General features: G+C 40.3%; 3 protein-coding genes and 1 long non-coding RNA gene across 13 annotated transcripts in view; 3 read left to right on the top strand and 1 right to left on the bottom strand.

The window, feature by feature from the left end:
• The first annotated feature begins 13,294 nt into the window (after positions 1-13,294).
• On the top strand, positions 13,295-22,622 carry LOC121992699. Of its 5 annotated transcripts, none has more exons than XR_006114976.1 (5): positions 13,297-13,474; positions 14,791-15,179; positions 15,372-16,353; positions 21,994-22,169; positions 22,376-22,622. It is a non-coding gene; the product is annotated as an uncharacterized LOC121992699 (long non-coding RNA). The 5 variants fall into 5 exon arrangements; XR_006114978.1 differs by lacking the exon at positions 13,297-13,474 and adding an exon at positions 14,410-14,585; XR_006114977.1 differs by lacking the exon at positions 15,372-16,353 and having other exon boundaries at positions 13,295-13,474.
• Positions 22,623-31,087: 8,465 nt separating this feature from the next.
• Positions 31,088-38,485, top strand: LOC121992698 (SWI/SNF complex subunit SWI3C homolog). Of its 6 annotated transcripts, none has more exons than XM_042547224.1 (9): positions 31,088-31,238; positions 31,342-31,869; positions 31,968-32,515; positions 34,356-34,707; positions 34,797-34,864; positions 35,286-35,374; positions 35,713-35,720; positions 35,862-35,980; positions 37,813-38,485. In XM_042547224.1, the coding sequence occupies exons 1-9, from the start codon at positions 31,217-31,219 to the stop codon at positions 38,284-38,286; spliced, it is 2,208 nt and encodes a 735-aa protein (XP_042403158.1). In that variant the 5' UTR covers positions 31,088-31,216; the 3' UTR covers positions 38,287-38,485. The 6 variants fall into 6 exon arrangements, with proteins under 6 accessions (XP_042403158.1, XP_042403157.1, XP_042403156.1 ...); XM_042547223.1 differs by having other exon boundaries at positions 35,814-35,980; XM_042547222.1 differs by having other exon boundaries at positions 35,802-35,980.
• Positions 38,486-39,191: 706 nt separating this feature from the next.
• On the bottom strand, positions 39,192-44,365 carry LOC121992697 (probable methyltransferase PMT24). Its single transcript, XM_042547218.1, has 9 exons — positions 44,331-44,365; positions 42,588-44,131; positions 42,353-42,502; positions 41,250-41,520; positions 41,035-41,145; positions 40,761-40,935; positions 40,395-40,667; positions 40,035-40,232; positions 39,192-39,482 (listed from the first exon to the last, which is right to left on the bottom strand). Exons 2-9 carry the CDS (start codon positions 44,085-44,087, stop codon positions 39,254-39,256), a joined length of 2,907 nt encoding a protein of 968 aa, XP_042403152.1. The 5' UTR covers positions 44,088-44,131; positions 44,331-44,365; the 3' UTR covers positions 39,192-39,253.
• A 27,467-nt stretch (positions 44,366-71,832) lies between these two features.
• The window catches only part of LOC121992696 (lipase-like), a 5,201-nt gene continuing 4,944 nt past the window's right edge, over positions 71,833-72,089 (top strand). The window contains exons 1-2 of the mRNA XM_042547217.1: positions 71,833-71,976; positions 72,062-72,089. The exon at positions 72,062-72,089 is cut by the window's right edge and continues 42 nt beyond it. Coding sequence (XP_042403151.1) covers positions 71,941-71,976; positions 72,062-72,089 — 64 coding nt within the window. The 5' untranslated portion in view covers positions 71,833-71,940. The remainder of the gene's footprint in view (positions 71,977-72,061) is intronic.

Below are 72,089 nucleotides of genomic sequence, written 5' to 3'. Positions count from 1 at the left end.
GCTATGGCACTAGTTCAAATCGCTATAAAGAAGTTTGAATGGTGAACTTGTAATTAATACTTCATTTTCTCTTTTCAACTGCAAGCTAAGCACGTAAGTAAAAACTAAATTAACAAATACAATACACACTTATTTACTTGGTTCATGGTGAATCCCATGTTATTATGTCCAAATTCGTATGCATAAGAAGTGATAGAAAAATTTGATATATGGAGATGGATTTATTTAGCATCGATCCAATAGTTAGTGTATGATCGAAAAACGCTAGAGGGGGGGAGGTGAATAGCGTTCGTGACTTTCACATTCGTTTCGGAAAACTTTGAGTAATATGCAGCGAAATAATAAAACACAAATACCGAAACACACAAAAGGTTTTACTTAGTTCGGAGTCTGTGGTGATTCCTACTCCAAAGCCTACGCTCGTTGAGCATTTACTTTGAGCAATCACTATAAGCTCAGAAATATACAATTTTGATTTACAATATAAAGCAAAATAGAAATTATACCGACAATGAAAAATAGAGAGTTTGAAGCTTTAGGTCGTCGGTGTCGAGTTACAATTTTGTAGCATCGATCTTTGAGCAGCACACGGAAGAATGATTGTTAGTTTTCGTTGTCCCCTTGTTGCTGGTCAAACTGGACTTAAATAGCCCGTGGAGGGTGCCTTCAACACCATGGAGGGTGCCCTCAATCCCGCCGAAACTGCAGCGTGGATGAGCTCCAAACTGGTCGCTGCTTATCCGCCTAAGGGCGCCTCTAACCTACATGGAGGGTGCCCTCATGCCAGTGTCCAGGGCGCCTCCAAGCTCCATGGAGGCGCCCTCGTGCCTTGCTGTGAGGTTGTCTCTGCAAGTGACCCCGAGGCGCCTCCAAGCTCCATGGAAGGCGACTCGGGTACTGTTCATCCGAGGTAAATGTGTCCAATTTACATCCTGCAAAATACGTTAGTCCCAGAAACTAACCATACCCTACAAAACAAAGTTGGCACAATATAGACATGATAAATAAAGTATTTGACAGTTTCCGGACTATCCAGTTCTGATTTCGAATTTCTCGTCCGAAACCCCCAGGTCGAACTGACACATACTATTCTCTCACCGAGGAACGCGTCCTCACCTACTCCACTCAGGAGAGTTTACCTGTTGCCAGTTGATCCTCCAGACCAACTGGACTTTTGTTCAACGCCCGAAGCTTTCGGTGTTCATGTTGGACGTCCGCTCCACGACCCGCCCAGTGTTTCACCCGGTTCGCGACACCAGGATTTCAACCTAGGGTTACTACCCCCTAAGATTTTGTCTGAAGCTCTTGACCCGCCAAGACTTTCCGTCTAGGGTTACCACCCCCTAGGACCTAGGGTTACCACCCCCTAGGATTTTCCACCTGCCTAACCGCAGCTAGGACTTTTGCCTAAGTACACTTAGGGCTTTCCTGCAATCTCATCAAACTTGTTAGATAACAAGACAACCTAATTTTGAACCCTTTGACATAATCAAAACACAGGTTCGACTGTCGGATGCTTCCTGCACCAACAGTTAGATCCAGTTAATCATCTCAATGATGAGTCGATGACTCTAATCGATAGAACTCTGTATGACAATATGGACTTTGTCCTATTTATACTTTTAACATTCCCTTTCGATTATCGAAGTACTCATTCGGGTAAGAGACATATCCTTCTTTGTATCGTCGTTATCGACCTAATCTCATCGATCGTCGAGTTATCCCTTTGGATATCGACACAACCCCTTTAAATAAACTTATCCGTAAGGATAAGAATATTAAGGTTAAAGTAAAGACTAGACATTTTTTCCTTAAGACGATATTGCCCCGCCTAGGTGCTTATGATTTATAGGCAATCGTCTCCCAAGATACAACGACTTGTGTCTTGAAATAGGTGCACTCTAAATTTCGAGCCTTGTCGAACTTTCGAAACTTTTTTTTTGATAAAACAAATTTTTGAAACCTTGAAACTTTTAAAAGAGGAGAGAGAGAAGAGAACACAAGAAAAGAATTCATAACTTTGAATTGAGTGATTTAAATATCGAAGGAATAAAGTTATTTTATAGAGAAGAAAGGTTACTCCCAAAAGGTAAAACGTTTCTTCCAAGAAGTGAAAGGATATTTGGATATGCGATATATTTTTTTCCCTTAAACCTTTTCACTTAAACCTTATCATTATGATTAATTAATTCAATCGATTAATATGATTAAATATTTTTAAATATTAATTAAATTATTTAATATCACAATGATTAATCTTTTAATCAATTAATTAACTAATCAATGAAATTAATTATAATTCATACCACTTAATGGTTCCATATACTCATGTTAGCGTTCATCCATGAATTTAACTTGTGTACGAGTTAAACTTTCGTCCGATTATATCGGACCAATCCTTCATTAGACATTAATTCAGAAGCATAGAAAACACTTGCAACAAGTACAACAAATAGAAAGAGAACTTTAAAAGCATTGATAAACAGAAGGTATTTGAATGTGTGTTGTTCTTTGAACAGAGCATCTCGTCTCCTTTTATAACTTTTACTAAGTTGCTGATGTGGCATGTTCAATCAACCAGAAAGGTTGTTCAGTTAATCGAAAATCATTGACATGGTATCTGATCCTGTCCGAAAATAGGAGGGTGGAAAGCTAGGGATGTGGCTACTGCGCTGACTGTTGTAGAACGCACTCCGCTCTGCAAAACAAGTAACGTCAATGCCGAGCCAGGGAAGGGGTCCCTGGCGTTGGCTCTCCGATGCTCAAGTCAGTCACTGGGAATGTAGAGAAAAGCGGAGCAACAATAATGTAAGCGCAAACAGTAATCACGTGTACCTCCATCGGTGATTGACCCCCTTTATATAAAACCCTGGTGGGCGACGTGCACACTCCTCGAGGCATGAGCACGTTCTCCAATATATTCTATGAAGGGGCATGTCATGAAAGTACCTCTAACACTATACCTTAATAGGGCATGCATATCCCTGACAAGATAGTAGAAACATCTGTCGTACGATCCGCCTATCGACCATATCTCGCATCAACAGGACTATCTCCCAAAAGGATATCGAGAGATATAATAATGGTCCCACTGCTTGGCCGAGCGGGGTAGCCGCTCCGCTGTGACTCCTTCGCTTCGTTGATGGCCAAGTCTCGTTGCTTGGCCGAGCGGGATGGCCACTCGATTGGGATTCCTCCGCTTTGTCGACCTCAGCTGTTCTTCCCAACGATGATTGAGTGTAGTAGTATGTCCTCCCGTTCAGACAAACCCTCCGACCTCCTTGATGTCATGCTGCTCCACACTGAGCATCTAAATATCTTACCATATTATCCGAGCTAGACGGTTGGCCCACCCGGACGCTTATTACCTGACCAGCCTTTGTATCCTTTTGTCGATAGGACCTTGATTGACTTGATCGACCGTTGTAGTCGTCCTCCACTCGGCCACCGTAGGCGAGCCTTTTGACACATTGGCATTGATCACCTTGACTTTGACCTCCACCTCGGTGGTTGACCCGTGCCAGGTGGGCCCCCCTTTATCGCCACATCACAAGCCTCCCCTTCAAGTCTAGTCGAAGGAGACTGCAAGTCCGACTGACTTGACCAACAGAGTCTTCAGTGCTTCCACGTTCGATAGGACCAGATAGGCTCCCAAGTTTCTATTCGAAACAAGAGTTTACACCGTTTGGCTTTATTTCGCCAAGCATGATTTATAGCTGCCGCCCGGATAATACCTACAAAGGTAGATAGTGAATTGGTCGCTCGGCAGTGTGATAACCTACTCTATGTGCCGATCGAAATGATAGGCGACAACACTTGGAGAAAATTTTCCATTCCCTGTGCTCCCGCGGATAAGCGCCCTTTCATATTAGCTGACGTCATTTGAATTTCTTAAAGACTGTGCAAATCTATGGTCATTATGGTCGAGCACGTGATCATACTTTTAATTAAGCCTCATTAATGTCTTCCGCTAGCCGCACGCCACGTGTCCCACTTTCTGCCACTGCACGTTTGACGTGATAGGTGGTTATCCGCTGGTAATGTGACAGGCGCCTTTTCAAATTCTACGACAGGATCTTCTCCTAAATTTTTTAACCCTAGATCGCACGGCTCAGGGTGATCGGCCGCGATGCTTATAAACCTCGCTTGTGTCACTGTCTTCTTCACTCTGTGTGCCTTGCTCCACCCTTTCTTCTTCCTCAACGATCTTTTCTGTAAGCTTCTTCACTTTTTTCTTATTTGAATATGCTCGCTGCTCAGGGTGATCGGCCGCGATGCTTATAAACCTCGCTCGTGTCGCTGTCTTCTTCACTCTGTGTGCCTTCGTCTTCGAGTTTCTATGACGCTCCACCCTTTCTTCTTCCTCAACGATCTTTTCTGTAAGCTTCTTCACTTTTTTCTTATTTGAATATACTCGCTGCTCCTTCTTGCACCTTTTGCTCTCGATGGTCAGTTCTTCGCAACCCCCCCCGGTCGTCCCTGTCCCTGGACTCTGGTATACTTCCACCGAGTCCAGGTTCGACGGGCACGGTATCGAAAGTTTGAAATCCGCCTACTAATTTTCATCCGACTACCAAGTTGCCATTCCTTTTGCGTACGACCGACCACACGAACCACCCACGGATTTTTTATGCTTTTTTAAGGACCAGTTTACCGATGATTTGAGGTTCCCTGTTCATCCATTGTTTTCCGTTGTTTGTAAATATTTTCATATTTCCCTTAACTAATTAGTATCGAACTCCTTTAAACTGTTGTGCGGGGTCGTTGTCTTGTCCCGCCTGCATAGCATTCCTTTGACTCCTCGGCTCTTCGATTATTTTTAAGGACCTTCTTGTTCCAAGCCCGAGTGGGCTTGGTCTTTTTTGATAAGATGTCATCCTCCAATAAGCATTGGAGGGACCACTACTTTTTTCTCTGTTTTCCCGAGCGGTCAGACTTCCCAACCGACTGGTAGATGGAAGTGACGAATCCTCCATAGCTCAAGAAGTACAAAAGTCAATCGAACTTTCTCCAGGCAGCTTCCAGTTTAGTCGATCAGAAATACCACATTCATCGATTACTGTTGGAAGGTGTCCTTTACTTTTTCAGCTTGAGCTCGATCCATACACTGCTTCCGTCCAGCCTATGTATGCTCTTTCTTCCCTTCATCCTTGAATTTAACTGATTTTGCTTTCTTTTTTGTTGCTCACATCATGTTGAGAGTGCACCTGGCTGACAAGAGCAAACTCACGGACACTGAGATCAATGTTGCGGCAGTGGCTGAATTGGAGAGTTGAGACCTACAGCCAGTCGGCTCCCACGATGATCCGCTCGGCCAGTGAGAGTGGGAGAACTTAGACATCGACGAGTGATGCAGCGGCTACTATAGCCAACCTCCCTCCCGAACGACCCTTGATGCTGCCAATTGCAGTGGCTTCTGAGTCGGCCACTTTAGGCGAACCCCTGCAACGCCACAAGAGACGCCGCGTGAAAGGTGTTAGTTAGAGCCCTAGAGCCAATCATTTGATGATTGTTGTATGGACTCGTTGTATCATATTCTTGTATATAAATAAAGACATTTGTTTTTTGTTATTATACTTACTTGTATTGGTGCCAAATAACTAAGTATAATAGCGTTCTTGAGTAGAAGGTTCTTACATATATCAATCGATTGGTTGAATCGATAGTGAGATGATATAGGGAACACTACTCTTAATCATTCCTAGTCGAGTATTAACATTCAGGGACAATGTTAATGCGACGAGACTAGCATGTAGGTCAACTCGATAACTTGATCTCACAAGTCATGTATATGGAGATATCAAGTTGACACATGGGTATGCATTGGAGAATGTATACTGAATGACCCTCCATGAGAAAGTATCATGGATCGTTATATGAGTGTCATATACTTTCTCATGTGGCTATTAGTATGACTACTAGTCCTTGGACCTGAAGTCACCATGGTTTCCTACATAAGGAGTTACATACTTTGGCTTCGTCAAACGTCACCCGTAACTGGGTGGACTATAAAGGCGATTACTAGGTATGTAACAAATTATGCAGAGGGATGTGAGTGATGTAGATGGGATCTATCCCTCCTATATGACGGGAGTGATATCGATATTCTTGATAGAGTGAGACCACTAAGTGCATGGCCATGCCCAAATGAGTCAATATGAGATATTGAGCTCATTTGATTGAGTGAGTCTACTTGGAGTTCAAGATTTAGATTGATTAGAGGATGACATGGTCTATGCCTCATATTGATCAATCTAGATGTCTAGGATAGAAGGACACTTGTCATATATTGTGAGGAGTCACAATTAGTAGTCACAAGGTGATGTTGGATCTCAACATTCTTATAACTTGGGTAGTAATGATGTGTTGCTAGATACCGCTCATTACTTATGCTTCTAAATGGATTTAGGAGCATTGTCAACGTTATAAGAACCTACAGGGTCACACACAAAGGGCAATTAGATGGAGATTAGGTGCATTTGATGAACCTAAAGGATTAGGTTCATGTGATGAACCAAATTGGATTAAGAGTAATCCAAATTGAGCTAATTGAGTTGGACTCAATTTGGTTCATGTATTAGATGAGTTTAATTTGGACTTAGACTCATTGAATCAATTTAATTCAATGAATAGAGATTCATTAAATTAAAATTAACTTGAACCAATGGTTAGATTAGATCAACCATGGGAGAGAATTTGTCAAGTTTGACTTGACTTGAGAGGAAGATGAAAGATCAAGTTTGACTTGACTTGAGAGGAAGATGAAAGATCAAGTTTGACTTGACCATTTGCCACCTCATTGGTGAGTTGGCATTGAGTGGGACAATGATGATGCTCCACATCATCATGGTTGCTTAAGTGGGATGTCACCTCATGGGAGTTACCAAGAGTTGTGACTCTTGGCATTCCATGGAGGTTACAACTCCCCTTAATGTGGTCGGCCACATCAATTGGAGAGTGAGTTTTCATTTTGTAAAGTAACTCTCATCTTCTTCTTCCTCTCAAGGTTTCTTCTCTCCCTCTCCTCATCTTTGCCAAGACCATCAAGGGTGCTAGCACATCCTAGTGGTTTCTCTCCATCTCTTGCTTGTGTGGATACACATAGAGGAGTATCTACCTTGATACTCTTGAGATCCGGCGAACTTTGGACGAGCGGGATTAAGCGAAGGGCTTCGCATCATGGGTAAATATCTTATCTTGTAGATCTAGGATTAGAAACTCGTACGTGAATGTTTTTTGAAATTTTATTCTTCGCACGGATCCGGTGGCTGGGGTTTCGGGGTTTCCGCAACGTAAAAAGTGATTTTTGCAGCCCGAAAAACCCAACAGGGTCCTCCCAATTTTTAGCTTCTGCCCTACAGACTCCAACACAAGGCGGCTCACGACTATCTTCCAAGTAGGGCAAGACTTCCACGTATACTCCTCTAGAGCATGGAGCCATAGTGCTCGACACCTCATTGTTATCCGACCAGATACCGTCGTTGTTCGAGCTGTCGTTGGGGGCAATTTGTGCACCACTGGTCACCTTTCTATAGCCCCAATCTTTGTCAGAGGCCCAAGTCTCCCGCATCCAACCGGTCACAATGCCCCAGTCGACAGGCAGAGCTACTTCAGAGCCCTCTAGTTCGAGCGGCCAGAGGCAAATAACAAAAATTATACATTTACCGACCGACAAGTGGCGTAGTCTGGACGACATTGCGTCCTGCATCCCCGAGCACCACATACGCATCCAAGGGATGCTTGCACAAATATGGGCCGATGTCCGGGCCCATGCGACTATCATCTCTCTCGGGGAGCTTGCGAACAACTACATCCAGATGGCCACTAGGATATGTACATTACCTTCATACTTCTTTTTATCAGCTCGACTATTACAATTTCTCTCTTGCTGTAGTACTGGGTCGAGAGTCTGACCATGTGCTAGAGACTTGCCTTTTTTGAGCATGAAGTCCAGCAACTGCGTGCTCTGAGCGACCAATCAACGGCTTTTGAGGCGTGCGTGGAGCAATTGGCTGCTAAGGTCGCTCAACTGAAGGCTGATATGCAAAAGAGAGCCGAGGTGCTAGAGGCAGAGAGGGGCAAGAGCACTGAGCAGTCTTCGCAACTAGCGAGGCTCAATAAGCAAGCCAGCTCCTTCAAGGTGAAGATCCTTTCGGCCAATACTAGGAAGCTTCGAGCCATTGAGAACCTAAAGATCAAGAACAAGGAAGTTGGGATCCTGGCTCAAAACCTGAAGGAGGCGGTTGCAGCTCTGAACACCGAGCGGGAGAGTCGATTGGCTGCACAAGCAGCTGCGCAAGAACGGCTCGACATCAAGGATGTCAAGCTGGCTACTTTAAAGGCTGAGTTGGAGACTACCCGAACGGCCTTAGAGGAGTATCGAGATGCCGAGTCAAGCCAATTCAAGACGATGAAGCGTGACTACCTCCGCTCGGACCAGTTCAACGACCGAGCGTTCCATCTCTTCAACCTCGCCATTGATGGGGCACTTGATCAGTTCAAGGGCGGCGGCTATATTCCATCCGCATTGACCAACAAAGTCATTAGTCGGAATAAGCTGACCGAGTCGTTGCCCGATGATGTGCTGGATTATCTGGAGTGAAGCCACCCCCTGTGAAACTTGTCTCATTTTGTACTACCTCTCGCTAACTTGTAAAAATTTTCTAAGTCTTAATGCATGATCACCCGTTTGGTGTATCCTTGCTCATTTGATTTTGTATTTCATCATGCATCGTCTTTCAGCGTTTCTTTACTTTGTTAGCTGTCACGCTTACTCATGCATGCTTCATCGCTCGGCTCGAGTAGAACTACGAACCACTTACCTTTTTTTCGAAAACTTTCTAAGTGTGGTTCCTTGTCCTCCCGATCGTTAATGTAATTAGTCACTGGGAAGTCCGAGCAATCACTTCATCACTGCCGAACTACCTTATTTTAATGGAAACTATTTCTTCTTCGAGCAACGCGTTTCCTGGACAACCTTATTCTCGCTTACATATTCGACATTCCTCTTTGTTTGTCATAGGCTTGGTTTTAGAGTGGTCGATCAGGCGTTATTCATTGTAGACTCGGGTTTATAACCGCCACTTGGCAGTTGATGAAGACCGGAGTTTAACGTCATCGCTCGACAGTTGATGAAGACGGGGGTTTAAGGTCACCTCTCAACCGCTGACAATGATAGGGGTTTAAGGTCGCCGCTCAACCGTTAATGACGATAGGGGTTTAAGGTCGCCACTCGATCATTGATGACGACAGGGTTTAAAGTCACCACTCGACCATTGACGAAGATAGGGGTTTAAGGTTGTCGCTCGACCATTGATGATGACAGGGGTTTAAGGTCGTCGCTCGACCATTGATGACGACAGGGGTTTAAGGTCGCCGCTCAACCATTGGTGAAGACAAGGGTTTAAGGTCGTCGCTCGACCGTTGGTGAAGACAGGGGTTTAAGGTCACCGCTCGACCATTGATGACGATAGGGGTTTAAGGTCGTCGCTCGCCCGTTGATGAAAATAGGGGTTTAAGGTTGTCGCTCGACCGTTGTTGACAATAGGGGTTTAAGGTCGCCGCTCAACCGTTGGTGAAGGCAGGGGTTTAAGGTCGCTACTCGACCATTGGTGAAGACAGGGGTTTAAGGTCGTTGCTCGATAGTTGATGACGATGGGGGTTTAAGGTCACCGCTTGACCATCGATGACTACAGGGGTTTAAGGTCGCCGCTCAACCAGTGATGACGATAGGGGTTTAAGGTCGTCGCTTGATCGTTGGTGAAGATAAGGGTTTAAGGTCACTTCTCGACCATTAACGAAAACAAGGGTTTAAGGTCGCCGCTTGACCGTTGGTGAAGACCAGAGTTTAAAGTCGTCGCTCAATGGTTGATTTACGTAAACAAGAGTTTATAGTCACCGCTCGACTTTTAACTTGGTCGATAGACACAAGAGTTTGGAATACTTGGGATTTTTATTCATTCTCTTCCTTCATCCACAAGACATACACTTATATAAATACATCTGAATTTATCCACGCACCTTGCTCCGACTAGCTGTGGTGGTCTAATCCTCCTCCTTTTCCTCATAGACCATCGAAGAAGGTCCCTCCTTGATAGCGTTCACTTCCAAGCGTTGGTTCTTTCGAGCGGCCCTTGCTTAGGACTTGATCATCTGGACGTAGCTTCGCCGAGTGGCCAACTAGTCGTCTTTGACTTCGCCCACCTCATTATCCATCGGAAACTTAATCTTCTGGCAAAAGGTGGATACTACCGCTCGAAACTCGTTGAGGGTTGGTCCTCTTGAGCGGCTCCTCTCTGAGAGAAATGGCCAACCGTGCCTGGCCGATCGGCAACACTTCGTTGCCCATGAAGCTGTAGAGTGGAGTCATCATTGGTTGCAACTCGCTCATGTCGATTTGCAGCTGGTCAAACACCTTCTTAAATATAATATTCACTCAGTTCCCTATATCAACAAAGATTCGGTGAATAATATAGTTAGCGATTACCGCTCGGATGATCAGGGTATCATCGTGAAGGATCTCCACTCCTTCTAAGTCTTGGGGGCTGAAGTTGATCTCTGGTCTTTCGGCCTTCTCCTTGCTACATCTGACCGCGTGTATCTCTAGCCACTGGACGTGCGACTTCCTCGCTCGGTTGGAATCACTGCCGGTCGGGCCACCGGTGATCATTTCAATTTCTCCCCGAGCGGTGTTGCCCATATTTCCTTCTTCCTGAGACGAGGGTCTGTTCCGCTCAACAGAAACTCGAGCGGGACTCGTGTTGTTCCTCCGCTGAGGCTAATGATGGCGTCACTCAGACGTACCTCTCTCTCTTCCTCCTTCTGACCGGTTGATCGGCGTCTGTGATGTCGATCGGGTGATAGTGACGGATGACGATCGGGTGATAGTGATCGGTTGGCTTACAATCGAAGTCAGATCATAGCAATCACGTGTGTTGTGTGTCGCTGACTGATGGAAGGAGCAGAATAGTAGCCTCCATGCTTTGCCTTTTGCAGCCTTTCGGCGATAGGCCACTACATGCTGCACGGCATGCGTCCTTGGCTCCTGGTGTTGTTGGGCTCCTCCCAATCGGGGCCCCTTTGGGGGTTGATGGTTGCTTGATAGACACCGCTCGGACGCTGCTGTGGGCTAGGTAGGTGCCTCCTTTCTCCTAGCCGCTTGGGCTTCCTCCACGTTTATGTACTCTATAGCCCTCCTGAGCAGATGGTCGAAGTCCCTTGGCGGCTTCCGGATGAGCGACCGGAAGAACTCCCCTTCGGTAAGGCCCTGGGTAAAGGCGTTCATCAATACTTCTGCGGAGATCGAGAGAATGTTCATGGCCACCTGGTTGATGTGTTGGATGTAGGCCCTCAATGCCTCCCTGAGCCCTTGCTTCGAGGAGAACAAATTGACGCTTGTCTTTTGGTGGCGACGACTACTAGCGAGTGGTGTAGAAACGCCGCTCGAAAGTCCTTGAAGTTGTGGATTGATTCGTTTGGCAATCTCTTAAACCAACGTTGTGCTAATCCGGAGAGAGTGGTAAGGAAGACACGACACTTCACCCCGTCGATGTACTGATGAAGTGTGGCCGCGTTGTCAAGCTTGGCCAAGTGGTCGTTCAGATCGGTGCTTCCGTTGTATTCCCTGATAGTCAGCAGGATGTAATACCTGGGCAGAGGGTCATCCAGAATCTCCTCCGAGAATTGTTGATTGATCCGCTCGGGCAAATCATCGTCCCTTGGTGCCTTCCCCTTTCATGCGTCCCGAACGGGTGCGTCGTCCGAGGAAGATTCTCAATCCTTGTTTGCTCATCCCCTTTCCTCTGATGGAGTCCGGAACAGTGCTCGATGGAAAGGGATCGTCGCATTGGGTACCTCCCCATATGTGTCTGCCGGCTTCTTGTTCTTCCCTTGAGCGAATGTACGCTACGCTCGGTCTCCATATTCTACTTGATGCTGCGAGCTCATGCGCTTGGCGTTCGACCAACGCTTGTTGTTGTTGTTGCTAGACTATCCTTGCCGCTTGGGCTTGTATAAGCATGTCGAGCTCCTCCTTGGTCAGCGTCACCGTGGTGAGTCATCCAGCAGCCTCTATTTTCTTGTTTCGGATGCAGGCTAAGTTCTCACAGACGGCACCAAAATGATCTTGTCCGAAAATGGGGAGGGTGGAAAGCTGGGAATGTGGTTGTTACGCTGACTGGCTATAGAACGCAATCCACTCTGTAAAACAAGTAATGTCAATACCAAGCCAGAGAAGAGGTTCCCGACGTTGGCCCTCTGACGCTCAAGTCAGTCACCAAAAATATAGAGGAAAGTGGAGCAACAATAACGCAAGGGCAAACAATAATCACGCATACCTCCGTCGGTGATGAATCCCCCTTTATATAGAGCCCTGGTGGGCGATGTGCATGCTCCTCGAGGCATGGACACGTTCTCCAATATGTCCTATGAAGGGACCTGTCAGGAAAGTACCTCTGTCACTATACCTTAACAGGGCATGCATATCATTGACAAGGTAGTAGAAGCTTTTGTCGTACGATCTGCCTGTCAACCATATCTCGTGTCAGCGGTACTATCTCCCTAAAGGATATCGAAAGATATAACAATGGTTCCGCTTCTTGGCCGAGCGGGGTAGTCGCTCGGTCGAGACTCCTCTGCTCCGTTGATGACCAGGTCCCGTTGTTTGGCCGAGCGAGATGGCCGCTCGGCTGGGATTCCTCTGTTCTGTTGACCTCAGCTGTTCCTCCTGGCGGTGACTGAGTGTAGTAGCATGTCCTCTCGTTCGGACAAACTCTCTGGTCTCCTTGATGTCATGTTGCTCCACACTAAGCGCCTGGATATCTTACCGTATTATCTGAGTGTAGCATCCGAAAAATTACACTACTAAGTCACATGCTCTAGTATTATTATTAGTAGTAGTATTATGAATTTTATTTCATTATCATATTGTTTGATTTAATTAAATTGTTTAATCACGAGTTCTTTTAGAATTTTAGATTTTTCGAGATTCGAAAGGAGAGGACGGAAACATCGAGGTAAAGACTATTTTTATAGAATGGGTTCTTGAGCTTACTTTTCGTGTCTTAGGAAATATATATATATAAAAAAAAATATTGGATAACACCTTTATTAATAAAATAACAACTTTTGTGCACACGTTTTATTTTATTTTATTTTTATTTGATTATCCTTTTTTTTCCTCTTACGAAACAAGTTTTCCTCTCCAAATAATCCTTAATTTTGAAAAAAATTAAAGGGGGTTAATGGATAGACTTTTGACCAATATTTTTATAAGTATCGTGTAGCAATTGTTTACATATTATATAAAGTTTAAAATAACCTAGCCTCCTCGGATACAAAACCTAGAACCCTTGGTCGCCGCCCCCCTAAGTTTTCCCCGTCAATTTTCAAGCTTGGAATTGAGAGATCTAGGGGTGCTCGTGTGTTCCCCAGCCTCCTTTGCCGCCTCGTGACGTCGTGGTTGCAAGATATCCAGGTGAAGGCAAGTACAAAGTTTTCTCTATGCACCATTCGTCCATAGTTATTGTATGTTATGATTTACACATTTTTCTTTCATTTTAGACATATTAGAATGTTAAAGTTGATGTTTCATGACATTCCTTTCATGTCAAGACTGCCTAGGGTCCCCAAAAATATGCTGGATTGCTAGTTTGCTGCTTGCGCATGATCAGTAAGTTGGGTTGAGTCATACATGCTATTTTCTTGGGTTTGCATGGTTAGGATCAAGTCGAGATGATCGTCCTTCGAGTTAGGATCATGTGGGTTCAAACGGAGGTCGATTTGGCTTAGAAATGAATTACTTATGAATTTAATTGGTGAGTGTGCGGTGGTTTGCTGCCTGTGCACGACCAGTAAGTTGGTTTGAGTTGTACATGCTGTCTCTTGGGTCTGCATGGTTAGGATCAAGTCAAGGTGATAGTCCTTCAAGTTAGGATCGTGTGGGTTCAAACGGAGGTCGATTTGGCTTAGAAATGAGTTAGTTATGAATTTATTTGGTGAGTGTGGGCCGGTTTGCTGCCTATGCATGACCAGTAAGTTAGTTTGAGTAGTACGTGCCGTTTTCTTGGGTCTGCACGGTTAGGATCAAGTCCATGTGATAGTACTTCGAGTTAGGGTCGTGTGAGTTCAAACGGGGAGCGATTTGTCTTAGAAATGAATAAGTTATGAATTTTACGGTGAAACCACTCAAACTACGTATTGTCAGGGCAGAATTGAGCAAGATGAGTTTTTGGATTCCTAGCGGCAGCCGATTTACATGGAATGATTATTTCGATTGTCAAGCATGTCTTATGATGTTTCAGTAGTTATTTCAAAACTTTAGTTTGAAAAAAAAACAAAGGGTTTTGAGATTTGAGGCAAGGAAAAATAATTTTTTTTATAAGGTGACTTGAATGTAGTGTTCTTTGACAGATATGGGGACGAGAGTCATCTCGTTTAGCCATATCAAATTGACGCGTAGTGGACTTCGAACAAGCACCGGGGTGCCCTACACTTGACAGGTATGGATTCCAGAAAAGTACTGGGATGCCATATCAGCCTGGTACCATGGTTTGACAGAACTTGATCAAGCGACATGAGGTTGAGTGGTAAGAAAAAAAAACAGAAATAAAAATCTGAAAGATGAGTTCTTAAGAAATTTAGTTGAGAAAGTTCATTTATTTTTTTTTCAGTTCATAAATATTTACTTGAGTTCACTTAGTTTAAATTGTATGAGTTTGTATATGTGGTACTTGTTATTTACGAATTTTGTACTTGTTGAGTCTTAAGACTCACTGTGGTTGTTTGGTGTAGGAGAGCATGAGCCAGAGGCGGAGGGGCAGGATTCTTGAGCGGACTGTATGGAAGCAAGGCACTCGACCCAGTGACCCCTATGTTTTTCGCATGATTTTCTTTTGGAGTGTTGAGGGAGGTTAAAATAAAAAGACATGTTTTCTTTTACTTTTTTATGGTTATTGCATTAGTTTGAGTTTGACTAGTTCTGCATTGAGTTCAGATACTTATAAACTAAATAAATAAATTATTTTATAGATTATTTTCATTTTCTGTTATTTATTTGTGAAAAAAAACTATTTATTTATTTAAAACTAGAGGGGTTTACATTTGGTATCAGAGCAAGGTCCTGGTTTGGGTTGTGCCTACAGATAGATGCAGAAAACTCAAGAAGTCACGCCCCAAAGTCTGTGAGTTTTTGCTATCTATATCTCTGTTTGATGGTTGAGCTATATTAAATGGTTCTTAATGTTGAGTATTTTATAACGTTGATTTTGTTGATTTCCTTATTGTATGATGCTTTGTTGATGATATGAGGTTATGTATATAATTATTTTATCTGAGCATGCTATGACTAAGTAGGGGTTGTGATGTATCCCCAGATGCCTCCTAGACGCCAAAATACACCGCCGCCATTGAATGCCAGTGAGCAGGTGTTAGCTGGTCTGGCTCATTTACTTCGTCAAAATGCCGACACCTCTCAGGCGGCGAGGATTGAGATGCCATATGAGAAATTTCGTAAGATGGGGCCCTCGGAGTTCACTGGCTCCACCGATCCATTCATTGCTAAGGGATGGGTCAAATCCTTGGAGACGATTTTCCGTTACATGAGATTGGAGGATGTAGCCAGAGTTAGTTGCGCTATCTTCCAGTTGAAGGAGGATGCTGCCCTTTGGTAGGAAGGGGCAAAAAGGACTGTGAATATGGAGACTTTGACCTAGGAGGAGTTCAAAAAGATTTTCTACGACAAGTACTTTACACCAGATGTACAAGCATGGTTGAAGAGGTAGTTTAGGAATCTCCAACAGGGAGATATGTCTGTGGCGGATTACGTCAAGAAGTTTTATAGGAGCTGCCACTTTTCACCCCTCATTGCTGATAACCCTACGGAGAAACTACAGCATTTTCTGGATGGCTTGAGTCCCGTTATTCGCAGCATTGTGTTGATGTCGGATTCTGCAAATTATGCCGCAGCACTGAAGAGGGCCTTCAGGTCAGAGCAGACACTGAGGGACTTACAAATGGAAGCACAGAGGAAGAGACCGTCTTATTCACAACCGCAGTCACAGGTGAAGAGACAATTTACTGGACCTTCGAGGCCGCAAGGGAAAGAGAAATCGTACAGTTTAGGGAAGCCACAGGGTCAGCAGGCTTTGAAGCCTACGATGCAGCGAGAGAAACCTACTTGTCAAACTTGTGGACGCCAGCATGCAGGGAAGTGTTTGATAGGAGCCAGAGTATGCTACAAGTGTAAGCAGCCGAGCCACCTGTCCTTTGATTGCCCATAGCTGAGGGGGCCCGCGACCGGGAGGGTTTATGTGATGAAGACCGAGGAGGCTGACCCAGACACTACCTTGATTACAGGTAACCATATGCGCTTTATTTTAGGCTTTCGAATATTTGAGATAGTAATCTATGCTACCTTATCATTTGAACCTTAGCTCCTTTCATGCTTTGTGCAACTATCGTCCTATGTGTATGCCTATTACTTGAGTGCAGGCAGAGTATTGGTTCTGGGAGTAGCCACCGAAGCCCTATTTGATTCAGGGGCTACCCACTCTTTTATTTCGCATGCGTTTGCGCATCGGAAGGAGATTGCTCAGGAGGGTTTGACAGAAAGTCTACTAGTGACAATTCCTTCTGGGGAGGAGTTAAGTACGACTAGCATCGCCCGGAATCTCGAAATGGTGTTGCAAGGCCATACTATGCATGCCGACTTGATAGTATTCCCGATGCCAGAGTTCGATATCATTCTAGGGATGGGCTGGTTGTCAATGAATCAGGCAGTAATCGACTTTCAGTGCAGGACAATCCAGCTGAGTCTTCCTGGTGGAGAACCTTTCACCTTCGTGGCAGCGAAGAATTCGAGGAAGCCTCGACTTATATCATTCTTGCAGGCGAGGAAGCTCATTGACAACGGTTGTCCATCCTTCTTAGCTAGCATTGCAACGACTATAGTGCAGGATGATCCTTCTATTTCTAATGTGGAGGTTGATGGGGATTATGCAAACGTCTTTCATGATGACATTATAGGGATCCCACCGGATCGCGAGATGGAGTTTTCTATTGAGTTGCTATCAGGTACAGTGCCAATCTCTAAGGCACCATATCATCTTGCTCCTACCGAGATGAAGGAGCAGCTTCAGGAGTTGCTAGGCAAGGGGTTCATACGCCCTAGTGTTTCTCCATGGGGTGTGCCTGTCTTATTTGTGAGGAAGAAGGACGACAGTATGAGGCTATGCATCGACTACCGAGGGTTGAATTCGGTGACCGTCAAGAACAAATATCCATTGCCTAAAGTGGAGGATCTATTTGATCAGTTGCAAGGAGCTTCGATATTCTCAAAGATAGATCTTCATTCTGGCTACCATCAGTTGAAGGTATGGGAATCAGATGTGCATAAGACAGCATTCAGGACTCGCTACGACCATTACGAGTTCTTGGTAATTCCATTCGGGCTAACCAATGTTACGGTTGTCTTCATGGACCTCATGAACCGAGTATTTCAGTCGTATCTTGATTTGTTTGTTATCGTCTTCATTGATGACATCCTCATTTATTCTCGGAGCAAAGAGGAGCATGGTCAGCACTTGAGGACAGTACTGGGGGTTCTAAGGGAGCGTAAGCTTTATGCAAAATTCAGTAAGTGCGAGTTTTGGTTAGAGAGGGTTACCTTCCTTGGGCACATTATTTCTAGCAAAGGAGTGGAGGTTGATCCATCCAAGGTGGAGGCAGCCAGAGAGTGGGCAGTGCCGAAGAATGCGTCAGAGATTCGCAGTTTTCTTGGACTAGCGGGCTATTATCGGAAGTTCATCAAGGGTTTTTCCTCTATTGTAGTGCCTTTGACCGCGCTGACAAAGAAGAATGCCACGTATGTATGGAGCCCGAAGTGTCAGCACGGTTTCGATACCTTGAAGCAAGCTCTCATATCAACACCTGTCTTAGCTATGCCATCAGGGCAAGTTAACTATATGATATACACCGACGCGTCTAAGCTAGGCTTGGGCGTAGTATTGATGCAGAATGATATGGTTATCACTTATGCCTCTAGACAGCTGAAAGTCCATGAGAAAAACTATCCTACTCATGATCTCGAGCTAGCAGTAGTCGTGTTTGCACTCAAGATTTAGCGGCACTACCTGTATGGAGAGAAGTGCAAGATCTTCATCGACCACAAGAGTCTGAAATACTTCTTCACTTAAAAAGAGTTGAACATAAGACAACGAAGATGGTTGGAACTGGTGAAGGATTATGACTGCGAGATCAGCTACCATCCGGGGAAAGCTAATGTAGTGGTTGACTCTCTGAGTAGGAAGATTATAGTGATTGCATGTTTGTCGGTTCCAGGGCCTCTACAGCGGGAGATTCAAAGTCTTGGGTTAGAGGTATATACAGCAGGCGGAGCACCGAGACTAAATTTACTGACTGTACAATCTACACTATTGGATCTCATCCGCAGTGGTCAGTCAAGTGATGAGCAATTACAAAACTGGAGACTAAGAGATAAGGAGAAGGGCAGTGGTATATACACCGTAAGCGATGGAATTGTGAAGTACAAGGGCCGATTTTGGGTCCCTAAAGCGGATGCACTAAGAGAGCTGATCATGACAGAGGCTGATACATCACCCTATTCCGTCCACCCAGGGAGCACAAAGATGTATAAGGACCTACAACAGTTGTATTGGTGGTCGGGCATGAAGCGTGATATCAATCGTTTTGTGTCCGAATGCTTGACATGCTAGCAGGTTAAGGCCGAGCATCAGAGACCAGCTGGGTTACTGAGACCACTCCCTATACCCGAGTGGAAATGGGAGAATATTTCAATGGATTTCATCGTAGGATTGCCGAGGACAGTTAGAGGCTCTAATTCCATTTGGGTGATTGTGGATCGTCTTACCAAGTCAACACACTTTTTGCCAGTTAAGACTACGTTCACCATGACGCAGCATGCAGAGTTATATATCCTAGAGATCGTCCGATTATATGGGATTCCAGTTTCGATTGTATCGGACCGGGACACTCGCTTTACATCCGCTTTCTGGAGGAGTCTTCATGCTTCATTGGGGGCGAAGCTACAGTTCAACACCGCTTTTCATCCCCAGACTGATGGCCAGACAGAGAGAGTGAATCAAATACTAGAGGATCTGTTGCGAGCTTGTGCTATCGATTTTCAAGGGAGTTGGGAAGCCAAGTTACCTCTAGTAAAGTTCACCTATAATAATAGTTTCCAGACTTCCATCGGAATGGCACCATATGAAGCGCTCTATGGAAGGAAGTGTAGATCTCCTATTCACTGGGATGAGGTAGGTGTAGGGGTGTCAATTCGGGTGGGTCGGGTCGGGTTGGGTCGGATTGAGTTTTTTTTTTTTAACCCAACCCGAACCCGACCCGAACCCGAGTTCAACCCAAAACACCTCAACCCGAACCCGAACCCGAACCCGACCAACCCGATCAACCCAAACCCGACCCATATAACCCAAAAATCCGATTCAAAATGACTTTTTTGGGCTATTTCCCCTATAATTCTTTACTTTTATCTCAATACTCCATCATTATCATACAAATATGATATTAATATACATAAAAACATCTAAATTTTTAAAATAAAAATTTGATTTAACCCCAAAAAGCCCACAAAACCTTATATTTAAGCCAACCCGGATCAACCCGGGTCAACCTGAACCCGACCCGACCCAACCCGAAAATTTTTTACTCTCCAACCCGAACCCGAAAATGGCCAACCTGAACTTGATTTTTTTCAGGTCGACTCAGGTTGGGTCGTCGGGTCGGGTTCATTTTTGACACCCCTAGGTAGGTGAGAGGGCAGAGTTGGGTCCCGAGATTGTTCAGCAGACAGTAGCTACAGTGATGAGGATTAGAGATAGAATGAGGGCTGCCCAGAGTCGATAAAAGAGTTATGCAGATTTAAGGAGGAGGGACTTAGAGTTTGCAGTCGGGGACCATGTTTTTGTGAAGGTAGCTCCTATGAAGGGTGTGATGAGATTTGGGAAAAAGGGGAAGCTGGCACCCAGGTACATAGGACCTTTCGAGATCCTTGACCGAGTAGGGACAATGGCTTATCGTGTAGCTCTACCTCCGAGCCTGGCAGCTGTACACAATGTCTTCCACATCTCGATGCTCCAGAAATATGTGTCGAACCCCTCACACGTTCTGCACTTTGAACCTCTACAACTCTCACTGCAGTTGACTTTTGAGGAAAGGGTTATACAGGTCTTGGGTAGACAAGATCGAAAGCTGCGGAACCGAACAATACCAATGGTCAAAGTCAAGTGGCTGAATCATTCAGAAGAGGAAGCTACTTGGGAAGTGGAGGCAGATATCAGGGAGCGCTACCCTGAGCTATTCGATAAGTCTACTAATTTTGAGGATGAAATTCTTCTTGGGGGGGGGGGGGAGTATTGTAGCGTCCGAAAAATTTCACTACTAAGTCACATGCTCTAGTATTATTGTTAGTAGTAATATTATGAATTTTATTCCATTATCATATTGTTTGATTTAATTAAATTGTTTAATGACGAGTTCTTTTAGAATTTTAGATTTTTCGAGATCTGAAAGGAGAGGACGGGAACACCGAGGTAAAGACTATTTTTATAGAATGGGTTCTTGAGCTTACTTTTCGTACCTTAGGAAATGTGTGTGTATATATATATATATATATAAAAAAGATTGGATAGCACCTTTATTAATAAAATAACAACTTTTGTGCACACATTTTATTTTATTTTATTTTATTTTTTATTTGATTATCCTTTTTTTTCCTCTTACAAAACAAGTTTTCCTCTCCAAATAATCCTTAATTTCGAAAAAAAATTAAAGGGGGTTAATGGCTAGACTTTTGACCAATATTTTTATAAGTATCGTGTAGCAATTGTTTACATATTATATAAAGCTTAAAATAACCTAGCCTCCTCGGATACAAAACCTAGAACCCTTGGCCCCCCCTAAGTTTTCCCCGTCAATTTTTAAGCTTGGAATTGAGAGATCCAGGGGTGCTCGTGTGTTCCCCAGCCTCCTTTGCCGCCTCGTGACGTCGTGGTTGTAAGATATCCAGGTGAAGGCAAGTACAAAGTTCTCTCTATGCACCATTCATCCATAGTTATTGTATGTTATGATTTACACATTTTTCTTTCATTTTAGACATATTAGAATGTTAAAGTTGATGTTTCATGATATTCCTTTCATGTCAAGGCTGCCTAGGGTCCCCAAAAATATGCTGGATTGCTGGTTTGCTGCCTGTGCACGATCAGTAAGTTGGGTTGAGTCGTACATGCTGTTTTCTTGGGTCTGCACGGTTAGGACCAAGTCGAGGTGATCGTCCTTCGAGTTAGGAGTGTGTGGGTTCAAACGGAGGTCGATTTGGCTTAGAAATGAATTACTTATGAATTTATTTGGTGAGTGTGCTGGTTTGCTGCCTGTGCACGACCAGTAAGTTGGTTTGAGTCGTACATGCTGTCTCTTGGGTCTGCACGATTAAGATCAAGTCAAGGTGATAGTCCTTCGAGTTAGGATCGTGTGGGTTCAAACGGAGGTCGGTTTGGCTTAGAAATGAGTTAGTTATGAATTTATTTGGTGAGTGTGCGCCGGTTTACTGCCTGTGCACGACCAGTAAGTTGGTTTGAGTAGTACATGCCGTTTTCTTGGGTCTGCATGGTTAGGATCAAGTCCAGGTGATAGTCCTTCGAGTTAGGGTCGTGTGAGTTCAAACGGGAGTGATTTGTCTTAGAAATGAATAAGTTATGAATTTTACGGTGAAACAACTCAAACTGCGTATTGTTAGGGCAGAATTGAGCAAGAGGAGTTTTTGGGTTCCTAGCGGCAGCAGATTTACATGGAATAATTACTTCGATTGTCAAGCATGTCTTATGATGTTTCAGTAGTTATTTCAAAACTTTAGTTTGAAAAAAAAACAAAGGGTTTTGAGATTTGAGGCGAGGAAAAATAATTTTTTTTATAAGGTGACTTGAATGTAGTGTTCTTTGACAGATATGGGGCCGAGAGTCATCTTGTTTAGCCATATCAAATTGATGCGTAGTGGAATTTGGACAAGCACCGAGGTGCCCTACACTTGACAGGTATGGATTCCAGAAAAGTACTGGGATGTCATATCAGCCTGGTACCATGGTTTGACAGAGCTTGATCAAGCGACATGAGGTTGAGTGGTAAGAAAAAAAAACAGAAAAAAAAAATCTGAAAGATGAGTTCTTAAGAAATTTAGTTGAGAAAGTTCATTCATTTTTTTTTCAGTTCATAAATATTTACTTGAGTTCACTTAGTTTAAATTGCATGGGTTTGTATATGTGGTACTTGTTATTTACGAATTTTGTACTTGTTGAGTCTTAAAACTCACTGTGGTTGTTTGGTGTAGGAGAGCATGAGCCAGAGGCAGAGGGGCAGGATTCTTGAGTGGACTGTATGGAAGCAAGACACTCGACCCAGTGACCCCTATGTTTTTCGCATGATTTTCTTTTGGAGTGTTGAGGGAGGTTAAAATAAAAAGACATGTTTTCTTTTACTTCTTTATGGTTATCACATTAGTTTGAGTTTGACTGGTTCTGCATTGAGTTCAGATACTTATAAAATAAATAAATAAATTATTTTATAGATTATTTTCATTTTCTGTTATTTATTTGTGAAAAAAACTATTTATTTATTTAAAACTAGAGGGGTTTACACCTAACTAGACGGCTTATTACCTTACCGACCTTTGTATCCTCTTATCGATCGGACCCTAAATGACCCGACCGACCACTGTAGCCGTCCTCTGCTCAGCCACCGTAGGCGAACCTTTTGACACATTGCCAGGTGAGCCCCCCTCTATCGTCGCATCAGTATCCTTTCGATCGACCTAATAACTTAACGGTAGGGGTGAGCATTCGGTTAATTTGATATTAATTTTGTATAAATTCTTTTTATTGTTATTTTAAACAAATTTAGTTAATTCGGTGTTAACTGAAATAACTAATTCGGTTAATTCAATTTTAGTAAAACTTTGATTTGATTCGGTTAGCCAACACTAAATCGATTTTTGGTTAATTCGGTTAATTTATGGACCGAATTAACCGAATGCTCACCCCTACTTATCGGTCGATTGAAACTTGGTCAGTTTTAAATGACCTCTTTGAATCTATTACCACGTGTTCTCTAGTCGCCCGATCTTAAACTCCAATCGTTCAATCACGCTTACATCGGATCTATTGGGACCGAAATGTAGCTAGAGGGGGGGAGGTGAATAGCTCGTCGCGTTCCTTATGTGCTTCGTTGCTTGTTTCTTCAAAGATGTGCAGCGGAAATACAAGAAACAACTACAATAATGCTAACAAATAGATTTTACTTGGTATCCACCTCACAAGAGGTGACTAGTCCAAGGATCCACGCACACACACACCCTCCACTATGAATAACACTTCTTTATGGTAACTACCAAAGGCGAAGAAGCCCTACAACACTCTCAATACAAGAAGAAGGAAAGGGAAATAAAAAACAAGCAAAAGCTTACAAGTTATGTAGTGAAAACCCTAACCCTAACTTCTTGTTGTAACCCGCCTCTTGATCTTGGATCACTAGCAAACCTTGCTCCAAGAACCCTTCAAGAACTGGCGGTAGAGTGGAGAAGAAATGTGGAGAGCTACTGTGCTCGCTGGAGAGGATCGGAGATGAACGCGTGAAGTCTCTACCGAAGAAAACGCACGCCAACGACCTTTATCTGCATCAACGGTCGGATCCCGATCGATTGGATTGCTCACAATCAATCGGGGAGGCTTTGGATCGATCAACCGATCGATCCAGAGTGCCTCTGTGCTCTGGGAATTTGCCTGGATTGATCAACGGATCGATCCAGGGCTTATCGTGACAAATCGCAACTTCCCAATGATCCACTGATCGATTGGGGCCTATGGATCGATCCAGCAGGCTTCTGTGCGCTCGCGACTGCCTCCCAATCGATCCACTGATCGATTGTGACGAAGGCTTATCGCGGGGACTCCCCAATTGATCAGCCGATCGATTGGGCTCCAGCCAATTCATCGGCCGATCGATTGGGCTCCAGCCAATCGATCGGCTGATCGATCCAGCTGCTAGTTTTTGCCCAAAACCAAGTCCCAAGCCCCTCAAACCAACATCCGGTCGACCTTGACCTGTTGGTACATCATGCCTAACATCTGGTCACCCTTAACCTGCAAGGACTCAAGCTTGTATTGTCCCCAAATGAACAACTGCACCTGCACTTGTCCATATCATCGAAGTCTTGTATTGTTAAACATCGAAACCCAAACTAAGACTCAAGCTTAGTCAACCAGGTCAACCTTGACCTGAGGGATATTGCACCAACAATTTTCCCCTTTTTGATGTTTGACAATACCACATTTGAGTTAGGCTAATTCCCATAGCCTCAACTTCCTTCATGCCACTAGGTAATGAAAGCGTAAGTTAAACCCTACATTCTCCCACTAAGAAGGCAAACTCCCTCTTAGATAATGAAGGTCTAACTTAAACCCTACATTCTCCCCCTATTGGCACACATCAACAAATTCACTTGTTGAAAACTCTCCCCTTTGAGACTCTCCCCCTGAAGAGTTGCTCATCGTTGTTCACAACTTCACTCGTTGTGATCAACACGATAATGTAGGTCACATTCCCTTCATTATCATCAATGCTCGCCCGTGAGCATTAACAAGGTCCAATAACCCAAATGAAGGTCTCATACCCTTCATTTGTATCGAATGCTCATCCATAAGCATATATCAACTTGAACCACTTGAACAATGAGGATATTCACTCCCCATTAAAGTTCAAACGCTCAACCTTGAGCATGTTTTTAAAAGAAGGTTAACCACCTTCCAAGGTTCATGAAAAATAGTTTTCATGTCTTTAAAGAGTACCTCCCCCTAAAGACATGGTCGTACCTTCTGTCATTGCACCAACAATGACTTAGAATCCCTAAACCTTTAGGAAACCTAAATTTAGAAGTTTTGAGGTTCAAAAGTTCAAAATTTGAATCAACCTCAACGTAAACTTCTACTTAGTCTCCCTTAACCAATCCATCCTTATTTTCAACATGAAAACACCCTTTTCATGTATACAAATGTATTTTGAGAGGTTAGGAATGGTTTCCTAGACTAAACAAGGGTCAAACCACTGAAAATCAGCTTTCCCAGCTAAAATCAGGTTCCCCAATCGATTGAAGTTGGGTCACAATCGATTTCACTGCCTTGAATCGATCCACTGATCGATTCAGCCAGTCTGGATCGATCGACTGATCGATCTAGCGAGCTTCTGCTCGCGAGAATGACCTTCTCAATCGATCGGCTAATCGATTGAGGCACTCCAATCGATCGGGTGATCGATTGGAGACCTGAAGTTGTTGAAATTCAATTTCAGCCAATTTCAGAAACCCCTAGAAAATTCTACAAAATTTCAAAAATCATGAAAATCATTTTAGACATTATTTAGGGCATATATTGTCATGGAAAAATAGTTTTCTATAAAAATACATCATATTTTCAAAGATTGACACAAACTTGAAAACTTACAAAAACCTTAGTGTTTTCTTCAAGTTTGTATATTACTATTCAATGGTGATTACTATCAAAAGATAGCCTTCACCAAGGTTTTCCAAAATCATTTTAAAAACATTTTCAAAACCAATATCCCACCATGTTCCTTGGACTTAATGCACATGACTTATACATTAGCTTTCCCAATGATGGGAAAATACATAACTATGTGTTTTGATGAACTTAAAACTCAAAAGAATGCACTAAATCAACATCTTGAGTTTTGTTCAACATCCTAACATCTCACTTGTATCTAATGTGCACTAAAACACATACAAGTCACCTTATGAGTCTTTGTGAGATGTAAAATTTGGTTTTTCCCTATCTAGGGATCATGCATATCTATCTAGGCATTTTGTAGATATTGAACATCCACCTAGGATGTCACTTGTTGACACCACCTGTTGATAAATGTCATTCGTCCTTAATTTTAAGGAAATAAACATAATGCATGATAATGTTATGGCATACATCAAAAGGAAATAATTTTCAAAAGAAAATTTCCTATAACTACATGACGTATGTATGTCATGATATGTTGTTTTTGTGTTTTTTCATCATAAGGTATGAATGTAAAAATAATCATGATGTCATGACATATAATGGGCAAACAATCATGGCAAGGTTTAGCATAAATAAAATACCTAGATTACCTATCTAAGTGTCCTTAAACCTTAGCTAAGTTAAAATTAAACCTAGATTGCCCTCTAAACACTCCAAGAAAATGCCAAAACCTAAATTGGCATTTCTAGTTCTCTTGATTAACTTATGCCAATTAAAATTAAACTTATTCCTCAAATATTGGCATATTTCGTTCTTCCATCAAGAGTAGCACTAAGAAAATACCAAAATCCCAACTTGGTATTTCCTTATGTTTTCCCAATATGTGTCATTTTAAAATAAAATTAATACTTCTCAAATTTGACACATTTTACTCTTTCAAAGAGTAAATCATAAATCTATTTCATTTTCAAAGGTTAATAATAACCTTGAAAATGCTCCTTGAGTGTCAATTTCTTCAAAGTTGGGTTAACTACCCTTCTTCTTAGAGTTGACACTCTCTAACCCATCTATGGGGTAGAGAAAATGCTCCTAAGAACCCAAAACTTATTGGTGCTCCTTGGATGCTCTAGGTATTCACTAGGGATAACTTCCCTAGATACCTTCCTAGTGACCTTGTTTGACTTCTTAGAAGCCTTGGTCACATTTTCTCGGTCAACTCTAGGGATTGCTTCCCTTGTGACCTTCTTTGTGACTTTCTTAGACTTCTTAGAAGTCTTAGTCATATTTGTTGTAAAAATACTCTTAGGGATAACCTCCCTAGTATTCTTGACTTGACCACTAGACCTAGGGTTTGTTCCATAACTATATGGAACTCTATGGTAGGAAATTACATCCTTCTTGACCTTTGATTTGTATCCCAAACCTTTATGGCCATTGGATGACTTTGATACTCCTAGCCCTAAGTTTTGCTCATTTTGCCCTATTAGGATATTTTCCATCTTTTTTAGGGTCTTTTCCATTTTATCAAGTCTTAACCTCAAGACTTGATTTTATTCCCATAAATCCCTAGATTTTGGTTTTCTATTTAATCCTTGAGCGTTTTTATTTCTAGGCGTATAGTTATTGATCTTAGTGTTCTTGCCTAGATTTTTATCTACATTCCTAGCCCTAGGTTGAGAGGTTTTAGCATGAAAAGCTACATGATTTTCCTTAACTTTATCATGCCTCCTATTTTCATGGTAAATAGCATTAAAATGATATAAATTAGAACTAGGATGCTTTTTACCATAATTTAAAGGGTTAGGCTCAATAAAAGTTATCTTTCTTTTTACCTTAGAGGCTCTCCCTTGAATTGAGTTTCCTCCTTGAGCCTTGACCACCTTCTTCCCCTTAGGGCATTGACTTCGGTAATGCCCTCTTTGTTGGCACAAGAAGCACACAATGTGCTCCTTGCTCTTCTTTGTTGTGGGGATGGTCTCCTTGGGCTTCTCCTTGCCCTTGGGTGCCACTTGACCCTTCTTCTTGGCCAAGTTGGGACACTTGCTCTTGTAGTGCCCATTCTCCCTACACTCAAAACATATAATATAATTTTTATCTTTAAATGAACTATTTATACCTTCTTGTGTAGGGATGACATCTTCTCCTTTTGATCCGGAGGTAGAAGATTCCTCTTGATCCGAACTTGATACTCCTCCAATAGATTTGTCTTGACTTGTGGAGGTGGAAGCTTCTTCATCCTCTTCTCTTCTTGACCCGGATGTGGAGACTTCTCCTTCTTCTTGATCCGGTGTCACCAAAAATTGCTCCCCCTCAATCCTAGAGGTGGAGGCTTCATCATCTTGTACATGGAATAAGGAGTATGCTCCCTCCTTATTCCCTTTATTGCATTCCCTCGAAGATGAAGCTTCTTCTTGGACTTCTTCTTCAGAAGTTGAGCATCTCTCAACTTCGAAGTCCTCCCTTGGTCTTGCTCCAATGAGTCTCCCTCTTTGGATTCCTCTTGATTCGGTATAGTGGAGGGTTCTTCATGGAGCTTAGCCAACTTGCTTCAAAGCTCTTTGGCATCTTCATATTGTCCAATTTTGCATAGAATTGTGCTAGACAATAAATTAACCAATAATTTGGTTACCTTGTCATTTGCTTCGCACCTTTGGACTTGCTCTGGGCTCCATTTGCTCCTCTTGAGAACTTTGCCCTTTGAATTCGTTAGAGCTTCAAAGCCTTCCATAAGAGCAAACCATTGCTCTATCTCCACCATTAAGAAGTTTTCGATCCTTGATTTCCAAAGATCGAAGCTTGTAGATGTGTACGGTGGAGCCACCCTTGTGTCAAATCCAAGTCCATCTTGGAATTGCATCTTGAAGTTGAGCTTCTTGAATTCTTTGACTTTGATAATTTTGCTCCAACTTCTTCACCCTCTAGCTCTTCTTATTATGTTTACCCCTTCCGGCGATGATTCCGGTGAAGAGCGACCTTGCTCTGATACCACTTGTTGGGACCGAAATGTAGCTAGAGGGAGGGGGGGTGAATAGCTCGTCGCGTTCCTCGTGTGCTTCGTTGCTTGTTTCTTCAAAGATGTGCAGCGGAAATATAAGAAACAACTACAACAATTCTAACAAATGGATTTTACTTGGTATCCACCTTACAAGAGGTGACTAGTCCAAGGATCCACGCACACACACACCCTCCACTATGAATAACACTTCTTTATGGTAACTACCAAAGGCGGAGAAGCCCTACAACACTCTCAATACAAGAAGAAGAAAAGGGAAACAAAAAACAAGCAAAAGCTTACAAGTTATGTAGTGAAAACCCTAACCCTAACTTCTTGTTGTAGCCCGCCTCTTGATCTTGGATCACTAGTAAACCTTGCTCCAAGAACCCTTCAAGAACTGGCGGTAGAGTGGAGAAGAAATGTGGAGAGCTACTGTGCTCGCTGGAGAGGATCGGAGATGAACGCGTGAAGTCTCTACCGAAGAAAATGCACGCCAACGGCCTTTATCCGCGTCAACGGTCGGATCCCGATCGATTGGATTTCTCCCAATCGATCGGGGAGGCTTTGGATCAATCAACCGATCGATCCAAAGCACCTCTGTGCTATGGGAATTTGCCTGGATCGATCAACGGATCGATCCAGGGCTTATCGCGACAAATCGCAACTTCCCAATCGATCCACTAATCGATTGGGGCCTCTGGATCGATCCAGCAGGCTTCTGTGCGCTCGTGATTGCCTCCCAATCGATCCACTGATCGAATGGGACGAAGGCTTCTCGCGGGGACTCCCCAATTGATCGGCCGATCGATTGGGCTCCAGCCAATCGATCGGCTGATCGATCCAGCTGCTGGTTTTTGCCCAAAACCAAGTCCCAAGCCCCTCAAACCAACATCCGGTCAACCTTAACCTGTTGGTACATCATGCCTAGCATCTGGTCACCCTTGACCTGCTAGGACTCCCTCACCAAGTGTCTGGTCAATCCATTTGACCCACTTGGACTTTTCTCCTCGTGCCAAGTATCCGGTCAATCCCTTGACCTACTTGGACTTTCACCAGATGTCTGGTCAACCTTGACCCATCTGGATTTTCCCTGTGTCTGGCTTCACTCACCAGGACTTCTCATCTGTTTGACTTCACTCACCAGGACTTCCAACTGCCTAGCTTCACTCACTAGGACTTTCACCTGGCTTCACTCACCAGAATTTTCTCACTACCTAGCTTCACTCACTAGGACTTCCACCTGACTTCACTTACCAGGATTTCCTTCTACCTAACATTCCAGTTAGGACTTTCCCAGTCAAGTATCTGGTCAACCTTGACCTACTTGACTCTTCTACAACCAAACTGATCAAGCCCTGATCAGTGGAGAATTGCACCAAACAATCTCCCCAAATGAACAACTGCACCTGCACTTGTCCATATCATCGAAGTCTTGTATTGTCAAACATCGAAACCCAAATCAAGACTCAAGCTTGGTCAACCAGGTCAACCTTGACCTGAGGGATATTGCACCAACAGGATCCCCGCTGCTAGATCAACTTCCACGTAGTTTCTGATCACCCGATCCTGTAGTCTGATCGACTAATCCAATTCTAGCGCTATCTTATAGACAAATAATAATTATCCTGTGCATTTGGTCGATTGAACCGCTAGTCCGGTAGACTGAAATTCTTTTTCGAGCTCTCAAACCTCTTGACTCAATCGACTATGTTTGAATCCACCTAAAGTTGAGTCTGCCATCATTTATTTACAAATCACTCAACTCTCATTTCGTCAGCTTATGCTGCTCATGCTTCCTCTTGGCTTATTGTGCCTCATATGCTCATTGCTCATGCCATCTTTTTCATTTTATCATAGTATTATTTCACAGCTTCTTATCCCTTATATCATTGAACCTTTTGACTTTCTTCCCATATCATCTGCTCGCTTATGTCTTCTGACAAGGTTTTATCATCTCCAATGCTTCTCGTCCTTTCCGATCTCTCAGGTATTCCATATCATCCTTCATTATACTCTACCGAATCTTGAGCCATCGAATACCTATGTATCCTCTTAAGTTCTTACAAACTAAAACATACATTATCGACATGAATAAAATCCAATTAAATTTATCAGACAACCTATCAAAACAGTCCTACTTAATCACTTATAATTCTAACATAATGGTGTCCATTAATAAACTTTAAAAATTATATTCATTAATAAAATTCTTATTAAACTTATAAATATAAATAAATAAATAATCATTTCAAATAAATAAATAAGTTTACCATATCAAACTCACCCATCAACTAAATAAATTTAAAAGTTTAAAATTTTTAGACAATTAAATAAAGAGATCGACAACTTCTAAATAAATCAAACTAAACTTAACTTATGCTGCCGAAAAAAAAAAATTAAGATCGAATAACAATTTTAATGACTTTTTATTGTAGGTTAAACTGGATTAGCTTATCAAACCAGGACAACAATAAAATTTGGCTCGTCTCGGTTTACTTTCGACACAAAGGTATCCCTTGGCCTCCTCGCAGGTGTAAAGCATCCGGTGACTTCCGGTACGCTTACCCCTTTGACGTGTGACGCCCAGCCTCGCTGTCCCCACTCGTGCGCCATTCTCTTGCCCTCTTCCTGCTCCAAACCCTCGCCAGCTCCGCCCATGTCGCCCGCTTCTCCTTCAGGTAAACCCTCTCGTCTCTCTGCATCTCTCGCGAGGATTTCCTCTTCTTTGATTTCCTCGGTTTTCGCTCCTTTTATACCTCGATCGCCTCCAATCCCCCGCAGATTCCCGGCTCAAATGGCGGAAGAGGAAGCGGGATGCCAATCCTAGGCGCCAGAAGCCACCTGAAGCCGAGGAAGATGAGGAAGAGAACGATGAGGATGCCTCCGTCCCCGTCAGGGCAGATGCGGAGGAGGACGGCCGTAGCTCTCCTCCCATCCCCGCTGCAGCTGACCCCGTTCTCGACCTCAGAGTGTCTGAAGTCCTCTCCGACGGTGGCCAGCGGATCGCTGATTTTCCCACCGCTTTTCGCCGCACTGTCAATCGCCCTCACCCTTCTGTCCTCGCTCTTGTGGCCGCCGAGCGCTCCAACTCTGCCGCCCGTTCATGGTCTCCTCCATTATTGGAGAACATTTCTCACGGGCAGATGCAGGCCCTCTCGGCGGTGCTCCCCGATAATCCTTCATTGCAGCAGCCAGCGGACCTGGATAAGCCCTCCACTTATGTATGCACACCACCGCCACTCATGGAAGGGAAGGGCATGGTAAAGCTGTTTGACAAGGAGCAGCTTCTCATTGTTCCAATGCACTCCGGTGTGTAGTGTAGAAACTGTACCTTTGTTTTGGGTTTACTCTTTGTTGCTTTGAGTTTGCACTGAGAATTGTGTGTGTGTTTTTTTTGAGGTGTTCAGATTGGTTTTCACGAAGCACTGTCCACCGGCTGGAGAGACAAGTGGTGCCACACTTCTTCTCTGGAAAATCCAGCGATCACACCCAAGAGAAGTACATAGGTCTTCGGAACACTATAATTTCCAAATACTTGGAAAATCCAGGGAAGAGGCTTTCCTTTGCCGATTGCCAAGCATTAGTTCCAAACAACGACCTATATGATCTTAGTCGGATAGTGAGGTTTTTGGATCATTGGGGGATCATTAACTATCTGGCTGCTTCTTCGGTCCACCGTGGCCTTAGGATGGCTGGTTCCCTTCTCAGAGAGGATGTCAACGGCGAGCTTCAACTTCAAACTGCACCTTTGAAGTCCATAGACAGTTTAATTTTGTTTGATAGACCAAAATGCAGCATTAGACTAGAGGATATTGCTTTTTTCTCTCGTTCTGCACAAGATTCAGATGCCTTTATTGGAGATTTGGATAGCAGAATTAGGGAACGTATTGCGGAGCATACCTGCAATTTCTGCTCTTGCCCTCTGACCAAATTACACTATCAATCACAGAAGGAGGTGTGTATTCTTTATCCGAGAGTTGAATTTCATCTCATCTTGAGCATATGACATCTACTAAAATGGATTCTGATAAAGTTGCTCACATTGTCTTACCAATCATCATGATATTGCATCAGGATAATCAATCATTATCGCTAACTCTTCCTATTTATACAAATAAATTAGAATTGAGTGCTTGGAGAAAATGAATTTCATTTATTCATGTCTTTTGACTGTTCTTATTTATTTTCAAGGAAGTTTTATAATTCTAGAATTTGTTACTAGTGGTTGTGTATCCTCCTATGCTTCTTAGCTTGATCCCCTACTATATTATCATCTAAAAAATCTATTTCGAGCTACTTATGAAAAAAAAATTTCTCATTGGCCTTCTTGTTTCCAATTCCCAATTATTCCTAATTTTGTATTTCACCTAAGTGCAACACTTAGCTTTATAATTTCATTCATTCTTTTACATATTCAAGAGAGAGTACTTCTATAGACCAAAGAACATTTTCACATGTCTTGTATGCCCACCTCATGTTTGAATATTAGGCAATCTTTATTTCATGAACTAAGCCCACTTACAACTATCTAATTGAAAAAGCAGAAAGTATCATCTCTGACAAGTCTTGTATTTTTAGGATGAAACCAACTCCCCTGCTTTCTGTTTATATATAGAGAAAAATTCTTGATGTGGTATTTGTTAATTAGTCCTTGCTCACCCTTATGCCTTTTTCTTATTAGATAATCAATTCCATTACTAAGATATGTTACAAATGAAATGCATATTAAAGTTTCCTAGCCTTCATTTTAATATAATATTCTTCATCAAGTATCCATTCTCTAGTAACCAGTGTTCTATCTTGTCCAAAGTTCTAGATTTCCAACTTTTATGTTAATTTAGTTAGGCTGATTTTCTGATAGCTGGTAACTTCAGTTTTTAAATTTTCATCATAAAATCACCACTGTTATAAGTATCATTTACAATAAGAGAAATAAGCTAGGGCAAAGCTCAAAATGGCACTCCTTATTGTAATTTTTGTCAAAGGGGCACCCCAATTTTAAAAATTTCAAAACAACATTCCATCCTATTTTTCATCTAAAAATACCCTTGTTCCAACACTTTGTTGTTATTCAAAATTATTACAACGTATAACAATTTTGTTCAAAACTACAATATGTAGCAGTTTTATTCAAAACTACAATATGTAGTTTTGGCCAAAGCAACACATTCTAGCAATTTTTGCCAAAGTTACTACAAGTTGTAGCAATTTTAAACGAATCTGCTACAATATTATTGAGCAAATTTGACAAAGTTGGAGCAATTTTGACCAAGTTGGAGCGATTTTGACCAAGTTGAAGCAATTTTGATATAACAATGCTCTGTGTGTGGTAATTTTGATCAAGTAGGATCAATTTTTCTTTATGTTGTAGCAGTTTTGGCCAAAGCTGCTATATTTGTGCTATAAAAATATGATTTTCAATAATAAATGGGAGGAGGCACTGTTTTGAAATTTTTTAAAACTAGTGTGTCCTTTTGACGATAACAAATTAAGGACCGCCCTTTTAATTTTTGCCCAATAAGTTACTATTCATTTTGAAGAAGACTTTAATTCGGTGCCAGTATAGTAATAGGCATGAAGGTAACAATTTATTGTTTGCTACAAGTGAAACTAGTTCCAACTGGTGTGATAAAATTTCTTCTCACTATTAATTTTAGATCCGTAGAAATTAATTGGTATTGTTCTGGTCAAACTATATTCTAGTAGCATTGGACCTGCTCTTGCACGGATATATTTATACAATTTTGTTTCTTTGCGACATTAATCTGATTTGGTGAGCATGCTTATCTGAATAGATTGATATAATGCTGTGCTCCAACTGTTTCCATGATGCAAAATTTGTTACCGGACACTCAAGTTTGGATTTTGTAAGAATGGATTCTGTAAAAGATGATTCAGATCTTGAAGGGGATAACTGGACAGACCAGGAAACTTTGCTGTTACTTGAGGCCATGGAGAAATATAATGACAACTGGATTGAAATTGCAGAATACGTTGGTACCAAGTCCAAGGCACAATGTATTTTGCATTTTCTTCGTCTTCCAATGGAAAATGGCCTAGTGGAAAGTATCGAACTTCAACATATTCCAACATCTGATAGACAAGATTATTTTATTTCATCTTCAAATTCTAATGGTAAAATTTCAGGTAACCAGCAAAAATTATACATATTTAAAGCCTTTTAATTTTAATTTAACTTTGGTTAATATTTTGCTAACTATGTTTGTTACAATTAGGCAATCAAGATTTCAGCAGTGCCAAACCACTTCCATTTATTAATTCCTCTAATCCAGTCATGTCTCTGGTGAGTAGTTTCTATGTATCATTGTGCTTTCCTTTCGATGCAAAAATAAATGAACATAATTCATCATTGTAGCACTCAAACAATGGCTAAATTCATGAATAAGCTCACCAAGCAGTGATAAAAGTTGATCTGTAAGCTCATGAGTAGACCCAGATATAGGCTCAAAATAGTGAAAATTTATAGATTCTAATTATCCTCACCTATGCACAAAATTTTAAGCACCCTAACCTGTGTTTTACATTTGGACATAGATCATATTGGACAAAAGTCAGATTAATCTGTTCAAAATGTATTTAGCAATTGACCAAATCTTTGCTCTGAAAATTTGTTAATTTTTTTATATATGATTTTTGGTTGTTTGACAAAAGTTTCAAGTGTTTGTAATATTATTAGAAAATCTGCATTGTCTGAATATCTGTAGGTAGCCTTCCTGACCTCTGCAATTGGACCAAGGGTTGCTGCAGCCTGTGCAAGTGCAGCATTATCTGTCTTGACTAGAGAAGACTCAAGGTTAGTCCTTCAAGTTTCACTTGTTAAAGAAATTCTTGGTGAAATTTTCTCATGCAGCATCTAGTATTGCGTTCATTTTTCATTTTAATTTTTTTTATCTTTCATTTTTAATTGTATAGTAAGCTAGACATAGCATATATCTTTAGGCATACCATGTCTTCCAGCCGGATACACAACATAGTCTATCATTCTATTTTTGCAGATAACTTATATCCACGGTGAGACCGAATTAGACTTGTTACAGATAATGATATTTGACATTTTTTTCATCTTTAAAGCAATGGATCTGATAATTTACATGCTGATGTTGATACTCATGCACCACATGCAAGCTTCAGTCAGAAAGGTAGGTTGCTGATAATTTTCTGGTTTTACTTGTGATATTAACTAATTGTCAATTGCCATGCTCAATTTAATTTACTGGTAGATGGAACTGTAGAAGGACGATTGCAACATCCTAAAAATGGTTCTACTTCGCTTGCTTCAGAACTCGTTGAACAAGCTACAATGGCCGGCCTATCTGCAGCTGCGGTGAAAGCAAAATTATTTGCAGATCAAGAGGAACGTGAAATTCAGAGGCTGGTTGCTACTATTATAAATCATCAGGTTAGATTAGCTCTTAGGAGATTTTGATGATATAATAATTTGATAGTTACATTTAGGTCCTTAAGCTGTACTTCATTTTATGGTATTCTTCGACCTTTCATTCTCAAACTTGTGTGATGGTTGATTGGTTTCGGAGTGGCCATCCAAGTGTGTTATGACGTGGGTACTATTGGTAGGTGCTTCATTCAGGGTTACAAAACTTCGGTTGGAGAGAACCTATTTTATTGTTGAAACAGGACGTAAAACCATGGCACTTATTATACCGAACCAATGGAACTGCATTGTTACAATTAAATGACTATTTATATTGTAAGGTACTCACACATTGAGGTTGATTGTCTTTGTTTGAGATGTTCAAGAAAATCAGCACATCATATATTTATTTTGAATATGTGGCAAGCTGAGCATGCTGGACTTTCATGCTTTAGAGTAGTGCTAAGTTATGGGGGTTTTTTTCCCACATAGCTAAGTTAAGGTTGAGGTATAAATACGCAATTGCTGCTTAAATAACAAATTGCTTGGGGCTCAGCTAAAAGGAAAAGGCTATTTGAATTCAGCCCGATATGTTGGTGTCAAACCTGAACTTTTCTAGGCTTGTTTTTTAAATCCTAGATTCCTAGTAAGCCAGAGATTTAGAAAAGAAACACATTCAGAACTGAAAACAGAACAGCCTCATGAAACACAGACTTGAACTATGATTTTGATAGGCTATTATGATTGCTGGTTGTTTGATCAATTGATTTCACCTTAAATAGCCATATACAGCCTTTGACCCTTGAGTCCTGGAAATTACCTAAACATACCTTCTAGCTCAGTAAAAGTTAAGCATCAAGCTCAACTTTGTATTTTTATTTGGATTAAGTTTGGTCATTTGAGCTCTCAAGCTTGATAAGGTTTCTCATCCAAACTTGAGTCAACAATCTATACTTGGATGGTTGCAAAGTTGCCATTTTTTCTGCTACAATGCTTTTTTGGCTTTTGTTGCCAATGACCTTAATTTTTCATTCATGTCCACTGCTGAGATATGGTGTTACAGAAATATACAATTAAGGGTATAACTTAAGGGTATAAGCCTATGTCAAATATTTCTAACAAAAGGATGTGCTCAACAAACATATTTGGTGTTGCCATTTAAACTGTCCAAGTAAAACTAGTTTACTCCAGGTGGATATGCTCTAATTGATGATTCTCTTAACTCATATATTTGTTGGTAAGGGTGGCAACAGGTAGATAACGTGAATTTTTTAACTTCTAGTATCTATACTTGGTATATCCAAACGGATACTTGGCTGATAGTCCTTATGGATAGTTTCTATTCTACCCTCACCGATCCCATCATTGCCTGGAGGTACCCTGTCAAACCTGAAACTACCTCATTTTAGCATATCTTGATACTTCCATGGCTCCAATAACATAAATAATGTCAAAATGAACTTCTGAAATTAACTAATTTAATTCTCCATAAAAATGTCTAAAATACCAAATCCACTCTGCACCAATATCTACTCTGCACCCATGACGGGTATCTACCATTCTGTTTAAGGTATACTCAAACCTGACTAAACGGTTTGATATTTACAAATACCCAAATAAACCCACCCAATTGCCAATGCTATTGGACTACTCTTGGAGAATTGCTACTTTTTTTTATCTTTAATTTGATTGAGATATAGTAGGTCGTCAACCATCAGTAGCTGCATTTCACTAATGATGACTCATGATTGTTGCCATTGCCTACAATCTTACCTATCTGTCTTCCTCTAAACATAATGCATAATGGCACATTAATCCATTGCCTACTTCAGTCTCGTGCTAAAAATTGTTGTATGCAGCTGAAGAGATTGGAGTTGAAGCTAAAGCAGTTTGCAGAACTAGAAACCTTACTGCTGAAGGAATGTGAACAGTCTGAGAGGGTGCGACAGCGGCTTTCGACTGAGCGGATTCGAATGATGTCCACCCGCTTTGGAGCCTCATCGAACAATGTACCATCAGCTGGGGGAGCAGCACCAGCAGCCCCTGTAGCAGCTGCTGCAGCCATGGGCACTAATCCAGCAACTGGCCAGCCACCCATGGTGCCGGCAAGTGCACAGGCTTCCTTTGGCAACAGTCTTAATGCTGGCCATCGGCAGATGCAGTTGATGCAACGGCAGCAAATGTTTGGGTTTGGACCCAGGTTGCCACTCTCTGCTATCCACCCAGCTCCTGTCTCTCAGAATCCTGGGTTCAACTCCGCAATACCAAACAATTCCACACCTAACCATCATCCACTGTCAAGATCATCGTCGTCAGGCAATACTCGAATATAGTTTCAGAATTAGTGCTTAGTTTATGAATATTGTGGTTTAGTTGTCAGAGAAATCCCTATTAAATACCTGGGTTCAACTCCATGATACCAAACAATTCCGCCTCTAACCATCACCAATTGTTAAGATCTTCATCGTCAGGCAACAATTGAATATAGTTTCAGAATTAGTGCTATCTGATGATATGGTGTATCATTGCTGAGCTTGGTTTTATGAATATCGTGGTGTGGTTGTTAGAGAAGTCTCTATTAATTGCCTGGGTTCGACTCCGAGGTACTAAATAATTCTGCTCTAACCATCGTCCAATGTTAAGATGGTTATCGTCAGGCAGCACTTGAATATGAAAGCACGCTTACCATCTCCTCGGTGTGGCTGATGTTGTTGATAGAGAAGCAGAGGGACTGAAAGACGCACTCCAGAAGGTGGATGCGATCAGAAGGCTGAGGGCAGCAATGGGGAGAGGGATTGCTTGCTGGTGGATGCGATCGGAAGGCTGAGGCAGCAATGGGGAGAGGAGCGGCAGGCAATCGCTTGGGCATGAAGGAGGGGCCGGTGAGATCAGACCTCCGTTTTCGACGGCGAAGACAGAACAGGAGGGTGCCGGAACTGGCTGCATCATTCGCTGAGCTTTGCTCATGCTTCGGCAAGTGTAACATGGAAAGGGAAGGTGACATCAAACACATTCACCAGATGTGACAGGACCGTAATCTCTTTTTTTTTTTAAGGACAACGATTTTAAATAAAAAGGACAACGATTTTAAATAAAATCTGAAATTGCCATATCATGTGTCTTGAGAAAAAAACAAAGTCTATTTTCTTTGGAAAAAATTAATGAATAAGAAGGAAAAAAAAAAAAGGGGAGCTCCTTGTCAGCTTTCGAACCGACTGAGATCTGATCTCGACCGCTAATGACTAAAGAATAAAGAATGAATAGGTTTGGCATCTCTATCTATCTGATTCTTCATCTGCTCTAAGCCAGCGATGGCGAAGTGGTCTCAACTTCTTTTGGCCTCCACATTGTCTTCTGGACGCACAAGAAACCCTCATTGTCCTTCAGAGAAGTCACTTTGACTTCATAGTTGAGTGATTTGGCTATGTCCTCAACCTCACCAATTACCTCTGCACTGTCTCTTACAATGAGCTTGCCTTGTGGCCTTAGAATGCGATCCACTTCAGATATAACCGGCAACAATTTGCACCTGCACACCGGAACCAGAGGAGATGAAGCTGAGTTTTCTCAATTTCCAGATAATTTAAAGCTTTTGGATAACCATTCCATATGCAGTTGAGAAACTGAAACCATTATGCTCATACTTCTAACCAGTAAAAGCCTAAGACAAATCAACTTAAGCATCCAATTCAAGCAATACAGTTTAAAGCTTGATTATGCCGCCTTTTTTCTCCATCTTCAATGAATGAAAATATGAATGGTCATAATGTCACCAATCTTGCCTGGTCATTATTATCTCTGGCTATGACTTCAAATTGGTTAGAGACCCTTCTTGTTATGATCAAGTTACAAGATTATAGACGATTCCATTTTACCACTCACACCTAGCAACTTTTTTGTTTTGTCGCTTTGCTATAGTTGGCTTTCGCCATGGCTATTTTGCTACTTGTTTTGAGAACACCTCTTTTGGATAAACTATGATATGTTAATTTACACACAAAGAAATAAAAAAAAGTATGTATTCTTCCCGCTAAAAAGAACTTAACAGAAAAGTCTAGCAGTTAAAGAACTAATTGCTTACCTCTGCTTCAGTCTGGAGAATAGATGATCCGCATGGAGCAGATCATATGATCTCGGGTAGGTGCTGAACGATTCACACCAGTCATGGTATATTCCAAAGAGCCCACGCTCGTATATAATCGGAAGAGTATCCAGGGAATTGATAGAGACAACATTCATGACCCAGGCATTCACCTCCCCTTGCAGAGCTGCAGCAAACCTGAGACAAGATGTTTCTATGGAATGAGTTTATCAATTCAGCCTTCTCTGCAGTATCTCAAAGAAATCTAAATAAATGACTCACAGAAATCAAAAGTATATTGTTCTGGACAGCATGATTGGAATGGATAGAAGTAAACGAAAATGCATGTTTCTCACGTACCCTCCATATATGGCTCTCATGTCCATGACATTCCTCACAATAGACCAGTCAATTCCCATTCCCTTCATATAAGCGTTGTTTACGACATATTTCCAATGCTCAAAATCTGTCATAAAGTCCTTGGGCGCAGGTTTCCCATAAACTCCGACCTGTGAGTCATTCAACCAGTAAGGTGCCTTCTCCAGTCTCTGTGGCCATGGCTGTGGCCACTGCGATCCTCTAAGATCACGATCTACAGGCAGCTTGTGCATGCATGCTTGCAGAGGAATGTTCCTAGATAAATGAAGTTGTTTAGTTTGGTTTTAGGCATGAACTTGATATATTAAGCATCAAAGAGAAGAATAATCGACTAAAACAGAAGATTACCAGGCTGCATTGGGGTCGTCAGAATCTTCACAGAGGGGAGGATTGCTTTTGGGTCTTTTCTCATAGCATTCGTTGTTCAGAGGTTTCTTATATATTACCATGCCGACTCGGTTGATTTTATCCTTTGTCTTGTTCAACATATCCCAGCACATGGACTTTGTCAATTCTGACATGGCTGGCAACGATTTCACACAAACCACTTAAAATATCCTTTTAGTCAAGATTAAAGAATATATAAGGAATAAGTGTCTAAAAGTGGAGAATGAAAATTTACCCTCCCAGATCTCAACATCCCCTTGAAGTTTTTGATAAACAGGTGTAGCTGACCAAACAAAGTAGCCACCTGGCCGCAATAAACGGTTCAACTCTAATAGTAACTTGCCACCTGCAATATTTTTGGCCAGATGTGCTGAAAGTTAGCTCCTCCATAGTAACAGAAAGTATATATTGAAGAAAAACTTAAAGAACTGATATTTGGATCTAAGTTACCTTCTATGTGCCAAGGAACCCTACAACGAGCGCAATGGATAACATCAAAGACCATTCCGGGGAAAGATAGTCTTTTAGTGCCCATGACCGCTGACATAGCTGGGATTCCTCTTTCAAGAGCAAACTGCACCTGAGCTTCATGCTCATCTTTAGGAGCAAATGACATTGTGAGTACATCTCTGTCAAATAAAAAACCTCCGAAGCTAGCCACTCCGCAGCCAACATCCAGTACAACTCGGCTATTCTTTCCCCAAGCTATACCAGGTACAGACTATACGAGACAAGAATGGATAAGCATAGGCATGCTAACAACATCCAAATAAGATGCAAAATGGTACCAATTTCAATGGAAAGATAATGGCTACAAGATTGCATTCTCATGCGCACAGTGAAATCGGGTTTGTTCTCTTTAGCCTTTAGATTGATGAGAATATTAAGGAATAAATTTAGATGAGGAATTGGACAGGCGTTAGTAGAAAATAAGAATATGTTAATTAATGAGAACACAGAAGTGGGTAGTATCTTGTTGCAGTGGTGATATTCTGCAAGCCAGTAAACATCAAATTCTAGTTGCTTTTCTATATAAGAAAAGCTTATAACTTGCAATAATCAACATAAGCAAAGGTGAAGTTAACAAGGATATCACCTCTCATGAAGAAATTATTTTAGTCAGTGTTTAAAATTCTATGCAACTGGAAACAACCACTTGCAAAAAGCAGGATAAGATTGCGTATAATGGATCTTTCCCCGGCACCCCGTATAGCTGGAGCTTCATGCACTGAACTGTCCTTTTTTTAAAAAAATTCTATGCAGAGCCTAGAAGGAACATGAAAATATTCCTTTGAAAAGGGCATAGTGTAGTCATTCATAATCATCATTTATAAGCTGATGCAAGGCCTTTGGATTCTGATAAAAACATTTGTATTTATGAGAGGGTATGTAACTAAAAGTAAAAGATAGTGATAACAAATATTGCATTAAATAACAGTTTTGTAAATAAATATTATGACATACATTTGCATATTTTACACCTAAAAAGGGTATTCAGATTGAGATATACATGTAAATATCGAAATACTGTGGCTAAGTTAGGTTTATAATACCTCCTGAATGAAATCAATATAGTGTAATGCTCCGTGCTTGAACTGTGTTCCTCCACCAGGAAAAGTAAGAAATTCTCCTGAGACTTTCACCCAATTTTGATGGCCCTTTATTGTTGCTAGTGAGGTATGAGGAACATTGTAGTACCATATCTGCAGTAAATAAAGAGCTTGTTGATGGGCTAAATGGTGATGCAAACCTGCTAAAGTTACCTAGATATGCCAGCAAGACAAATACCTTGTTCCTGCTATGTGGCCATCGAATTGATTGTGTATATCCTTCAGGAAGAGGAACCAGACATGTGGGAGGATCATCAGGGCAATGCCTTTCTCGATGCTCATAGTGTTTAGTAGTTCTAAGCCTCTTAATGACTTCCTCATTGTCAAGGCAAGGAATATAGTCAGTTCCTGCAGTGACATTGCAGAGTTTCCAACTGTACATGTTTTTGTGTTCTTTCAATCCTGCTTGCAATTGCTCCTCAGTCTTTGACTCTGCCACTTGTGTAGACCATGCTCCATTCTGGCTATTGCTCTCATTTAGTAGCTCTGACTGAGCTCCATTAGACAACAACATCTCATCATAAAGGTGATCTTTGTTTTGCTGTACTGAGGTGGTCCCATTAGGCTTTTGTTTGCCCTTTTCAGTTACTTGTATTTGGTCCTTTCCATCGAAGAACATTTCACCATTCTGCTCGATGCTCTTATTTTGCGCATTATCTGTTTTGTCATTAAAATACTGCCCTGCTTGCTCATCTCCTTTGCTTTCATCTGAAATTTGCTCTGAATTAGTACCTCTCCCATTTCCTGACACTTCATTAAGCTTTTGGTCTATTTTCGTTTCCTCATTACTCTCTGTAGAACCTTGATAATTCTCTTCTGACCTTTTCTCTTGGTCTCTCTCTTGACCACTCTCTTGTGTTTCGATAGGTTCATTGATCATTTCCTCATCATTTGTTTCCCCATCTCCATTGTTTTCATCATCTGAACTATTCTCTGAGCTTTTATCTTGGTTTGTAGAATGCAGTGCTGCAGTCTTTTCCTGATCACTGATTGTGGTTTCTTGAGAACTCTGTTCCTTGCTCTTCTCTTGCCCATTCTCCTGACTATTTACTTTTATTTCTGCGTTATCTTTAGCCATTTCTCCACCCTCCATTTTTCCATTTTCATCACTGAATGTCAATTGGGCAGATTTACTCCCTAGATCACTGCCTGTAATTTCTTGTGCAGCCTCTACTGTGTTCATGTCTCCACCATTAGTCCCTTGGCTGCCTTCTTTGATGGTTTCTTCACCCTCTGCATTCCCAATCTCATCATTATATGAAGTCTGATTTGGATTTTCATCCTTCTTCCCCTCATCATCCTTGCCAAGATCATCATTCTGAACTTTTCCTGTTGAGTTTTCATCAGTTTTGTCAATCATGCTCTGCTCTTCTGATGACTCAGATTTCAATTCAGTTGTCGCATCCTCCATGTTCCCGTCGGCATCTCTTCTCCCTCCTTCATCAGGAACATCTCCTGAGCTGTCTTCGTACGTCTTGGTATCGCTCTCGGTTACCTGTTGCTTCATCTCCGATTTGTTTCCCAAGGACTCGTCAACAGGAACTATAGTAGTTGAAGTCATCATCCAAACACCAATCAAGCAAAGAGCAATGAACAAGACGGGGGTCATCATTGACCAATGCGACGATGATGACGATGACCTCCTAGAATCCATTAAGGAGCTCTTCCCAAATGCCATTGTTGCTCACGCACAAATATTGCTCAAGCAACGTATCTAAGGAACTAAAGGGGCAAAATTTGTTTTTAGAAAGCAATGAACTTAGCAAGGAAGATCATATTGGTCCCAGATTTTGAAAGTTGCAAAATGAGCGAAAAAAACAAAAAAGAAATTCAGTCTCTTTGTGCATTTGGAATATAGCATAAATAGCAGAAAAGAGAGGGGAAATTACTCTTTGAGCAGAAAATTAAAGCAAGATCGTACCTTTCCGGCTCAAGAGCAGGCCATTGCGTATTAAGTTATAGGAAGGAAGGAGAAGATGCAAGAAGGTGAGGATTTAACTCCAGGAAAGACGATATACAGAATAAGGGGAAGGGGAGAGGAGCTAGGCTACCAAAAATCACTCCTTTCTCTCCTGGCCTGTCGAAGTCGATGTCTTGATTGCGGGGAAGCGGAAGAGGGAGGAGGGCGAGAGGAGCGAGAAGGAAGTGCAGCCACCGGAAGTCCGGATTCGAAGGCGAGTGGCGAAGCCTCGTCTCATCGCTCGACCTCACGCGCTCCATTCGCGGCCTCGTCGCTTCATCGACAACACAAACAAAATCGATTCAAAAATTTATTTTTTTAATATAAAATATTATTCAAACGAATATATTAAAAAAAACATTTTTTTTAACCAACAGTATGAATTTGCTATTAAAATGGAATATTTTTTTTATTTTTAAGTGGTCTGTGAATTGATTAATTTTGGAAGGATAGATTAGGTCTCGGATGAACTGATTTCATCCTATAAAAATTTATTATTTAAAATCATGATAAATTAGAAAGTATTTATAAAAGTCCATCCAAATAGTTAACACCATTTCTTTTTGGATTAACACCATGTCTTACTAGAGAGAAAATTCCCTAACATACTTCTTAGTTAAGAGCATTCATGGTTGAGAATATTTCTCCTAAATATAGATAGTCCTCATGAAATATCTCACCAATCAAATATTCATGGATCTTACCCATCAAATATCTCATTCTCAAAGATTCTCAACTTCACAATCAAATATCTCACCGATCAAATATTTATAGGTCTCATGACCATTTTATTAACTTACATCTAATTTTACATTTAAAGAAAATTAATATATATTTTTAATATATTTCATCTATCATTTATCCATAAATATTTTTACTTAATATTTATCTACATATTTAAACAATTATTCAATATAATTATTTTAATATTAATATTTTATTTAAACGGAAACAATACAACATCGGACGTACATATTTTTAAAGAAACTACAACATATGAGTTCAAATATTTCACAAATTCAAAATTAAATAACTAAATATTTCATAGATGATATATTAGTTATTTAGTCATCATGATGGCTTGTTTCCCAGATGTGTTCAACCAAATCGTGACAAAGCTGATGATGCACTTGAATATCACATAACTCGGAATTTCTTCGAATGTATTCAGCAAATTTACTAGTTGAGCCATGATTCGCTATGATAGTATCTTGTTCTTCACGATCCTAAATCGATATTGCATGACCTTTGTCCTCCATAATCATGTTGTATAAAATAATGCACGTATACATAATTTCTTTGCATTTTATCCATGAACCAATGTCGCCTTGGACCTCTTATAATTGCCAACAAGTTTAGAGTATCCCAAATGTTCGCTTGACATCTTTTCTTATATCCTCTTGTCTTTCCTTAAATTTCATTCTTTTCGGATCCTGAGGGAAGGAAAACTCTTGATAAAAGTGACCCATTCCAGATATATACTATTTGTTAGGTTAGTATCCTTTTGTATATTGTGTACTGTTTATAATAAAGTTAACTTCTGATGCATTTTCTTTCAAGATATCATTAAAATTAGGTGATTCATTAAGCACATTTATGTCATTGTGAGATCCAACAATTCCAAAAAATGCATGTCATATTCACAAATCGACAGATGCGACCACCTCAAGCACAATTATTGATATCCATGATTGCCTAGTGTGTATTGTGCCCTCCACGCGATCGGACAATTTTTCCAGGCTCAATACTGTTGGTACAGACAAGAGGGGGATGAATTGCCTACTAGGAACAATAATAATAAATAGAATAATAAAACTAAACAATTAAAGAAAATTAAGAGGATAATCTATTTACTTGGTTACAACCTAGGTGGTTGTTAATCCAAGGCGTTGAAGAAAGTTCTATTAGAAAAACTCCTTTGTTGAAGACGGAGTAGCCTCTTACAGACGTTAACAACTTACAGAATGACTAGGAAGTGAATACAGGACTTGTAGTTCAATTGTACTTAATTTCCTAGCTCCATGAGCTTTTTTATAGCTCTTGAAAATTCTTATCCGAGGGTTGAAGGCACCTTCAATAGGCTGGAAGGCACCTCCAGCGTGGCAAGCGTTATCCGTGTGAAGATAAAACTTTATCTTCACTAACGGTTACTATTTGCTCAGTCTAAAGCACCTTCAAGGAGTCGAAGGCGCCTTCCAAAAAGGCGCGAGGGCACCTTCAACGGGTTGAAGGTGCCTTCCACCAGAAAGGCGCGAGGGAGTCTCCATAGGGATGTAATCGAGCCGAGTCGAGCCGAACTCTTGAATGTTTGAGCTTGGCTCGTTTATAATCGAACTGAACTCGAGCTTTATTTAACGAATATATTCATGACTCACGAGCTTATTCGAGCTTTTATCGAGCCTAAATGAGCTTAATAAGTATAAATTATAAATTTAAATATTCATTAAAATTAAATTATATATTTAAAGAAAATTATAATATTCTTATTAACATTTATAATTTTATTCTAATAAATAAATTTAATATATTTGTCTATATTTTTCAAAAGTAGAGTGTAAAATCTATAAATTTAATATCAAAACTATTATTTTTTTAATTTAAAAGTTGATTTATGAGCTTAACGAACGTGTTCACGAGCTAACGAGCCGAGTATTGCGAAGCTTGAGCTTAGTTTATTTATCTTAACGAGCCTCATTAAACGAGCTCAAACGAGCTTTTATCGAATCAAGCTTTGAATAGCTCACGAGCGGCTTAGTTCATTTACACCCCTACGCCTCCAGCATCATTGGAGGTGCCTCTAGCATCTCCACATCTCTCCGTTTGCTCTTCCGCTACTCCGATCGCCTGGGTGATTTTATCCATCCGGAATTGGACTTATCCGGACCCAACTCTGGCCTTCTCCTCGAGCAGCCTTCCTCCATGGCTTCTCGTCTGTCGGACTGCCGCTCACGTCCTTCTCGTCCGTCGATGTACTCTTCTGCAGCATCTCGTCCTTCGGATGCACCGAACTTGTCGACTCCCTTCCCATGTCATCCTTCTTGCTAGCTGCGTCTCCCGCTCGACTTCTTGTGTTCCTAAGCTCCATCACACTTAGACACAATGATCAAACACACATAAGACATAACTTAACTTGGTTGACCACATTAAAACTATCACGGGGTACTTATAATCTCCCCGCTTTTTGATGTGTATTAACCCAAATTAAGTTAGGGTTAAATAGCAAATGAAATAATATAGTAAAACAATGAATTAAACAAGTTAATTTGCAAATTAGATACAAGAATATAAATTATGAGAATTATCATTATCCTGACTCCCCCTTAACTTTTACTTATTTCTCTCTTTTTGATCACTAAAAAAAATTAAGAACAATATGAAAGAAAAATTGTAAAATTTTTATGGGGTTCATGAAATTTAAAACTTACTTTTCACAAAATAATTTCTAATAATTCAGATAACATCAAAAAATGATAATTTTTGTCAAGATCATAATTTAACACAAAAATAAAAGATTCCAAAAATAAGTCTAAAATGTATTTTTAACTTTCAAAATACTATTTTCATTAATATTTTTAGAAAATAAATCAACAAGAAAAGAGAAAAAAACTTTTAGCAAAAAATTATGATTGAAAGATTGACGAAATAAATGATTTTATAAAGATAACTAAATTTAATAAATTAAAGCATAGATAAGATTTTGAGTAAAAAATATATAATTAGAAAAAGAAAGAAAAATATTACTCAAAACTTACTTTATCTAAAATTAATTTTTAAAAAAAATTGAAACCTAATATAGGTTTCTTTCCATTGGATTTACTAAAAATTTCGATGGTACATGATTCCTAAGGATTTTCCTGATCTGTCCATGGTGATCCCTAATATACCAGTTAATTCTACTATACTTTCTAAACTTTGTTTTTTAAAAGTAGTTAGAATATGCATGGTTATCTTTCAATTTTTCTATTTGTATTTTAAATTTTTTGTTTTCTAATTTTAAATTATCAAACACTTCTAGTGGACATGCATTAGCTAATTGTCTTTTCAAATCAACATTTTCTTTTTTCAATTTGCACATATTTTTAGAAAGTATTTTGATAAATTTAAAAGATTGCTTGGGAGATAGCGCACGTATCTCACTTATCTCGTGTTCTGATGCTCCCCCTTCATCGATGGTTATCTCTGAGTTGCTTTCATCTTCTCTTTGGTGGTTTACCATTAGAGCTAATTTGGCGTAAGTTTCGATCTCGGACTCGGAGGACAACGATTCATCCCATATGATTTTCAGATTCTTGTGCTTTGATCTTGTTGGTCTTTTGTCCTTGTCCTTCTCCTTCTTCTTTAGATTGGAGTAGTCATCCTTGATGTGTCTTTCTCCTTGACAGTTGTAGCATTGGACCTTCCTTTTGCTCAGAAAGTACTTTTTTGCCTGCAACTTAGTAAATTTATCAGATTTAATGAACTTACTAAATTTTCTTACCATTAATGCCGCTTGATCTTTGTCGATGGATGCTTCGGAGTCTTGATCTTCTATTCTTGCCTTTAGGGCAATGTTTTGACTAGTCTCCTTTTTCAATTCTGTACTTCTAAATTCGTGAAGTTCTAAAGTAGAAAATAAACTCTCTAAAGTACTTACTTCTAGATATTTTGAAATGTAATAAGAGTCTATTACAGACATCCAGTCTTGTGTCCTAGGGAAAACATTTTAAGACATTCCTTAATGAATCTCAGTTTGTTACTTGTTCTCTGAGATTTGTAGTCTGGTTATTAACTTCTTCAATTTGGCGTGCAGTTGTGCTACTGACTCTCCTTCTTTCATCTGGAGGTTAGTCAGTTGGTTCTGGAGCAGATCTCATTTTGTGAGCTTGGCTTTGGACGTACTTTCGTGTAGCTCCAGGAACTTCTCCCAAAGTTCCTTTGTTGATTCGTAGGCGTCGATTCTGCTGACTTGTTGTGGAGGTAGCACACTCAACAGATGAAATTCGGCTCATCCATATTGGGATTCAATCAAAGTCCCATATTAGAAAGATTTGGTAAAGATCATGAGGTTAAAATGATGTAGGATATCTCCATTGACATGAGGTCTTTTAGCTAGAGCCCAAAAACAAAGCCATGAGAGCCTAGGTCCAAAGTGGGCAATATCATGTCATTGTGGATATATGTGGACATCCTTTGGGCATAATATAATAATTGGTATCAGAGTCATGGTTTAGACCAGATGCCATGTGGGACGGCCTTGAACAAAGTTGAGGGTAGGTCCGGAGCTGGTCATGAGTGACCACATGCTCGTGGGGAGGCCCGAAGTAGGTCAAGGTGACCGGATGCTTATGGAGGGCTGGGAGCAGGTCAGAGTAATCAGATACTTGTAGGGAGGCGAGTAGTGTTGGGGTTGCAAGGTTGCAAACATAGTCCCATATTGGAAACATATGGGAAAGATCATGAGTTTATAAGAGAAAAGATATCTCCATTGACATGAGGCCTTTTGGGGAGAGCCCAACAGTAAAGCCATGAGGGTCTAGGCCCAGGCCCAAAGTGGACAATATCATGCTATTGTGGAGATATCTAAATTCTTTTCGATTCAACAAGTAGGTCAGGGTGACTGAATGCTCATGGGGAGGTCCGAAGCAGGTCAGGGTGACCGAATGCTCATGGGGATGTCCGAAGTAGGGCTGCAAACGAATCGAGCCAGCTCGCAAGCTTTTCGAGCCGGCTCGAAAAATATTCGATTCGTATTCGAATTTATCGAATTTGAGCCGATCTCAAACATGTTCGAACTTTTTTTCGAGCTGAACTTGAGCCCAAATTATATTGTTCGAGCCGCTCGTGAGTCTTAATATTTATTAATATAAGTTAAATATATATTAAATAAATAAATTTTGAGCATTTCGAACCTATTTTGAGCAATAATTCGAATAGTTCGCGAACATGTTCAAATATTTTGAGCCGAACTCGAACCCGAGTCCTAAATCGAATCGAACTCGAACCAAATATTTTGAATTTTTCGATCTTCGAATCGAGCTCGAACTTGAATATACCTATTTCGAGCCGAATTCGAGCCTTAAATTTTTCTGCATATTCTGCTCGATTCGGTTCATTTACACCCCTAGTCCGAAGCAGGTTAGGGTGACCGGATACTCATGGGGAGGTCTGGAGCAGGTCAAGGTGACTGGATACTTGCGAGGAGACAAGTGGGTCAGGATGACCAGATGCTCGCAGGGAGGTCCGGAGTATGTCAAGAGTGACTAGATTCGGATGTTCGCGGGGAGCTCGAAGTAAGTAAAGGTGACCAGATGCTTACGGGGAAGCCAAGAGCAGGTCAGGGTGATCGGATGCTCGCAGGAAGGTCCGATGCAAGTCAGGGTGACCGGATGCTCACAGATAGGCTCGAATCAGGTCAAGATTGACCTGATCCAGCTGTGAGTGGGTCAGGGTGACCAGATGTTCACAGGGAGGCCCGGAGTAGGTCAAGAGTAATCATATTCAAATGTTCGCGGGGAACCCAGAGTAGGTTAAGGTGACCAGATACTTGCGGGGAGGCCTGAAGCAGGTTAGGGTGATCGGATACTCGGAGAAAGGCCCGAAGCAGGTCAGGGTGACATGATGCTCGCAGATAGACATGAAGCATGTCAAAATTGACCGGATCCAGCTACTTGCGGGGAGGCCCGGAACAGGTCAGGATGATTGAATGCTCATGGGAGGTCTAAACCATGAGAGTAATTGTGGTCCTTCGTTTGATGGGAGAATTGTTGGGATTCAATTAAAGTCCCACATTAGAAAGATTTGGTAAATATCATGGGGTTAAAAGGATGTAGGATATCTCTATTGGCATGAGACCTTTTGGGTAGAGCCTAAGAGCAAAGTCATGAGGGCCTAGGCCCAAAATGGACAATATCATGTCATTGTGGAGATATGTGGGCATCCTTTGGGCACAACAGTCCATTTGCTACAAAGTCTACTTGCTCCTTTTTAGTCCATTGACATTCTTCTTTTTCATTCCTTGTGGGTCTTTGGGAGTTATAAAACCATATTTAATAATTAAAGGCAATTCAAAGTCTGTTTTAAATAATACATCCATGTGTTTCTTCCATGTCGTGAATTCTCCCTTGAAGTTCGGTGGATAGATGTTCGGTCCGTCCATCGTCTCGATATTTCAGTCGACGATTAGTCCTTCTGAGACGTTCTGGCTCTGATACCACTTGTTGATGCAATGAAGCCGACAAGAGGAGGTGAATTGTCTACAAGGAAAAAAGATAATCCCTTCTCATTCTTTTAATTTAATTAGTAGCACAATAATAATAAATAGAATAATAAAACTGAACAATTAAATAAAAGTAAGAGGACAATCTATTTACTTGGTTATAATCTAGGTGGTTGTTAATTCAAGACGTTGAAATACTAGAAAACTCCTTTGTTGAAGGTGGGGTAGCCTCTTACAAACATTTTCAACTCACAGAATGACTAAGAAGTGAATACAAGACTTATAGTTCAGTTATACTTAATTTCCTAGCTTTAGGGGTCTTTTTATAACTCATAGAAAATCTTATCCGAGGGTTGAAGGCGCCTTCAATAGGTTGGAAGACGCTTCCAGTGTGACAAGTGTTATCCGTACGAAAATAAAACTCTATCTTCGCTAACGGTTACTGTTTGCTCAGTCTAAGGCACCTTCAAGGAGTTGAAGGAGCCTTCCACTAGAAAGGCACGTGGATGCCTCCAGCATCATTGGAGGCGCCTCCAGCATCATTGGAGGCGCCTCCAGCAGCTCCACATCTCTCCGTTTGCTCTTCCGCTGCTCTGATTGCTTGGGTGATTTTATCCATTTGGAATTGGGCTTACCCGGACCCAACTTTGGCCTTCTCCTCGAGCAGCCTTCCTCCCCGTCTTATGGTCTCTCGGACTGTCACGTAAGTCCTTCTCATCCGTCGGTGTGCTCTTCTGCAGCATCTAGTCCTTTGGATGCACCGAGCTCATCGACTCACATCCCGTGCCATCTTTCTTGCTAGTTGCGTCTTCCACTCGACTTCTTGTGTTCTTAAGCTCCTGCACATTTAGACACAAGGATCAAACACACACAACACCTAATTTAACTTAGTTGACCATATCAAAACTACCACAGGGTACTTACAAATACATGCAATCAAGACTTTCTAATATCCCAGGGAAACCATGTTTTTGTTCATGCATTTTAACCAAATGAGTGATGTCAGTTGCATTGGGTTATATATATATATATATATATATATATATATATATATATTTGTATCATACATTGGCAAAAGTTAGACAAACATTCAAGGGCAGTTGTTTCACCTATTCACAGGTACTCGTCAAATTGGTCAATGGAACCTCCATAAGACAGTTGACAGATAGTCACCGTGCATTTTTGAAGCGATGATAGACCTTTTCTTCTCGTTGTATCTTCCCTCCATTTAAAATATCCATTGACTGTGCACAAAAATAACTCTTTTCTCATTAGGAATCGTCATCGAAACGTGTCCTCGGTATACACTGGCTCAACAGAGAAATAATCATTGACAAGTTAAGTATGTCTAGTTACACATTTTCTGTTAATTGCCTTTCTTATTTGTGTACTCCCGTAATAATTGTTAGGATGTATACTAAAAGCCTAGCTTTTGGTATAAATATTTAACTAGAAATAAGAATCACATTGGTCAAATGTTTACATTTATGATAAATGTAGTTGTTCAATTAATTTATATTGTAGATAACATGGTGTGTGGTGTCACACACAGAAGATCATGTTATCGGTTCTTTATAAATTATAAAGAGTTGCTCACGACTAAGATGGAAAGGAACAAACTATTGAAATAGTCGTAGTATAATTAGGTATTAGTTTATCTTGACTAATAAATTACACTAGTACACTCTAAGTGTATTGAGTAGGACCATTTTAGGTAAGTTCTTTTTATACTGACTTGATAAAAGAACTAGACCTTAGTTATTATGGAAGTGTGTGTTCTTAATCCTAATATAATAACAAGCACATATATTTGATATTTATTTCTTTAATTTATCAATGGGTGAGATTTAGTTCGATAAATCAATAAGCCCGATAAGTTGGGAAATGATATCACTTATAGTGTGTGTTGTTGATTATAGAAGGAAACTGTGTCCTAGTGATCTAGGTTGATAATGCCCCCAAGAGGAGCTCATAAGGATTGTCATGTTAAACCCTGCAGGTGGACTTAGTCCGACATGACGATAATGTTGAGTGGTACTACTCTTGGACTAAGATATTAATTAAATGAGTTGTCAGTAACTTACTTAATTAGTGGACATTCGACATCTTAAACACAGGGAGACTAACACACTCATAATAAGAAGGAGCCAAAATGTAATTTGGGATTGGTGCAGTAGTTCAATAATAGTTCTTTAGTGGAATGAATTATTATTGATGAAGTTAAGTTGTGTGTTCGGGGCGAACACGGGAAGCTTAATTTCATCGGGAGACCAAAACCAATTCCTCCTCTCGGTCCCTATCGTAGCATCTTGTATATAGAGATTTATACTCACCACATACCCACCTTCTTACCCATCCTAATGGGGCCGGCCAAGCTAGCTTGGAACCCAAGCTAGGGCCGGCCAAGACCAAGTGGATGAGCCAAGTTGGTGGCCGGCCAAAGCTTGGGTTCCAAGCTTAGGTGGCCGATCACTAGAATATTAAAAAGGATTTTTATTAAAATTATTTCTTATGTGGATATCATGGTTTTAAAAGAGAGTTTAAAATTTAAATCTTTCCATTTATAGCTTTCTACAAAAGATTAAGAAAAGATTTGAAATCTTTCCTTATTTGTAGATTGAAAGGAGATTTTAATTTTGAGAAAACTTTCCTTTTTAATCATGATCATAATTTAAAAGAGAGTTTTAAAAATTAAATATTCTCTTTTATTAGTTTCTACAAAAGATTAAGAAAAGATTTGATATCTTTCCTTATTTGTAGATTGAAAAGAGATTTTAATTTTTAGAGATAACATTCCTTTTTGGAAATTATCCACATGTTTAAAAGAAATATTTTAATTTATAAAATTTCCTTTTTATAACCCACCATGAAGGAAAAAATTATTGAAGAAATTTTTTATAAATTTTCGGAAACAAATTAGGAAGTTTTAATTTTTGTTTTAATTAATACTCTCCTTGTTTTGGGGAAATAAGTGGTCAGCCATGTATATTGAGAAGAGAAAATTATTTTTAATTAAATAAATTTTCCTTTTCATGGCAAAAGAATTAAGGAAGTTTTTTATTTAAATTTCCTTATTTGCCAAGACCAAGGATTATAAAAGAAGGGGTAGAGGTGTCTTCATGGTGAACGACTCTATTTTATTCTTCCTCTCTTTTCCTCCTTGGTGGCCGGCCCTAGCTTCTCCCTCTTCTCTTCATCTTGTGGGCGGCGGCAACCCCTCTTGGAGCTCTTGATGGTGGTCGATTCTAGCTAGGAGAAGAAGGAGAGAAAGGAGGTTTTGTTTCATGCATCCCTTGGAGCTTGGTGGTGGTGGCCGGACCTCTACTTCTCTTGGATAATTGTGGTGGCCGAAACCTAGAAGGAAGAAGAAGGTGTTTGGTGGTTCTCATCTCAGAAGATCGTTGCCCACACAACGTCCGAGGTTAGAAGAGGAATACGGTAGAAGATCAAGAGGTTATTTGTTTACAAAAAAGGTATAACTAGTAATTATTTTCCGCATCATATTAGTTTTTTTTGTATAGTTATTTTTGGAAATATCAAACACAAGAGGCATAGGATTCTAGAGTTTTCAGATTTGTTTCGAATTTGTGTTTCTTTTGTTTTATTTTTCGAATTTGTGATTCGATTGTTCTTTTTGGTTAACCTAGAGTTATTTAAGGAAATAAATATTAGCTTTCCTTAAAAGGCTTTGCCTAGGCGGTGGTGGTTGCTCCCATATCCAAGAAGGTCATGTGCCTCGCCATGTAGTCCTGGAAGCCAATTTTAGAAATTAATATTTATGGAATTAATAACTTAGGTAGATTTGAATCAATAGTGTTAAGTTTCGCTTGCGATTCAAATCTAAACCATTAAGAATAGATAAGTTAAATTTGGAATCAATGATGTTAAGTTCCATCTGCGATTCCTAATTTAACTTCTAAAGAACACAATAGGTTATTTAAGGAAAGGTTCAACACTTGTACAAAAATTTTTGTACAGTGGAACCGGTACGTTTTCCTAGGACTAACCAGCAATTGATATCAGAGCTAGGGTTTGCCTCTGTGTGTTTGGTTTTCAAATTAGGTAATGCACATGTCATACATAATTTAGGCAGGATAATAGTAGGATGTGCTAACTTTGTGGTTGCAGGCTCCAACTATTATGGCTTATAGATGTTGTGTGTGATTGGACCCTTGGGCATGTCAAGGGCAGTATTTTGTGTGTGCATGTTTGTATGTAACTAATACAGCAGGAGCTGTATTAGCCCTAGGATTTTAGAATTTTATTTTCGATCTAGATTACATGTACATTCCCTCGTGGAATATAGGATCGATATATGTAAAATTCTATTTTTGTCGCGGATCGAATTCTTGTGAGGCGTGGTACTTTTGGAGCACCAGAGGCGCAGCGGAATAAGAAGCAAGATGGATGCGACAACTCAACCCGATGGCGGTGGCTAAAGATGACAGCAGCTAGGGTTGGAGCATATGGAGGACAGTAACAGGAAAAGGCTATAATAGTTGGAAAATAATTTCCATATTTATTGCTTTATTTACTGTGATGTGTGTGTATGTATGTGATGTATGCTAGGATAACTTAAAATTCCTCACTTTAAATAACTAAGTGGGAGAGGGATTTATTTTAATAAATTCCACGGTCTCCATTATTGGTTTGTAAGTGATGCAAACAAACTTACGCGTTGGCTCTGAGTGTCTTCCTTCATATCGGATGAGTTTGTTTGCGGATCACTAGATCAAACTTCCATTTAGGATGACTATAGGAAATTAATTAAGAGCGTGTGATCTTCCCCATCGAAAGGGGCATAATCTTATTAATGGACTTAGTGTCAAATAATGGTATACACTTAGGCACGTCTAATAGTATCCTCCCCATCAGAGTCACTGCTATTATTTGTGTGACCGAAGAAAACCAACTATTAATTTGTTATAAAGATAGGTTGACAAGATAATAAAATTAAAACCTCCTCTTACAAATGTTGAGATTTTGTATACGTCCACACTATCGTGTCATACAAAAATTCATGATGTATGAGGTAATTTTATTTGTTAGTTTGACAAGGAAATAAAATTAACACGAAAAACCCCTCTAACAAATGTTTGGTTTTGTATACGCTCACACTATCGTGGCATACAAAATTCACGGTGTTTGAGGAAATTTTATTTGTCATAAAGACTTATTGACAAGATAATTAATGGGTAAAACCCTCCTCTTACAAATGTTCAATTTTGTATACGTCCACACTATTGTGGCATACAAAATTCACGGTGTTTGAGGTGTTGGTGAATTTAAATAATATTGTTTGAGGAATCAATGTTATTTTAAATTCAAAAGTTTTGACCAAATATTTGATCAAAGATAGATCAACTATTAATTTTATTCATCATAAAGTAAAGTTGACGAGATAATAAAATTAATGGATAAAATCTCCTTTTTGATTTTGTATACGTTCACACTATCGTGGCATACAAAATTCATGGGTATTTTAAGGTGTTGGTCTTGACCAAATATTTTTTGTGATTCTTACGATTTAAAATGTTTGTCAATCACCTAGTTGTTATACTATAGAATAGACTTAGTAGTCCCAATTATAATGATTGAAAATAGGACTTGGACATTTAGGTAGACTGTCCTCTTAAAACTAAGAACAAAAGAGGTGTATTTCATTCATTAGTTAATACATGATTAGTGGTGTTATCTACCGGTACCTGGTGTGTAGATACGGGAGCCACTGATCATGTCTGCAATTCATTGCAGAGGTTCCAGGAACCCCGATAACTATATGAAGGGGAAGTCGCCGTCTACATGGGTACTGCTGCAAAAGTGGTAACTGTTGCAGTGGGAGATGCTTATCCTATGATAGGAATAAAATATGTATTTTAGAAATTATCTTTACATACTAAGTTTAGAAAGGACCTGATTGCAGTTTCTAAACTATTAAAGAATAGATATTGTGTCTATTTTGATGACAAAGTTGTTATCAAGAAAATATGAAAGATATCTGTTCTGGTACGTTGGTTGATAATTTATAAATTCAATAACTCCTACAATACAATAAATGGAAATTAGTGACACATCTTCTAACTTTAATAAGAGAAAGCAACCTTAAAAAATGAACCAATCACATCCTTGGCAGTCTAAGGCTAGGTTGTATTTGTTGGGATCGTTCGTACTCGGCTAGAGAGGGGGGGTGTGAATAGCCGACCCCAAATCGTTGTTTCTTTCTACAAGACGTGTTAGTGCAGCGGAAAATACAAAGAAACGAAAGAGAAGAAAACCAAACCTTAACACAAGGATGTAACGAGGTTCGGAGATTAGGGCTCCTACTCCTCGGCGTGTCCGTAAGGTGGACGAGTCCAGTCAATCCGTCGGTGGATGAGTCCCCGGAGAACCGGCTAATACAATATACTCCTTGTGGGTGGAGAAACCTCGCCACAAACGTTTGCAACAGCAAACAAAGAGTACAAGAACAGTAAGAAAAACAATACAATATGAATACAATAGCGCTCTACCAATTGCTTGCTTTCTTGTCGACTGGAGGTGAAGCAGCAACTTCACAACCCAAACGCAGCAGCAAGTCAACGACTGGAAGCTCACGCGAAGCTTCGGAGGCGAGCTCAATCGAAGCTCAGTTGAAGCAGAAGCTTCAGCAGCAGTAGAAAAGAAGAAGAAGAATCGTGCAGCAGCTTCCCTCGACCCCAATATACTTGCGAAGAAGACAGCGAAGAAACTAGCCGGTGCAACGCAACGGCTAGAACCTGGACCGATCAGGCTTTAGCCTGATCGATCTGGGGCTTGCCTGATCGGTCGTGGGGACCGATCAGGCCCTGTGCTGATCGGTCCCCAGACCGATCCCAGCTCTCCCAGCCGTGAGCGCACTCGTCTCCTGATCGGTCGTGGAGACCGATCAGGCAGACACCTGATCGGTCCCCTGATCGGTTCAGGGACCGATCAGGAACTCCACAGTATGCTACTGAGTGGAATCTGATCGGTCACCAGACCGATCAGGAAACACTGAGTTTCACTGGATCGGTCTGCAGACCGATCCAACTCCTAGGTTTAGAGTGCCCTCTCTAACCTAGTTCGGAGAACGAGCTACCGAGCCCTCTCCGACTCCATATGCCAAGCTTCACTCACTTGGACTTCTCAACACCAGATGTCCGATCACCCTTGATCTATCTGGATTTTCCCTTGCCCGGCTTCACTCACCAGGACTTTCCACACTGCCTAACATCCCAGTTAGGACTTTCTCACTGCCTGGCTTCACTCACCAGGACTTTCCAACTGCCTAACATCCCAGTTAGGACTTTCCCACTGCCTGGCTTCACTCACCAGGACTTTTCCACCTGCCTAACATCCCAGTTAGGTCTTTCCCTCGTGCCAAGCTCCCTGCTTGGACTTCTCCGTGCCAAGTCTCCATACTTGGACTTTTCTAGTGCCAAGTCTCCATACTTGGACTTTTCTAGTGCCAAGTCTCCATACTTGGACTTTTCCCGTGCCAAGTCTCCATACTTGGACTTTTCGCGTGCCAAGCTCCCTGCTTGGACTTTTCCAGTGCCAAGTCTCCATACTTGGACTTTTCCGTTGCCAAGTCTCCATACTTGGACTTTTCCAGTGCCAAGTCTCCATACTTGGACTTTTCCAGTGCCAAGGCTCCATACTTGGACTCTTTCCCGAATCAGGTCAACCAGGTCAACCTTGACCTACGGTTGCACCAATAATCTCCCAAACATCTATTCTTGTCCCATATCAAGAATAGAACTTCTCTTGCGAGTGTCAAACATCAACATGTAACTCAACTAGGTCAACCTTGACCTAAGGTTGCACCGACAATCTTCCCAAGTCAAACATCAAAATACAACTCGAGTCAAGTCACCTCGAGTCGGGTCAACCAGGTCAACCTTGACCTAAGGTTGCACCAACAATCTCCCCCTTTTTGATGTTTGACAAAACCCATAATCAAGTTAGGTTAACCCGATAACCTAACTTAGGTTTTCCAACCATCTTCCAATGTCCAATGTTCTTTCCTTGAACATTCTCCTGGTTAACCCGATAACCTAACTTGGGTTCTCCAATAATTCTCCCCCTTTTTGACACACATCAAAAAGAATTCCAATGTTCTTTTCTCGAACATTCCTTGACATTCTTCCCCTAGCTTAGGTTAACCCGATAACCTAACTTGGGTTCTCCAATAATTCTCCAATGAACACTCCCCTTTTTGACACACATCAAAAAGAAAAAGGAGGGTATCAATGTCAAGAGTTTCTTCCTAATGAAAGTCCCATACCTTTCATTGAAACTCTTAATTTCCCCCTTGATACTAAACTCAACAATCAACTTAGTGATAATCCCATATCACTAAACCTCAAAAATCTTAAGGAGTAAAAACTCCCCCTAAAAGTCAACTCCCCCTTGACTAATAGGTAAAACTCTCCCTAAAGGTCAACTCCCCCTTGACCATTGCACCAACAATGTCTTGGAGAGTTTCAAACCTTTAGAAACCCGAAACTCAACTCCCACAGCTGAAATTTCAGACCACAGTCGAAATTCAGCAAGTTCAGCACACCTGATCGGTCACCGGACCGATCAGGACCCCTCTGGATCGGTCCCCAGACCGATCCAGCCTTCCCTGGATCGGTCCAGTGACCGATCCAGCCTTGGATCAGGCGGTTTCTGATTTCTTCTCTCCCGAAATTCAAAAACTCACAACAAATTTCAGAAAATTCGAAAAATTGTGAAATTTTGAGGATACATTCCTCATACCATATTCTATCAAGGAAAAATAGTTTTCTATGAAAATAGTTTCCATTTTTCAATCTTGATACGAAGTTCAAAAACTTTGAAATAGTTCAAAGTTTAACTCAACTTTGTATCACAATGTTCAATGATGAATGCTATCACGAGGATGACTTCATCAAGGTTTTTCAAATCAATTTCAAAATGATTTTAAACCTTTTGAATTTAGGACCATAATCTTAGGGCTAGATGTACATGACTTGTACACAAGCTTTCCCTATGATCCTTAATTTCTTGAATTAGGGTCATCTAGGTACAAGGACTATGCACCTTGATCCTAACTCATGATCCTAATATCTCACACACATCTAAGGTGTATCAAACCACATTCAAGTCAATTTGATGTGAGATATGGGTTAAGGTCAACTTAGGCTAAGTTCTCATGCATTTTCTAAACACCAATTTGATCTCAATATCAAATTATATGTTTGTCCTTAAATCAATTTCATTGATTATAATGCAAGAGATGATGACATGGAATATAATGATATCATAAGTAAAAACATGTGCCAATGTCATGATGTCATGGCATAAAGTTTGAAAACTTAAATAAAGCATGACATATAAACTAGCCTAAGCATTATCACGACATTTCAAATGATAATAAAATAAATATGATGTCATGGCATGGCATATGGCAACCAATCATGGTAAGTTAGCACAAATAAAATACCTAAATTCCCTATCTAAGTATCCTTAGCCTTAGCTAACTTAAAATCTAACCCTAGATTGCCCATATATCCCTAAGAGAAAACCAAAATCCCAATTATGGTATTTCTCTAGGTATTCTTAAATTGTGCCAAATAAGATTAAAATCGATATTTTTCAAATATGGCACAATTTACTCTTCAAGGAGTAAATAATAATTCTTTTTCATTTTCAAAGGTTATCAAAACCTTGAAAATGCTCCTTGAGTGTCAATTTCCTCAAAGTTGGGTTAACTACCCTTCTAATTGGAGTTGACACTCTCTAACCCATCTATGGGATAGAGAAGATGCTCCTAGGAACCCAATACCTATTTGAACTCATTGGGTTCACTAAATATTCACTAGGGATGACTTCCCTAACAACCCTCCTAATGACCCTCTTAGGCTTTGAAGCCTTGGTCATTTGGGTCTCATCAAGGTTAACTATAGGGGTGACTCCTCTTGTAACCTTGGTAATGGTCTTCCTAGCCCTAGGTTTTGTTCCATAATCGAATGGAACATTGTGGTAAGTGGGCTTGACCACTTGGGACTTAGATTTGTGACCCAAACCTTTCTTGTCCTGAGACTTTTGACCCTTAGGCCCTAGGGTTGACTTCTCTAAATTTTTAAGGGCCTTTTCTAGGGTATCAAGCCTTGACCTCAAGACTTGATTCTCCTTTTCTATTATCTCAAGTTTTGATTTGTCATTCTTTCTTGAGGTGTTCCTAGGCATGTGTCTAGTTGATTTAGGGTTTCTACCTAGGTTTTCCTTAACCTTAGAAGTGTTAATCCTAGGGTTAGCATTCCTAGTATTATCCCTATCTAGGTTGACATGTTTAGCACCTAAGCACATGTATTGATTTCTAGTGTTAACATGCTTATCATTATTGACTAATGCAATAAAATTACTAGCATGTATCCTACTAGAATTGCACGAATGAACCTTAAATGTTACCTTAGGGTTTTCCTTAGCTCCCCCTATCAAAGTGCTCGGTCTCTTGTCCTTGTGAGATTGCCTCCCCCTCGGACATTGACTCCGATAATGTCCCCTTCGCTTGCATTGAAAGCACACCACGTGCTCTTTGCCTTTGCGTATCGGGACTCCGGCTTTCTTGACCTTTGGCGCCGGTGGAGTCTTCCTAACCCTCTTTGGACACTTACTCTTGTAGTGCCCAAATTCCCTACACTCAAAACACATTATGTGTAATTTGCTTGAAATCACAGTGTTTGAGTTACCTAGGGTTGTGGATGTAGATGAGCTTTCTTTTTCATCCCTTCCGGAGGTAGATGCCTCTTCTTGCTCCGATCTTGAACAAGAGCTCTCCTCCTCTTCTTCCTTGGATGTTGAGTAGCCCTCAACTTCCAATTCGCTTCCTCCATGATGTGAGCTACTTGGCTCACTAGGCTCCTTTTCATGGAATTTTGCCAAATTGTTCCACAATTCCTTGGCGTTGTTGTACTTATCTATCTTGCACAAAACATTATTAGGCAAAGCAAATTCAATAATTTTTGTTACCTCGTCATTGATTCGGATTGTCGGATTTGCTCTTTCGTCCACTCCTTCTTCTTGATAGGTTTTCCTTCCTCATCCATCAGAGGGGAAAACCCTTCTTGTACACAAAACCAATGTAACATATTAGTTCTAAGAAAATACATCATCCTTACCTTCCAATATGTGAAGTTGTCGTGAGACTCGTAGAAGGGTTGAATCGTGACATCTTCTCCATAGAGATCCATCTCTAGCCCGTGCTCCCCCGGGTGTTGATCCGTCGAAGAGCGGCCTCGCTCTGATACCACTTGTTGGGATCGTTCGTACTCGGCTAGAGAGGGGGGTGTGAATAGCCGACCCCAAATCGTCGTTTCTTTCTACAAGACGTGTTAGCGCAGCGAAAAATACAAAGAAACGAAAGAGAAGAAAACCAAACCTTAACACAAGGATGTAACGAGGTTCGGAGATTAGGGCTCCTACTCCTCGGCATGTCCGTAAGGTGGACGAGTCCAGTCATTCCGTCGGTGGATGAGTCCCCGGAGAACCGGCTAATACAATATACTCCTTGTGGGTGGAGAAACCTCGCCACAAACGTTTGCAACAGCAAACAAAGAGTACAAGAACAGTAAGAAAACAATACAATATGAATACAATAGCGCTCTACCAATTGCTTGCTTTCTCGTCGACTGGAGGTGAAGCAGCAACTTCACAACCCAAACGCAGCAGCAAGTCGACGACTGGAAGCTCACGCGAAGCTTCGGAGGCGAGCTCAATCGAAGCTCAGTTGAAGCAGAAGCTTCAGCAGCAGTAGAAAAGAAGAAGAAGAATCGTGCAGCAGCTTCCCTCGACCCCAATATACCTGCGAAGAAGACAGCGAAGAAACTAGCCGTTGCAACGCAACGGCTAGAACCTGGACCGATCAGGCTTCAGCCTGATCGGTCTGGGGCTTGCCTGATCGGTCGTGGGGACCGATCAGGCCCTGTGCTGATCGGTCCCCAGACCGATCAGAAGGCTTCTCGATCGGTCGTGGAGACCGATCAGCATACACCTGATCGGTCCCTGGACCGATCAGAACTTTTCTTCATTGGTCACCAGATCGGTGGACCGATCGGGAACTCCACAGTATGCTACTGAGTGGAATCGATCGGTCACCGGACCGATCAGAAACTCTAGTTCATTGGATCGGTCTGCAGACCGATCCAACTCTTAGGTTTAGAGTGCCCTCTCTAACCTAGTTCGGAGAACGAGCCACCGAGCCCTCTCCGACTCCATATGCCAAGCTTCACTCACTTGGACTTCTCAACACCGGATGTCCGATCACCCTTGATCTATCTGGATTTTCCTTGCCCGCTTCACTCACGGGACTTTCCACGGCTTCACTCATGATTTCCAAACGCCTAACATCCAGTTAGGACTTTCTCACCGCCTGGCTTCACTCACCGGGACTTTCCAACCGCCTAACATCCCGCTTAGGACTTTCCCACGCTTCACTCACAGACTTTCCAACCGCCTAACATCCCGTTAGGACTTTCCCACCGGCTTCACTCACGGGACTTTCACACCTAACATCCCAGTTAGGTCTTTCCCTCGTGCCAAGCTCCCTGCGGACTTCTCCCCGCCAAGTCTCCATACTTGGACTTTTCTAGTGCCAAGTCTCCATACTTGGACTTTTCTAGTGCCAAGTCTCCATACTTGGACTTTTCCCGTGCCAAGTCTCCATACTTGGACTTTTCGCGTGCCAAGCTCCCTGCTTGGACTTTTCCAGTGCCAAGTCTCCATACTTGGACTTTTCCGTTGCCAAGTCTCCATACTTGGACTTTTCCAGTGCCAAGTCTCCATACTTGGACTTTTCCAGTGCCAAGGCTCCATACTTGGACTCTTTCCCGAATCAGGTCAACCAGGTCAACCTTGACCTACGGTTGCACCAATAATCTCCCAAACATCTATTCTTGTCCCATATCAAGAATAGAACTTCTCTTGCGAGTGTCAAACATCAACATGCAACTCAACTAGGTCAACCTTGACCTAAGGTTGCACCGACAATCTTCCCAAGTCAAACATCAAAATACAACTCGAGTCAAGTCACCTCGAGTCGGGTCAACCAGGTCAACCTTGACCTAAGGTTGCACCAACAGTATTAACTTGAGTAGGATTCAAAGGATAAAATTAATGAACTCTTGGGTTCATTGGTAGTGGAAATCTTTCCAACCTGAGAGTCTTACTTGGAAGGAAAAATAACCAAGAAGCTTTTAAGTCTAAGGGATATGGAGCCAAAGATATAATGGAATTGATTCATTCTGATTTGTGTGGTCCTATGACTATCCAGACAAGAGGTAGTTTCGAATATTTCGTCTATTTTATAGACAACTATTCGAGACACAGATAGATTTACTTGATACACCGTAAGTCTAAGTGCTTTGATTAGTTCAAAGAGTACGAGGCTGATGCGGAGAAATGTCAAAGTAAAAATATCGAGACACTACGGTGAGATCGTAGTAGCAAATACCTCTTAGGAGAATTTAGGAGTTACTTATCAGAAGTAGGAATTCAATCCCAACTAACTGCACTTGGTACATCCCAACAGAATGGTGTAGTAGAAAGAAAGTATAAGGCTCTTATGGAATAATTAGATCGATGATGAGTTATTTAGAAAATGACCAAATTCGTTTTAAGGATATACACTGAAACGGAAGTGAACATAGTACCTTCTAAGTCAGAACTCTCTACTCCCACAGAATTGCAGAATGGGCATAAGCCTAGTCTGAAGCATATTCGGATTTGGGTGGTCTAGCATGTGAGAGACACTGAAAAATTGGACATGAGTTCACTTGTTTGTGAGTTATCCTAGAAAAACGAAAAGAGGTTTGTAGTCCTTAAAATCGGAAGGTCATTGTTGGCACCAATGCTCGATTTGAGAAAAGGACTATACTATAAACCACAAGCCCATGAGTAAAAATTGTTCTTAAGGAAATTAAAGGACACGTCTAATATAGTGCCAACTGTACAAGATGAAATATCACAAGAAACTGCAACGCGTATCACAAATGATACACAATTGCAGAAAGTGTCTCGTCGTAGTGGGAGGGTTGTTAGGCAACCTAAAAGATTCATATTTTGGGAGAGTCTTTGGACTTTATCCCTGGTGGACATGAACCTGATCCCCGAACATATGACGAAACACTCCAAGATTAAGATGAAGTATCTTTGCAAAGAGCAATAAATATAGAATTAGAATATATGTATTCTAATAGAGTCTGGGAGCCTATAAAATCACCAAATGGTGTAAAAGCCATTGGGTGAAAATAAGTCTACAATAGGAAAAGAAGGATAGACAGGAAAGTGGAAACTTTCAAAGCAAGGCTTGATAAAAAGGAAACTTTTTCACTGGTAGTCATGCTTGAGTCTATCCGGATTCTTTTATCTATTTGACAAGTGGATGTCAAGACAGCATTCCTTAATGGAAGTCTTGAAGAAAGCATCCATATAAAGCAACCAGAAGGGTTCATTGCAAAGGGCAAAGAGCATCTTGTGTGTAAGCTCAATCAGTCTATGGACTGAAGTAAATCTTCAAAGTCTTGGTACATCCGATTTAATAAAGTAATCTAGACCTATGGATTTATTTTATAACCGAATGAGTTTTGTATATACAAGAAGTGTGAAGGAAACGTGGTGGTATTTCTTGTACTATACATAGATAACATTTTTGGTAGTTGGAAACAATATCAAAGTGTTGTCAGAAGTAAGGGTATGGTTGTCCAAATAATCCGATATGAAGGACTTGGGAGAATGCTTATATTCTTGGGATCAAAGGGATTGCAAGAAAAAAATATATTTAACTTATCCCAAGCTTCATATATCGAAACAATCCTTGCTCGTTTTAAGCATGCAAAACTCCAAGAAAGGTTTCTTATTTTTTTTTAGCATGGAGTAACTTTATCTAAAGAGATGTCTCCATAGACATCAAAGGAGATAGAGGAAATGAAGGCAGTTCCTTATGCTTCGGCTGTCGGAAGCCTAATGTATGCTATGCACGAGATTAGAAATATGTTTTGCCAAGGGCATAGCTAGCAGATATCAAAGTAACCCTGGACAAGGACATTGGACTGTAGTAAAGCATATATTAAAGTACCTTAGAGGCACTAGAGATTATATACTAGCTTACAAGGCAGATAATTTTCTCTCTGTGCATTACACGAATTTTGACTTCCAATCGAATAGGGACAATAGTAAGTCAACCTCAGGGTTTTGTGTTTACTTTAGGAGGTGAAGTCATAACTATGGAAGAGTGATAAGAATAGATGCTTTTTCGGACTCCACCATAGAAGCTGAGTATATGGCAGCCTCTGAGGTAGCCATAGAAGCTGTATGGCTCAGATACTTCAAGATAGACTTAGATATGATTTCTGGTTTGCCCAAAATAATTTGGTGCAGTAGCAAACTCGAAGAAACCATAAGTCCATAAGGCAAGTAAACACAATAGAGCGCAAGTACTACCCAATACGATAAATCGTATAACAAGGAGAAGTTGTTGCCGCTTAGATTGCGTCAAGTGATAACCTGGAAGATCCTTTCACTAAGGCCCTTAAGGCAAGAGCTTTTGATGGGCATGTTGAAGGGTTGGGAATCAGATGTATGGCAGTAGATATGGCAGCTTAGTCTTTTAGTATAAGTGGGAGATTGTTAAGATGTATACTAAAAGCCTAGCTTTTGGTATAAACATTTATCTAGAAATAATAATCACATTGGTCAAATATTTACATTTATGATAAATGTAGTTGTTCAATTAATTTATATTGTACATAACATGGTGTGTGGTGTCACACACAAAAGATCATGTTATCGGTTCTTTATAAATTATAAAGGGTTGCTCACGACTAAGATGGAAAGGAACAAACCATTGAAATAGTCGTAGTGTAATTAGGTATTAGTTTATCTTGACTAATAAATTACACTAGTACACTCTAAGTGTATTGAGTAGGACCATTTTAGGTAAGTTCTTTTTATACTGACTTGATAAAAGAACTAGATCTTAGTTATTATGAAAGTGTGTGCTCTTAATCCTAATATAATAACAAGCACATATATTTGATATTTATTTTTTTAATTTATCAATAGGTGAGATTTAGTTCGATAAATCAATAAGCCCGATAAGTTGGGAAATGATATCACTTATAGTGTGTGTTGTTGATTATAGAAGGAAACTGTGTCCTAGTGATCTAGGTTGATAATGCCCCCAAGAGGAGCTCATAAGGATTGTCATGTTAAACCCTGCAGGTGGACTTAGTCCGACATGACGATAAGGTTGAGTGGTACTACTCTTGAACTAAGATATTAATTAAATGAGTTGTCAGTAACTCACTTAATTAGTGGACATTCGACATCTTAAACACAGGGAGACTAACACACTCATAATAAGAAGGAGCCCAAAATGTAATTTGGGATTGATGCGGTAGTTCAATAATAGTTCTTTAGTGGAATGAACTATTATTGATGAAGTTAAGTTGTGTGTTCGGGGCGAACACGGGAAGCTTAATTTCATCGGGAGACCAAAACCAATTCCTCCTCTCGGTCCCTATCGTAGCCTCTTGTATATAGAGATTTATACCCACCACATACCCACCTTCTTACCCATCCTAATGGGGTCGGCCAAGCTAGCTTGGAACCCAAGCTAGGGCCGGCCAAGACCAAGTGTATGAGCCAAGTTGGTGGCCGGCCAAAGCTCGGGTCCCAAGCTTAGGTGGCCGACCACTAGAATATTAAAAAGGGTTTTTATTAAAATTATTTCTTATGTGGATATCATGGTTTTAAAAGAGAGTTTAAAATTTAAATCTTTCCTTTTATAGATTTCTACAAAAGATTAAGAAAAGATTTGAAATCTTTCCTTATTTGTAGATTGAAAGGAGATTTTAATTTTGAGAAAACTTTCCTTTTTAACCATGATCATAATTTAAAAGAGAGTTTTAAAAATTAAATATTCTCTTTTATTAGTTTCTACAAGAGATTAAGAAAAGATTTGATATCTTTCCTTATTTGTAGATTGAAAAGATATTTTAATTTTTAGAGATAACTTTTCTTTTTGAAAATTATCCACATGTTTAAAAGAAAGATTTTAATTTATAAAATTTCCTTTTTATAATCTACCATGAAGGAAAAATTATTGGAGAAATGTTTTATAAATTTCCGGAAATAAATTAGGAAGTTTTAATTTTTGTTTTAATTAAAACTCTCCTTGTTTTGTGGAAATAAGTGGTCGGCCATGTATATTGAGAAGAGAAAATTATTTTTAATTAAATAAATTTTCCTTTTCATGGCAAAAGAATTAAGGAAGTTTTTTATTTAAATTTCCTTATTTGCCAAGACCAAGGATTATAAAAGAAGGGGTAGAGGTGTCTTCATGGTGAACGACTCTATTTTATTCTTCCTCTCTTTTCCTCCTTGGTGGCCGGCCCTAGCTTCTCCCTTTTCTCTTCTTCTTGTGGCCGGCGGCAACCCCTCTTGAAGCTCTTGATGGTGGCCGATTCTAGCTAGGAGAAGAAGGAGAGAAAGGAGGTTTTGTTTCATGCATCCCTTGGAGCTTGGTGGTGGTGGTCGGACCTCTACTTCTCTTGGAGAATTGTGGTGGCCGAAACCTAGAAGGAAGAAGAAGGTGATTGGTGGTTCTCATCTCAGAAGATCGTTGCCCACACAACGTCCGAGGTTAGAAGAGGAATACGGTAGAAGATCAAGAGGTTATTTGTTTACAAAAAAGGTATAACTAGTAATTATTTTCCGCATCATATTAGTTTTCTTTGTATAGTTATTTTTGGAAATACCAAACACAAGAGGCATAGGATTCTAGAGTTTTCGGATTTGTTTCGAATTTGTGTTTCTTTTGTTTTATTTTTCGAATTTGTGATTCGATTGTTCTTTTTGGTTAACCTAGAGTTATTTAAGGAAATAAATATTAGCTTTCCTTAAAAGGCTTTGCCTAGGCGGTGGTGGTTGCTCCCATATCCAAGAAGGCCATGCGCCTCGCCATGGAGTCCTGGAAGCCGATTTTGGAAATTAATATTTATGGAATTAATAACTTAGGTAGATTTGAATCAATAGTGTTAAGTTCCGCTTGCGATTCAAATCTAAACCTTTAAGAACGGATAAGTTAAATTTAGAATCAATGATGTTAAGTTCCGTCCGCGATTCCTAATTTAACTTCTAAAGAACACAATAGGTTATTTAAGGAAAGGTTCGACACTTGTACAAAAATTTTTGTACAGTGGAACCGGTACGTTTTCCTAGGACTAACCAACAATAATCTTGTACAAATTCAGTCACTCTAAATTGATTGTGCACTACCATCATGAATAACACTTCACCGGGATCTGATATTGTAAGACTCGTTGTGTTTTGGGGAATATTAGGATGAACTCGAGAACTTTTTTCACTAGAATTTTCATTGATATTTGGAGAATTGAATAAATTTCTAAAATAATGACCGAAATTTTTATCCATTCATCTCTAAATTTTTTTGTATGTAATCAATATGGAATTAATGAAAATAGATGAAAAACGATTCATATATAGGGGAAAAATGAAGGTTGCCAAATGTTTAGAAAAAATCAATATTAACGTTCGATTTTAATTTTTTTTTTCCAACGTTGAGTTTTAATTTTCCAATGTTCGATTTTATTTTTTTTTTAAAATTTTTTTCCAAAAAAGGTAAAAAATATTAATTAAATTTTTAAAAAGATATCAAAAGGAAAAGAAATTGTACCACAAAATTGAAATTACTGGGCACAAACTATGTACCATTGCCCTTGCCCTTTCCCTGGACTATTAAAATGGAATATTTAGTTGATATAAAATCCATTGATTTCATCGATAATGACTGAATTAATATAATTTTTGTATCAGTTGATTACCGACATAATTGATTGATATTGGAAAATCAAATTAATTTAATAGTCCAGTTGAGCACTCGCTATCTTATTCAATTAATTAACTACTCATAACACTTCAGTAGATTGATACTAATTTATTTTAATTTATTTAATCTAATTTGGAATTTTATAATTGAGATTAATCGAGTAAATTAAATAATTATTATTTTTTAATTAACCGAAGTAATTTCAATTTAATAGAGATTTTGCTCGCTGGTATTAGTAAAAGGAGAATATTCTGTTTAAACTTTAATGATTCTTCTATCTACTCATTATTTAAGCAATGATATACACAAGAAAAAAAATTCAATGAAAACTCAAGGATAGACACATAAAGTCATGACCCATCATTTCATTTTTTATGGACCCCATTATTTTACATGTCTATCCTTAAAATTTTTATTAAATTTTTTTTTTTGTGTGCATATCATTTTTCTCATTATTTACATTGTCAAAATGAGAACAATAAATGAGCACCACTCTATTTTAGTAATTTAGTACCTTCATTTTATTATTTTATTTTTACCACAAGTCAATTAAAAATTTGATCAATTTTTAGCTACTTAAAAGATAAAAAAAAAAGTGCCAGATTTTACATAGCCAAATGAAATATTTGTTTTTTTAGGCATTGAAGTTTTTATTTCTCAAACTATTGCGACTAAAATAAGAATTGAACAAAATCCAAATTCCGAACAAGAAGTACGCCATTTACTAGTGACGTGTACAGGATAAGATATGGGTAAGTAATGACGTGTCAAAGAAGATTTGGCCACGCGGTAACGGACGACGTGGGTAACAAGTTAATATCAACTCGTTTCGTACACGACGCCGCGTCAAGCAGCGGATACGGTTCGATTTATTTATTTATTTTTTAAAAAGTATTTTTTCCTAAATTTGACAACCTAATGCAAAAGAGAAAGATATTCAATTACGTCAAATTTTGTATGAATAAATTAAAGGGAAATACGGTTCGATTTATTTCTTATTTTTTTAAAAAATATTTATTTATTTATTTTTTCCTAAATATTTTTTAAAAAAAATATTTTTTCCTAATACAAAAAAGAAAGATATTCAATTACGTCAAATTTTATATGAATAAATTAAAGGGAAGTTTCATTTAACCGCTTATTCAAAATAGCTTTCGGAATATTTAAAATTATTTTGTCACCCAATTATTAGAATCGTGAACCGTAAGGCAACACCGTCATTAAGAAATTGGTAAATTATCAGTGGTTGAAGAATAAAATGATAAAGATTTCCGAACTCCATTTAGGGTGTTTGGAAAAAGTGTAAATTTTGAGGGATTAAAATGATATTCGTTAAAAAATAATAATACAAAAAGCGCAATGGGTATTTTAGGAATTTCAAGTCTACTGACTCTGCGTACAGCAAGAATGCAATGTCTCCTGCCGTTACTAACCCTTCTCTGTCAATCAATTCACCGTTCCCCTCCCTTTGTATATTTTGAAGTCGGTGGAATATTTGTCGTCGAATGCAGCGAGCAGCGATCTCCATCTCCCTCCGGAAGGTAAGGACTCGAGCTACAACAAGTGGAAGTAGTGCGGTTGCCTTGATTACGCTCAGCGCGTAAGTTAATGATCTTTGTTAATTAGGGCATGGATCGGCCGCGATGGCTGGGGA

This window comes from Zingiber officinale, chromosome 6B (genome assembly GCF_018446385.1).
Source record: "Zingiber officinale cultivar Zhangliang chromosome 6B, Zo_v1.1, whole genome shotgun sequence".
Classification (NCBI taxonomy): domain Eukaryota; kingdom Viridiplantae; phylum Streptophyta; class Magnoliopsida; order Zingiberales; family Zingiberaceae; genus Zingiber; species Zingiber officinale.
Note: the sequence above shows the minus strand (reverse complement) of the source record. Positions and strands in the feature narration are given on the sequence as shown.

Bases quoted from the DNA above. Each gene is read 5' to 3' on its own strand.
- LOC121992698 (XM_042547219.1), top strand. From the start codon at position 31,217: ATGTCGCCCGCTTCTCCTTCAG. The intron at 34,708-34,796 runs GTAACCAGCAAA...TGTTACAATTAG, and splicing joins TTCTAATGGTAAAATTTCAG to GCAATCAAGATTTCAGCAGT. The intron at 35,375-35,652 runs GTTAGTCCTTCA...TCATCTTTAAAG, and splicing joins TTGACTAGAGAAGACTCAAG to CAATGGATCTGATAATTTAC.
- LOC121992697 (XM_042547218.1), bottom strand. From the start codon at position 44,087: ATGGCATTTGGGAAGAGCTCCTTAATGGATTCTAGGAGGTCATCGTCA. The intron at 42,503-42,587 runs GTATTTGTCTTG...TATTTACTGCAG, and splicing joins GGCCACATAGCAGGAACAAG to ATATGGTACTACAATGTTCC. The intron at 41,521-42,352 runs GTATTATAAACC...TGTCTCGTATAG, and splicing joins ATATTGATTTCATTCAGGAG to TCTGTACCTGGTATAGCTTG.